The sequence below is a fragment of the Elgaria multicarinata genome, chromosome 3 (genome assembly GCF_023053635.1).
Source record: "Elgaria multicarinata webbii isolate HBS135686 ecotype San Diego chromosome 3, rElgMul1.1.pri, whole genome shotgun sequence".
Taxonomy (NCBI): Eukaryota; Metazoa; Chordata; class Lepidosauria; order Squamata; family Anguidae; genus Elgaria; species Elgaria multicarinata.
Genome location: NC_086173.1, coordinates 104346389 through 104418477, shown reverse-complemented (window position 1 = coordinate 104418477; position 72089 = coordinate 104346389). Strand labels below are relative to the sequence as shown.

At 43.3% G+C, this 72089-nt stretch overlaps 1 protein-coding gene across 1 annotated transcript; it reads left to right on the top strand.

The window, feature by feature from the left end:
* The first annotated feature begins 50152 nt into the window (after positions 1 to 50152).
* Positions 50153 to 62329, top strand: ALAS1 (5'-aminolevulinate synthase 1). Its single transcript, XM_063121135.1, has 11 exons — positions 50153 to 50201; positions 51685 to 51911; positions 54027 to 54242; positions 55122 to 55265; positions 55376 to 55598; positions 56410 to 56594; positions 57638 to 57817; positions 57910 to 58074; positions 59207 to 59475; positions 60379 to 60541; positions 61886 to 62329. Exons 2-11 carry the CDS (start codon positions 51713 to 51715, stop codon positions 62044 to 62046), a joined length of 1905 nt encoding a protein of 634 aa, XP_062977205.1. The 5' UTR covers positions 50153 to 50201; positions 51685 to 51712; the 3' UTR covers positions 62047 to 62329.
* Positions 62330 to 72089: the final 9760 nt, after the last annotated feature.

Here is a 72089-nt window from a genome sequence, read left to right as displayed (position 1 = left end):
ACAAAGTTCTGGCCTTGATCTGTGCACGTTCCAGTCTGTTGCTGGACTCCTCCTCCTCTTCCTCTCCTCCTGCCCTTGGACTGAGAGTTTGCACAAGAAGGCCAACAAAGTTCAACAGCCTGTGCAGCACTCAGGGACACACTGACACAAATGGGCTGGATGCCAAGCTTAGTATCAGATGCAAGTCACTGGAGTTTGCAGGAGTTCACCTGCTCCCTCTTGCTATCTCTGTTTACACTCAAGTCCTCACCACAGATCTCATCCTGAGCATCCCACAGCATTGGAAGGAGGACTCTGGGAGCATGAACAGGCATCCCCTTTGCTGACTCCATATGCTCCCTCTAAAGAGGGTTTCTCAAAAGCACTCTAGGTACAGCGCATCAGTGGTCAAAGTAGCCACACAGCAACTTGGCCTTCATAATGTAATCCTGTTCATGTAGTACCTACTACCTGGAAGCTGTCGTTTTCATTTCTACAGGACCAAACTACATACATAAATAAATAAATAAATATTACATCTAGTGTTTTTCACTGCAAGGCCCATGGGCCAGTTACAGCTTCCAATAATCTCAAGTGTGTCTCTCTGCCTCACTCTCGCATGTACTCACTGGCCTGGTTTGGACGACATATTAGGCAAAGGAGGCGGGAAGAGGCAACTGACCATTTGTTATTTTTTCGGTATTCCCCACACAACATGTTGCCCCTCCCCACCCCATCGTGAGACTGAAAATACCAGCGTCCTTCTGAGCTGCTAGTGCTCCCCCCTCCCTCTTCCCTCAGTCCTCCCAGCCCTATCCCATCATGCATTGAAAGTTCTGCCAGCTGTACAGGAGCAACCAGGGCGCTTTCGTCCGCTCCTGCCAGAGAACCCATGACTTTCTGGAATAGTGCACTAGACAGGGAAGATTACACAACAGAGCCCGCCACACATTTTAATCAATGGGTCTCCAGATAAGCAATGGAGCAGCCCGTTGTTTTCCCCCATTGTTTAAACTGACAAAATAACAATGTTAGTTGTGTGTCTGTTGTGTGTGTCGTCGTCCCCACGACACAATAACACAACTTATGGTTGCCTCTCACTCCCCCCGCCCCGTATTGATTATGTCTTCAGAACCAGGCTGCTCTCTCTTTTTGCAATTGTTCTCTAGTTTTCCCTTGTTATTTGCTTTAATGGTAGGCCAGCTACTGTGATTTGGGCCACAGGAGGAGGCTTCGGGTGTGGGTAGTCAGGAGACCTGCTATTCGTCAGCTGAAAGGTAGATAGGCACGGGTGGGGAACCCAATAGGCAAAAAGCAACGTGATTGCCTAGCTTCAGAGGTGCTCCACGCAGGAAGTGGAGAGGAAATCATAGGCACAGACAAGGGAAAACATAACATGGACCTGCGCTGGGAGATTTTGCAGCACAGAGTAAAGCAGAGTATTCTCTCACTGTAGAGATAAAGATCCATCCTGGTGAAATGTGCCTGCCTGGTGATTTGGTGACTGGGGCCTTGCTTGAACAATGAGGAAAGGAATAGAAAGGAGAGGCCCAAAAGGCCTCCAGCCAAGTCCACTGCACAGCATCACTGCTTGACCAGAAGGGAAGGGAAGAGAACTGCCCCCACCACCATGGCTGGGGGAAAACCCCAAGTGACCGTGGTGGCAATGTCATGATCCAAAGTGACTCATAATTGGAAAATAGTGATGATTACAAAGAACATTGTGAGCTTCATCCCACATACCTGCTTCCCTCAGATTATCCCCATAGCGCTAAGCTTTCGCCGTTGTTGTTTTTGCTACCAGGCGACAGCGATCCTTTGCATACCAGGAAGTGAGTTAAAGGGGGGGAAATGTAAAAAAATCACAAAAAACCAACGGATGACCCAATTCAATTCAAATTTGGTATGCTTAAAGCTCTCCCTAATATCTATTACTGTGCCAATTTTGGTGTCTTTATCTTTAAAGCTTACGCAGATGTAAGCATTTGTTTAAAATCCTGCTCCTGCACCCCAGCAGAGGCTCGGAAGATACGCTCAAAATGTAGGGGCTAAATACGGCAAATCTTTTGGCTTTATTACACAATTAAGGCAGGATGCATGGGAGTATTTCACAATCAAAGCAGATTATAAGGTGGAAAACTTCTGAGTCCTTTGCATGCAATTCGCAGTGATTGCACAGTATAACGCTGGTGTGATAAAGCTCTGTATTACATTAACTTGAGTGTAGCCTCTCGTCCTTTTTTGGCAAGAGGTGCTTAACTCATTCTTTAACTGTTGCATTTCTGCTCAAGATTCACCACCACCACCACTAAGCCCTGCTTTCCTACCCACTAGGGAAAAGATACAGGTAGCAGATGAAAAAGCGGAAGTGGGGATTGATGTTGAGTGGGGAAATGGCAAACAGGGAAGCATCTGCTTCCCCACCCATCAGTTCACCACTCCTGATTGCGGACAGTGTGTGTGTGTGTTTGACTAGGGAAAGTAATTGTGGTGGCTGTAAATTGTAGCCGAAAGAGAAAGGAAACCCCAGATAACAAGTGAGTAGGGGGGGGGGGGAAGCCAAAGGCAAAGGGTGCCTTTGGCTTCCCCCCCCCCCCCTGCTCCACTGTAAATTGTACTTTGCCCCATAGCCTTGAAATCCTGACAGGTGAGTCGAATAGCCTGAAGGGAAGGGAATACTGAAGAGAGCACTTAATGGGAGTTGATGAAGCTGAAAGGCCAGAAATGCAAAGCGTAAGCATGCAGAAGGAACTGAGGCTGAAATTTATATTCTTCAGGATACTAGGATAGTCATTTTTAAATGCCAATAAATTATTGGCAAGATAGCATAATCACAAAGTAGCAGATGAACACGAAGAACAACAACTGCTGTCCTTGTGCAGAAACAGCCTGGTGTGGACCTGGCACCATCTTTGGATATTGCAGCAGAAGCCTGGGAATACTAAAAAGAACCATCCCAAACTTCTGCTGAAAGTTATGCTGGACTAAATTAATTGGGTTCCTTGTTGACACATGTAATATTTCAGCTGGGCCTAGTTGGTAGCAATTTGTTTGATTTATGCACCGGTTGCCCTCATTATCAAAGCCTGTAGTTGATGTTCCTTGGTTTTGTTTGAGATTGGGTTATCTTTTACTGAGTGATATTTTCAATCACTTGGCATTCTTTTACTGAAGGACAGATTCTCATGGTATTACACATGAACAATACAACAGTATTATATTGGGGAGGGGGCGTAGCTCAGTGGCAGAATCCTGTTTGGCATGCAGAAGGTCCCAGGTTCAATCCTTGGCTTCTCCTGATAGGGGTAGGGGGGAAATCCCGCTTGAAACCCTGGAAATCCTGGGCCAGAAAGACTAAGGGTCTGACTCAGTAAGGTATTTTCCTATGTTCCTAATTCTGATATGACTACAATCAAATATGTTCACGCTACCAGGAAATAAATAGTGCTCAGTAACTCAAGTGTTTGCAAGATCATTTCCATTATCTCAAGGTGGCAGAATCCATCCCATGATACAAAATCAAAGCCTGGGAAACCCAGTGTGGCCCTGTCCAAGAGAGGCATTCTTGCCATTTGGAAGCACTAGCCATGCAGAGGGCAGCATTAGCAGTGGGGGTGGTGGGAGGATTAGTTGTTGAGCCATCAGTGGGTTTCCTTCAAGGGCTTGAGCGATCACATCATTGGATTTTCTGAGTAGCAGCAGAGTAGCAACAATGAACAGTTCATGGTCGTTCATAAGGGCACAGGTGGATAAAGCTGGCCCTCTTACAGCTGAATTTCAAGTTGTGGGGCTAATAGGAGGGGAAATTGAATGGGTGGTGGTGGTTTGTGTATATGCAAAGCCCAAGAGTCTGATGGATTCTCTTCTAAACAGTACATATTAAGCCTTGACTGTTTAGCCTATGATCTGTCCTTCCAAGAAATCAGCATTGTGGACTTAGTCCTTAGGCGAAGAGCTGAAAATTGACATATTGGTATCATGTAAGGTGGAAAAATTACATTTCACTTAAATTTTGCATACTCGTTTTTATCTTAATTTTAGAATTTCTGTAAACCACCCAGAGAGCCCTGGCTATGGGGGCAGTATATAAGTGTAATAAATAAATTAAATAAATAAATTACGATTTTTTTTTTAAAAAAAAAAAAAACTTTTCACATCTTTTTGTGACATCTGAATTGGCCTAATAAAGGAATTACCCTGATATGGATTTTATCGTTTCTCTTATGGCCCACAGGGCTACCTTTACTTTTTACTTGACACAGTTAATCTTTCCCTTTGGTGGCAATTTATTCTAGGAAATCAAGTTTAGCACACAGGCACCTAACTTGGAACACAGAATATATATCCCTGTGCCAAGGTGTCCTTGCTGAGGCATTGAACCCATGTACTAAACTCAGAAGTTCAGAGCCAGATGGTACAGTGGCCAAAGTGATGGATTTGGATATGGTTAAAATCTCTGTTCAGTTTGGAAGCTCTGAGGCTAGCCTTAGATAAGCCACTGTGACCTAGTTCTCACTGAGTGATCAACCTAGATTTGAGTTGTACCATTTCAGACCACAGGTGAGAGCTTACAATACTCCGCATTCTCCTATACGAAATACACACACAAAAACTACCTGTGCATAGAAAATGAGATGTTAGAGGCAGAGCCTTTCCCTAACATCTCATTTTCTGTGTGGAGGAGAGTGTGAGAGCTCAACAGGTTCTCTTCTTCTTAAAGTTGTGTTTTTATAATTATTTTTCCAGGGTTGAGCAGATGAGGAAATAGGAATCAGGTTAGGGTTTGCATTCAGCTGCCCAGATTTAGCCTTCCCAAATGTATATCACCCTATAACACTTGAATAATTCAGTTATTTGTATATTTACTTTTTTTGTTATTCTTGGAACAGAATGGTTTGAGCTCAGGCTCTGCTTTGCCCCATTAATAAGAACCAGGGCTATCTCCAGCCTAACTTAACTCAGATGTTTATTTTGGTGATACTAGAGTCCACAAACCTCTGCAACCGTTTAGAGCTCCCTGGCGAAAAGGTGAGCTATATATGAAAATAGGAGGAGGAAAGAAAATGTCTCTCTCTCTTTTTTCTTCTTCTTTGCTTTATAAGTTTCTTGTTGGCAAAGGATGAATAATGCTGATTCAGCACAGAACAGCAGCCCAAACTGGTCTTGTACTATCAGTCCTTTTTGGCCTGCTGCTTTCATTCTGCAAACATACAATGCCGCTTTGTAGCTGGGTTCCCTCAAAACCCCACAGCGTTGCTGCTGCAAGGTGGCAATGATAAATTCGGATGGCAAGAAGTAGCGCAGGCTATCCGATGAGAAAAACCACAGTGCTGGCAGCCATTTGGCTCATCAAGCCTGCCCCCTGCCCTACCTTCCCGCACTTACCTGGACTTACCCTGGGACTTGCATGCACCCCCAGAAACACTCACTGACTTAACCCGAACCCCCCTGGAGATACACAGAAGACATATGCTCTACCACCAAGCTATGATGTTCTGTGCACTATAGAAAGTTTATACACACAGTTTTCCATTTTAAACTCACTTAAATCATAGCCCCATTGTAACTACAGGAATAAAATGGATTTTGTCCTCAATACCTGCCAATCGCTGGATGGTCATTTGCACCTCCTATCCCCTGGACTCTAAAGCCTAGCCCTAACTGCACCACTGCAGGACATAAGATGGGAGACAAAGGACCTGCATGACTGAATCTTCCCTGCCCCACCCGCCCCCGCCCTACAGTGTTGGGACTTCACAGCAGCTCTGGGAGGGCTTCTGAAAAAGAGGACACCTTATCGTTAGGAGATATGGAAGTTCTGATTCTGAGGTTTCCCGCATGCAAGGCATCATTGGAAGTTTACAGGGATCAAGCGAGGCACCTGTTTAAATAATTCATATTGAGCTGCCTAGAAGAGTTTAGAAGTTTCTGCCCTAGAGAAGAAACTCAATGTGAATCTTTAAAACGTTTTTGAAACATTGCTGTTGCAGCTGGCCTGACAAAGGGAGTGACATGTTTCATTCTAAGAGCTCCCTCACACCAGGCTGATAGTGTGTGCTTTCATGGCGAATTTCATGCAAAAGACTCCCATGACATCCACCTTTTAGTCTGCTATCTGGGCGAAGGACTTGGATGACATCGACTACGTCCTGCTGTGATTGCAGTTCCCCCTCCCCCCGCCCTTGGCGATGTATTTTGCCCCTCGGAAAGTGCAATTCTTCTTGAACTCTGAGCGGCCACTGGGGGCGCAGAAGGATGAGAAGCAGGGCCTCCCTCGGCAGCCCCCAAGCAAGCACCGCGGAGCCAGGCCCAGCCCTCCCGGGGCACATGCCAGAGTAGGGCGGAGGCTGGTGTCATGGAGCTCAACCACAACAGCTTTCATACGCTATGGGATAATTCGAGGGAAAACCAGAACAAATGGGTAGGTGTGAAGGAGCTTTCATCTGCTTGACGGCAAGGCACCCGGCAGCGCTGTAAACACCCAAGCCAACGAGCAGCTACAAGAATTCAAACCACGCCCTTAACATTGAGCAAGTATCTAGAGGTAAACTATCAGTGATCTTGCATGAACTAGCTGACTTGTGTAATTAAATGAACTGTTTGCAAAATGAAAGCAACTGATAGTACCAGACCAGTTTGGGATGCTGTTCTGTGCTAAATTATCAGTTAGTCCCGATGAGCTCAATGTTTCTTAGCTAATGTTCTCAGGATTGCACTGAATGGCAGTTTTGCCTCAACTAGATTTTAGGGAGCTTTCATCACTGCTGTTAAGTTATTCATTAACAATCTTGCAGTTTCCGATTGACAACTATGAGATTTCCTATGGGCCTAAATCCTCACATGGTTGTAGCCTTATTTATTTATCTTTTAAAAGAACAAAATACCTGACTTTTTAACATTGTTGCTGAGGTAGTTTTTTTAAAAAAGATGTCCAGTAGTTTAGATTTTTACTGCTAGCTTATACAGCTGCTCATATAGCGATTTGAAGATTTTACATAACTTCCTTTCTTTATTTATTGATGCTACCATATAATTAAGGCTACACTAACCTGGGAGTAAGCCCCATTGAACTTAGTGGTCCTTACTTCTGAGTAGACATGCATAGGATTACACTGCCAGCATCCTGGAAGCAGCTGTGTACTTTATAAGCAAGACTAAAATGAACAGATATGGATATGAAAGGCTCTTGTGGCTAATTCAAACATAATGCAATATCTCCCAGGATGTTGCTCAACCTTTTACTTCAGCTGAATCATTAAACAGTATGTGCCTCTTGTGTGGGGAATCAAGCAGATGACCTGGAAAGTTTGCTGTAGCTGTATCTGTCTGTTTTGTGGGCAGCTAATTGGCAGGGTGTCTGCAAAGAAGCTGGATCTGGATGAAAAAGAGACACGGGCACATTTACAGTCATGTCTTTGCAGAGAGCTCCTGCCACATTCAAAGAAAATCCGGATGTAGCAAACTTCAATCCTCCTGTTGTGTGTTTCCTTTTCTTTCCTTTTCCATTGCCCATGATTTGGACATCTGTTTCTGTGCTCTTGTGCAGTTCATTCAGCCATTTTGGCTGCCATCCCACTACAATTATGTTTCAGGATTCTGGCATTAGAGAAACAAACTGAATCAGACTGCCTAATTGTTTACAAGGAAAAGAGGTAAAAAGGGGGGATGCTTCCTAGGTCAGCCTTTCCCAACTTGGTGCCCTCCAGATGTGTTGGACTACAACTCCCATCATCTGAATGGCCCTGATAGTTGGGGATGCTGGGAGTTGTAGTAAAAGCAACCTGGAGGGCACCGGGTTGGGGAAGGTTGTTCAATGCATTCCAACCACTATTAGACTAATTAGACGTTGCCAACATGAACAGAAGCTTTTCTTGAACATTTGTCAGAGGCTGACTATTTTTATTTTACTATTTTTTCATCCCATTGCATTGGTTTGGTGACCAACTCTTCCAAGTCTCTACAAATGACAGCTGGAAGCTGCCTGATCAGCTTAGAGACAGGCTGAGGGTTCATCTAAATGAGCAATTTATTGCATGCTCATGATTGGCCAGTCACTGAAATTTTTGGGTCCATTTCATGATGTCAACAACCAGGACATCTCCTGGAGAATCCTCCAGAAATCCCGGGATAAAAAGAACCACTTTTAAAGTAGCAATAGCCGGGAAACAGCAGAATCTTCCACCACTAGATGGTGCTGTCTCAATAGAACTCAATGGAACTGAAAGGAGGGAAATTATTCAATTCAAACCCCTTGTCACCCCTCTCCTCCTGTGTAATGCAGCCCATAACAATTGCGTCAAAGGATAGGAAGCATAAAAGCCCCAGGTAAATAACGCAATTTCTCTTAATGTAGAGATCCTCTTAGCAAGTACAATTATTGGTGTATTATTGGGAAATTTATTTATTTATTTATTTATTACATTTTTATACCGCCCAATAGCCGAAGCTCTCTGGGAGGTTTACAAAACTTAAAACCATAATAAAACAACCAACAGGTTAAAATCCTCCAACTCTCAAGAAAACTGATATAGGATGCTCTCTTAGACAAAGTCAGGCCATTGGACCATATAGCCCCATATTGTCTGACCACCAGCAGCTCTCCAGGGTATCAGACAGGGTTTTTTCCCAGCTCTACCTGGAGATGCTGAGGATTGAACCTGGGACCTTCGGCATACAAAGCAGGGGCTCTACCACACTCAGCTACTAATTTGAAAACTCATTTGACTAAGAATGCATCTACAAGGCTGATAACTGAAACACCTAGAAAAGAGCACATTTTGCCAGTACTTCAAAGTTTTTCACTGATGGCCAGTTGGTTCCAGGCACAATTCAAAATGCTGGTTTTCTATTTATTTATTTATTTAATTAATTAATTACATTTATATACTGCCCCACAGCCGAAGCACTCTGGGCGGTTTACAACAATTAAAAATAGTAAACATTAAAAGTATACAAAAATTTAAAAAACATAAAAACAGTATAAAACAACAGTATCCATTTAAAAACAACAATTCTGGGGTCCATTAAAAACAAACTTAACGTTGTTAAATGCTGTTAAAATGCCTGGGAGAAGAGAAAAGTCTTGACCTGGCGCCGAAAAGATAACGTTGGCAGACTGCCCATCATTAGAATGCAGCCCCCAAGAGCTGCTCAGAGATTGAATTCATCCCTCAGGCCGAAAGAAGGTTCCTACTTCTGCCCTACTGTAACTAAGCTGAAATATGTGTAACTGGCCCCAATCCCAAGAACCTCTCCTCCACTTCCTGTGCCTGCTGATGATTTTTAAAAACATAATTGCAAGTTATGCATTTAGCATCACGTCAGGTTTGGCTCACACACTCACAGTCATGTGTGACCTACCATGGATACATAAGAGGAGAGCCAGGAAGAATTTTCTGATAAGGCTGAGAGCCAAACTAGGCATGATGTTAATTCCATGAATGTAATTAACATGCATGTATTGTAATAGCAACGGGAAGGAGCACTGGGACCCCGATGGATGGGAAGGGGGAGTTAAACCCTCCCTACCCCTCCACTCTCCCATGGTTCCTGTCAAAAACCACAGGCCCAAACGCCCGATGCTGTTATTTGCATCACAAGGAAAGCCTCCACTGGGAAATCTCAAACAGCTACAGAAAGCAAGGAATCCATTAAAACAAAATACCAAGGAGATGTATTCAGTAAGAGAAGGCCTTGAATAAAAATGTAGCGTATATGTACACGGTGTACAAGAGATGAGATGAGGAGCCTGTAGATGTCATAGATAACATGGTGGTTTATTGATAGGTGGAAGCACTCACCAGATAATCAAATCAGTTACTTCCTGCGGAGTGTAAAATGCACAGAAGCCAAAGCCATGTGATGTATGGGACACAACAGGGAACAGATCTGCTCTCATATATTTCCACTAAAGTCAGTGGAGAGTTTTGGGACGTATCAGATGATGTGAAGGAAATCAGGGGTTACAAGGCAAAATGTGAATCCAATGATAAATAAAGTATCTGAACTCTACTGTGCTCAGCTGACTGGGAACACAATCTCCGAAAGGTACGGTCTCTACAGTTGCTTCTCCACTCTCACACAATACTTTCTCTTTCTCAGGGAGAAGAAAGAGGAAGTAAACAATGTGCACGTGGCCCATTCACTGGGCTGTTTCTACCACACCACTTCTCCTGCACACAACAGGAGATAGTGGCAAGTTCAATCTCTAAAAATAATTCAGACTTTCTAAGGTCTTTTTTTGTCACAGGAAGAAGGCTAGAAGGGGCAGGAGACACACGGGAGGTAAATGACGACGTGAATAGGAACCGTGAAAATCCGTGAGAGCCCAGCAACAAGCATGCAATAAAACACTCATCTGATGATGCTCAAAGGCTTTTTATCCCGCTACTTTACCAAGACGTCTGCTTCCGGATTTTTTGTGGGATTTAGATCTACATGGAGAAGGGAATAAATGCATAGTAAATAGCAGTGGACATTTTGACATATCTATTGGGATATGGCCCAGGAAATTTCCTAGGTTGCTGCTGCTGCTTCCTCCTCCTTCAGTTTGCATTTTGTGGAGCTCATCTCTACATAAAACATCAAAACTGCTGTAAATATGAATGATACAGTTAGAGTCTCTCATCAAGAATTAATAGCATTTGACTGCCCTCTGGGCAGGCGAGAAGAGAAACATGTTTAACATACCTAATTTCTGAAAGAATGCTTTGAGTTGGATATGGAACAGAGTCCTGAAGATATCAAGAGTAGAGATACTGAGATTCCAAAAAGGCTTTTGGCTGTTGTACAATAGAAAACAATTTTGAGTTCTGCAAGCACAATATCTCCTTTAAACAAAACCATGGTTTAGGGGAGTGGTGTTACCACCACCACCACCACCACCACCCATACTGATATGTCTTTAAGAGTTATCCACATCAGCACTTCAGAAAGAGCGGCCAAAACTGCTCTGATGTAAAGGCAACAGCCTCCCCCACCCTGCCGCCTGGGCACCATAAATATATCTCTGTACTTGGTGGCCACATGGCCTTTTTCAAACCAGCCTGAACATCCTGGCCTTTGCAGTCAAGTATTTTATTTAGATCAGCCTCAATGAAATTACCTAAGACACAATGCGCCTGGATGAGTAATCATTCTGGGTAAGAATATCCATTATCTTCTTGGTGTTGATTCTGGAGATTATGGCCACAATCCTATAACTAGTTAGTGGGAATAAACCCCATTGAAATGAATGGGGCTTGCTTCAGGAAGATGTATAAAGGATTGCGCTGTAAATATTCTGTCTATCTTTCTGGGGGAAGTGGCAGCAATATTTTCAAGGCAATATTTTAATAGCCCATCCTCAAACTTGGACAAGAATAAGGATGGGCTTTCAGACCATATATATTCTCCTTTTCTGACAGGTAGGAGCAGAACCCAACTAGTCACCAGTAGTAGCCATTGAATAGACTTCATAAAAACAGACCAGTACATTCTAAGATGCTGTACACCAGAGACAGTCACACTGTGGCCCCTCCAGATGTTGTTAGACTCCAACTCCCCATCAGCCTCAGACAGCATAGCCAATGGTCAGGAATAGTCAGAGTTGTAATCCAGCAACATCTGGACGGCCGTTGTTTCCCCACCCCCTGTTGTAGTGTAGACAACCAAATTTCTTCTTAAAACACATTTTGCAATCCTCAGGGTATCCTTCCTTCCTTCCGAGACAGCAGCTGTATCAAGCCAGTGTTAAGTAATTACCAATAATTACCTGTGCATGCTTTCTTGGACTAGCGGAAACCTGGCACAGAGGAGCTTTTGCATGGGCAATCGGTTGAGTAAGGGCTTCCACGTGCCTTTAATACTCCTCTGTACCAATTATTGAGAGTCCATTGTACAGTGCATCTGCCTCACTCGCCACATGAGCCTCATTAGAGCCCGCCACACAAAGACGTCCAGCTGCTTTGTCTACTTGCTGCTGTAGTCTTTGTCACAGGAGCCGGGTATTACATAAATCTCAGAGGCTCACGTGCATTGAGCCCACAGTATCCATAATGTTCTGGCTTTTAGGAAGTTTTCGTTTAATTTTCCGGCCAGTGGTGCTGCCTCACATTTGCCTTTCGACAGTTGACGTCATCTCTCCTTGTTCATACAACAACTTGGGAAGTAGCATGAGAGAAAGGCTGCAGCTCAGCTCATCGCTCTGTGGTTTATTGAAAGGATCAAACTAGTCATGATGATGGCAGACTTGAAGTGCCCCAGTCACATATAACTGGCGGGGGTTACAGTTCTTAGAACCAAAAGGTTAAGCAGGTGGGGAGTGGTAAACAAGGACATAAGCCTGTAGAAAGGTTCTACTCCTGTCACCCATATGCACCTTTTGCTCTTAAAATCAGAACCACACCCCAGCTTCAGAGACATGTCCTGCCGTTATGTCCATATTGGCCCTAGGTTTTATTTCTGTCAAACCATAATGCCCTGTTCATCATCTGAGGTCCTGCTCATCTGATGCCCGGCAGGTGACAACAGGGCCTTTTTGGCAGTAGCACTCCTCCTGATTGAGATTTGCCAAGCCCCAACACTTGATGGCTTTAGGCACTTGGCCAAAGCCTGACTGTTCAGGAAGACCTTCGGCCGAAAAGTGTTTCTCTTTTCACTATGAATGTTAAGGCTCTTTTCTCTGTGTCTCCACTTTGTTTTTGTGTGTTCATAAGCCACTGTTTTGAGTGATTTTGGAGATTTTCTAGTTTTATGATATTGATATTTTCTGTTGGGTGTGTATTGCATTTTGGGCTGTTATTTTTATTGCATGCATATTTTATTATAAGCTGCTTTGAAGAGGGCTTGGAAAAAAGCAGGGTATAAGTTTTAAAGATAAATAAAAGATCATAACCAATTGGCCCATGGCAAAATAAACTAACTTGCAACTCACTTTCATTGTCTTGATGTACGTGTCTTCTTCCCACAGTGAGATTATCCCTGTGTAGGAAGTAGAATAAATGAAGCAAACTTCACACACTTTTGAGAAGCGAGGGTCCAGATCCAGGTTTTTTTTTAAAAAACTGACCCTAATCATTGATAAAGATCAACTAGATTTAAATTAGTGGTGGGCAACTTGTCACCCCCCAGATGATTTTGGACTGCATCTCCCATCAGCCCTAGCCAACGTAGTCAAAGCTGGCTGATGGGAGTTGCAGTCCAACAACATCTGGAGGACCACAAATTCCCCAGCCCTGATTTAAAACATGACCTAGATCAGTCTTAATCCAACCTGGTGGCCACCAGATGTTTTGAACTGCAATTCCTAGCATTCCTGACCATTGGTGAAGCTGGCTGGAGCTGATAGGAGTTGAAGTTGCAAACACAGGGAAGGCATCAGGTTGGGGAAGGTTGGTCTAGAATATTTTGAGTTACATTTTACATCTTGGGTTTATTTTTCCATTAGCCAAATAGGTGCATGGTCTTTAAGGATCTTCCTAGGACAGAATTTCCAAAGCCTTGTCTGGCCTTAAGAGCTTTGTTTCCATTGCGCATGACTTTAAATCATTTTTTGACACATTTCCCTCTGGGTCAATGGGCAGAGATGTCTATTTTGCTCCTAGCCTTCACTTCAGTGCCAGGCCATTTCTCAGCCTGGGTGACAGAACAGAAACACGCACTTCCAGAATAACGGCACTCATGTCTGCTTATCACTGCGCCTTGATCCCTTACACAATAACGCAAAATGCAGTGCAGGAGACTAAGCTGAAATTCCACAGCCTTGGGAGACAGGAGACAGGGTGCGCTGCTTGTTTCCAAATAAACCTAAGAGCCAATGATAAACATTTATTAAAGGCTACGTGAGGCAAATGGCCCAGAAAGCCTTGATCTGCTTCATAGACTCTCATCTCCGATGACAGAAACCAGTGCTCTAAATAAAAATATCCTTCTGGTCAGAAATAGAGAGTTGGTTTCACGTGGCTGGAATGTGTCCTCACACTTTACCTTTCTATTACCTCTGGGGGGCGGGGGAGACAGAGCAGGCATACTTTGCTTCAGAACAGAGAGTTGTTTTATTTCAAGAAATAGCGAGCAGGCAACAAAACAGACATGTCCAGGATGCATCTTCCCATGTTTCTGGTTGGACATGGGGTTTTTTTCCTAATGATTTTTGTAACTCGGCAAACCTTGAGGTTCCCCCAAGTCCACTGATACCTCCCTTTGTATATGTGATGCTGTTTTGGCTTCTTAAATGAAGGCCCTCACACCTGGCCATCAGAAATAGAGGGAGTGATTTAACCAGCCTTTCCCAACCTCTAGATGGGTTGGACAGCAACTCCTATGTCAGCTGGGGATGATGGGAGTTCCCATCCAACCCATCTAGAGGATGCCAAGTTGGGGAAGGCTGGATTAAGCAGTATAATTGTCCAGATCTTGTTATAAATCATAACACTATACAAATATATATGGTATATAATATATTTAGGTCACAGAATTCAGCTTTTCTTCCTGTAGGGCAGGGGATGGGCAACTAAACCTAACCCTGAAGATGTTTTGGCCTGTTCAGACAACTCACTAAGCCATTTTGCAGCAACTGCTAACCCTTTTGCAGCAAATGGTTCTGACGACGTGCTAAACCATCCTGTTTTGTTCAAAATGCTTAACCACTATGCCTTAGTGTGTCGTCTAAACAGGGTCGATAATAACTAAAATACCAAAAGAGGGCTGAGAGAGCTTCAATCACTTTCTTCACTCTTCAGGCTGGAGTAGGAGTAGGAGGAGAAAATATATGTTGTACAATCTACCAATCAGATGCATTGACTTCCAGAATGCAACCCTCGCCCAGATTTCATTTCATCCTACATGGTGCTTCTCTAGGAAACATTTAGCTCTTATTTCCTAACCTTCAGGAAAAAGCATGCTTCAGGTTGACAGGCACTCGAGGTAAAATCTTGGAGCATGACAGAAGATATGTCAAAACCATCCCTTGTAACTAGCACAGGGTGTGCACACTGAAATAAGCACAACAAAGCTCCCCTGTCAAGAACAGCAAGCTGCAGAGATGATGGGTGAATCTTTTCACAACATGACCAGAATGTGATATGCAGCAGCCTTACCAAAGGGAACATAAACCACTCACATTGCTAATAATTGCAGTGCTACGACATTGGACTATTATGGGCTGTTGTGCTGTTAGTGTATTGGCATCATTACGCTCCTTTTCCTCTGCTGAGCAAAAGTGCCCTTTATCATAGAATATTAAGACAGCAGGATCTTGAGTATGATGAGGGAATATATCAAAGTGGCTGCAACAGCTTTCAATATTAATCAGCCTATCTGAAATGCATAACTAAGGCTGCAGTTTGTTTAGTTATGACATTTGTATCATGTTGTTCCTCCAAGGAACTCAAGATGGGGTATATGGGGTTATCACATTGTATCTTCACAACAACGCTGAAGTAGGGTAGCCTGAGGACAGAATGATAAATTACAAGTGAAATTAAGTAAGAAAAGACCAACAGCTGCTTCTTGTAAGGGAAAGGAAGCAAATGAAATGGAGCAGAGAAGTGGTGGTGGTGGTGGTGTGTGTGTGCCTGTCTGTCTGTCCGTCTTTGTAAGGTTAATCCAGACTTCCCCAACCTGGTGACCTCCAGATGTTTTATACTACAGCTCCTATCAGCTCCAGACAATGTGACAAATGGTAGGGTGATGGGAGGCGTAGTCCAAAGCATCTGAAGAGTGCCACATTGGGGAAGGCTGCTATGGATCACATCTTGAGCAGGGGTTCTCAGGAAGCAAGTCAGAAAGAGATCAGCGCCATGAAAAGCTCCAAGGGTGCTGGGGCTGGAAGCTAAAGAGGATTGTCTGCACATTGCTCCAACATGGAGCAGAGCAAGACTGTGCCTTAAATAGGAGAGTAACTGCATTTAGATTAATTGGCCCTGCCTCCATACTTACTGGCGCTGGGTCTCTTAAAGTAACCTGGCCTGTTTTAGCAATTTCAGGCTGCGATGGTGTGGGAGTGGCTTCATTATGCTAGTATTCTCATGGACCAAATACTCAGAGTCTAAGGACAATAATGCAATCTCTTCTGGATGCAGATGAGTTGACCCCTGGGGTCTTTCTGGTGGACTGAGGTGGAAGCCCTGTGACATCTCTGTGGCCAAGTTGTCTCCCTAAACCATTAGAGGCCTGCTGTGACAAGTTTGCTAGGCATGTCAAAATGTCTAATAGCGAAGAGCCTTAAGGACATTTCTGCATCCTACGTGGAACATTCAGAATTTGGAAATGATGTCATCCAAGCAATGATCAAACTAGCGATCTCCATAAAGGGCCTGCGGGAGGATGAAGTCTGCAAAAACTAAAGCACAGCTAACTTGGGCGAAGTTAGGTGGCATCACTATCATCATGCAGTATTTGAATCAGAGGAGGCTGGTAGCTTTGATGCAACCTTGGATAGCTCCTTTAGAGTTCTTATTGGTTCTTACCGAAACCCAAAGCAGATTAACCATCCCACTGACATCAGAGCCATTAGCCTTCATTGATCCAGACAACTCCCTGATGGTGTTTTCACAACATAAATAAGCCTGCTTGCCCCACTGCTTTATGGCTGAACAGGAAAGACGGATACTAAGGGAGTTCACCCTGGCCAAAGGATTGAAACAGGCCACATCAGGTAGTCAGCAGACAGTCCATTGGCACTTCCTGTGAGTTCATAAAACTTGCTTTAGATAGATACACCAATGCAATGGTGGGAAATACCAACCTTTAATGGAAATAAGGGTGATGTTACATAGTTTACCAAAGGTTTCGAGATTTACTGGTAAATGTCAAAAATGTTGATGTCTGGATGCTTGTGTTGGATATTTATAAACCAGTGAACTAAACATTCTACTTTACCGTGAGCATCTGGTTGGTTTCAGAGATTTTGTGTTTTTTAAAGAAATCTTAAGAATTACCAGAAAATGTCAACTTTAACCAACTTTAGGAACATAGGTATCTGCCTTCTATCAAGTTGAACTACAACTGGGTTCTGAAGTCATAATAACCCATGATGGATTAATTAAGCCATGATGGCTTAATAAACCCATCATGGATTATTGTGTCATTTGGTGGGAGTTTTTTTTTAACCCATGATGACTTATTTGCCAAAATAACCCCTCTGATAACCCACAGTCTGCAGAGGGGGTAATTTAACCCATCATAGATTATCATGTTGCGTGGCGGTCACCATGAGTTATTTTGGCTGGCTGCAGAATTGTGCAGCAAGCTCTACCAATATAGCTGCTGCTCTGCTTTTTGCTGGCTTACTGCTTAGGAACATGTTAAAGAGACCAAACCAGCAGTGTAGAGGAGCCAGACTGAGGTTTGGTCCCAATCCTGCTACCCACCCACCCCCAAGGTGTTATAGGCATCTCTTCCTTTTTGGTGCACTGGTTGTTGTTTTTTGCTACTTTCATGCAGGGGTTTGATGGTGGGTCAGGTGCCTCCTGACTCGGTGAGACTGTGTATTAGATTTTGCCCTAATCCTGCCTACTTCCAGCACTTCAGAGGTGAAACTGCACCGCTGCTTGGACAGGAAGACTGAAGAAGGACAGGGAGCAGGGGATGAGTCAAAGTACACACAATATCTTAATAAGCTACTCACAGTAGCCTATTAGCCCGCTTGTGTGGTGTGGAGTCATGGACCATTTAAAAAATAAGCTACTGGGAGTAGCTTATTAACCCATCATGGGCTATCGTGACATCCAAACACAACCTATTACTCAGTGCTCCAACTGATATAAAGGTCTTTGAAATAACCTACAGTTACCTAAGCCACATGTTGTATATATTATTTGTAGTTTGGTTAGGAGGAGGTTGTGGGAAGGAAGGGGAGTGGGTCTTTGTAATCTGAATTCAAATTCTCACCCTATCAGGTGGCCCAGGGATGGGCAGAAGGTAGATTGGGATGTACTGATGAACATCCAGGTAAATTGCAGTAGATCAGCAAAGTTTTCCAACCCCAGTGGTTTAACAACATCAAAACCAAAAGCCTCCCCATCCCCCACTCCTAAATTGGGCTGTTAAAATCAAGAAATCTTGGGGCAGGTGAGGGTGGGGGTTGAGAGGAGTCTGTGAAAAGGTTTGTGTGAGAGTTTTGGTTCTGGGACTGAAAACACTCCTGGGCTGAACATATGCTCAGAGGCACCTTACATTTCAATTCTATGTCCACCTTCATGAGCCACTATTTTGCACCTAGCTCTAGTTGCTGGACCTTAGGGTTGTATTGGAAAACAACATAGATCACACAAACCTAAATCTGCTCATTCCCAGCTGAGGAGAGAATCGCTATCTCTCAGCTTCATTATTCCATCTATAAAACATCCCTGTGGAGAATGACATGCAATAACTCTTCCAGGCAGGCTGCTTGCTTGCCACGCTACCCTCTTCTTTAAAGTCTGCCACTACCAAATTACAAATTACTTTCTGGCTTATAGGGTGAACGAAGCCCCAAATCCCTGTGGGATAGAACTTGGATGGAAGAGCACGCCAGCTGAGCTGCTCATCTCCCCTAGGTGAGTCTCAGGCCATTTCTCCTCAGAGCTCATGTATCAAAGCCTGCAATGTAAACTGAGCAGTCGGGCCTGTGAGAGGTTATTCCTTGGGTGCTTAATTAGGCAGACAATCCTCAGGTTCCAATTAAGAAATTTTATTGAAAATAACGGGGAAAGAATGAGAGAGAATAAACGAGGGTAGCAATATGGAATAAAATATCCAGAGATGCCCATTCTAGTATATTATGAATAGTTACAAAGCTAGATTGTCCAGAAGACTTGAGACATCACAGATGGAAGACAAGTTCATAGGCAAAACCAACCCCATTCATCTCCCTCTAATCAGAAGGATTTGATTGATAGGGGGAGGGAATTCTTCCAATCAAGTTGGACCCTGATGGTTTCCATTTCCATCAGACAAACCCATTATTAACACACTCCCAAGGCAGGAGAGTTAAAAGGTGCTTAGCTGAAGGGAAGTCTCTCTTCCCTTTCTGTCAGAACATGTGTATTTTAAGAAATGCTTAAGATGTGACAGATCTGAAAATAGAGTTGGTAGATTTATTTATTTATTACATTTTTATACCGCTCAATAGCCGAAGCTCTCTGGGCGGTTCACAAAAAATAAAACCGTAATAAAACATCCAACATGTTAAAAGCACAATTACAAAATACAGTATAAAAAGCACAACCAGGATAAAACCACGCAGCAAAATTGATATAAGATTAAAATACAGAGTTAGAACAGTAAAATTTAAATTTAAGTTAAAATTAAGTGTAAAAAACTTAATCTAGGGGCTCTTAAAGGAACAAACCTGATATGTCTCTTCCTATTCTCCAGAGTTCCTAATATGCTGCTTGGTGCTGAAGTAGAGGTTACAGCAGGTGCCTTTCTTAGAACTCACCTGTCCTGATAGCTGAAATATAGCATAGAAGTACCAGACAGCCACCAAGTACTTAGTTTATCTTACTATAAAATTGCTTCCATGTCTTCTTAAAACATTTGCTATACCTTCCTTTAGACTGGCTACTCTAGCAGGGAGAGAGAATGGGCATTTCTACATGAGGATTTTCTTCCCAGAACTGTACCACTGTTTCCGCTCCCTCTTTCAGTCAAGGGGCCCTTTGCACTGGTTCATTTTATCCTGGAACGTTCCATTTCTTTTCTTTTCACAGAGAGACAGCACCTCTCCTGAGCAGCGGCATTGTTGTCGGTCAAACCTTTATAGGAATGTTTGGTTTTCGCATCTACCTCTGTGGTCCACACCCATTTCCCTCCCCCTAGCCAGTCATTGGTCACCTTGTCATGATTTGACACAGCCTTCCAGTATGGGCAACCAACAGCTGAGCCTCACTGTAAAAAAATATCCAGGTGAGCAGGCATGCAGAGCAGTAGCAGCAGCAACGGGAGAAACAACCTGCTCAGTGTTCTCAGCCATGTCGTTATCTATCCTTGTTCAGTGATGGCCATCCTGCTGACCTGCTGACGCAACTGCAATTGGCGGAAGAGGAAGTGCCTGGAATGGGGAGGTGACACACCTCCCCATCATGGTCACAGGCTCATAAGCACACACCCCAGTTCCACCCACATAAAATGATATGGCAACAATACACAGACAAGCAATCAGGGCCGGTGCTACCATAGAGGCTACTCAGGCGGCCGCCTAGAGCGCCAAGCTAAGAGGGGAGCCGGGCGACACGCAGCACTCACACGCGTTGTTGGCTGTGAGCTGGTCCGGCCCGAGGATTCAGCTGGGCCTAGGCGGGCGAGATGGTGCCCCACGCCCGCCCAGCTGAAGCGAAGCCAGGGACACTGGGGTGGGCGGCTCCACATTCAGACTTCCGCCTGGGAGCCGCTCTAGCTGCCCGGAAGCCACCCTCCCAGAGCCGGGAGGCCGCCACCAGAAGAAGAAAAAGCATGTGGCAAGCTCGACCCTGGCCCAAGCCATCCTCTGTCTTACTCCCGAGGAAAGGGCACCAGGTCACCTCGCCTCTCTCCTCAAACAGGCCGCGATGTCCAGGCAGGTGGGCAAGCAGGAATCACTCTCCCTTCCCACAGGAAAGCTAGGGACTTGTGGACTCCTCGCAAGGCAAACTCTCCTGCTTCCCAATCCTGCGCGTATGGATCAACGGGACTTGCATCTGAGAAAGCATTGCACTGGGAGGCAGCATTGTGGCCCGATCCACCTATGCCTCCTTACTCAGAAGCCTTACTCCCCTGAGTAAATGTGCAGAGGGGATCGGGACGCCAGGCAGCATAGCGGCTTGTGTTTGCATGGAAGTAAGTCCCGGTGAATTCCAGATGGCTCGGTCCCAAATCGAAGTGAGCCAGTCTCAGCTCTCCACTTGGTATACACGTTCAGACTTCCGTGCAATTTGAGGGGGGGTGCAAGTAGCTCACCTTGCTGTGAGGAACGGTGAGTTTTCTGAGGATGAGGACTCTGGGGATGAGCAGCCACAGGCGGGACCCAGTATCAGCTTGGCTGATCAACAGCCAGCAGAGGCCTCATCCAGTGCAAACTTAGAAGAGGAGCAAACAGACTTGTTACACGTGCCCTCGTTCAAACAGCAAAGGGCAGAGAAGGAGGCTTTACGCCGATCCAAGTGGATTGCTAATAAACGCCAGCTGAACAAGGAACAGCTGTGAGGCTGAGCTGGTGTATTTAGGTAGCAGTGCGCAGGCCAGCAAATTGTCAGAGCTTATCTGGTTTGCCTGGGAGAAGCTCTGGACCGTGTACCCTTGACCGTGCCATGTTCCTGTTGGATCGTTTTGGACTCTGGACTTCTTGGACCCCGTGACTCTCTCCTGCCCTTTGAAACTTGGACTGGCTTATGGACTCTGGTGACTTGCTCTCTCGTGCCTTTTGAACCCTGGACTGTTATATGGAATTGGCTTGGAACTTTACGTGAGCACTAAAGACTGTTCTATTTGGTGTTTAACTTGTGTGAATACACATTATTGTTTATCGTTTAGTGCTGTGTTGTCTGATTCTTGGCGGGCTTCCCAGTCTGGGCACTCTGCCCAAAGAGATAAGCGAAAGTGGCTGGCTACAGACCGGCTTCTTCAGGACAGAATAAGCTCTGACCAACGTAAACCAGCACTTTTTCTGTTAAGTAAAATAAGGATGGAAAACTTTCTGGAACAGCAGAATCAGCTAGCTGCGCAGGTGACTCAGCTCACGCAATTAATCATCACGCTCCAAGCGCAAGTAAATCAGGCAACGGCTGCCGCTTCTCAGCCTCCGCCGCTGCCGCGTAGGAGTAACTGCTTTGCAACCATGCCAGAGAGGTTTTCCGGAGAAAGGGGAATGCTGGACAGTTTTCTTGCAAACTGCAAATTGCATTTCAAGGTCCGACCAGAGGATTTTGTTACAGATGGGCGACTTTTAAAATCTGGGCCAGTGATGCACCAGACCACTCTGTTGAGGCTGGAGATCCAGGGGCATGTGGAGCGCCTACGTTTCTATGTGGCAGCGGTGCCACATTTTGCAGTGGTTTTGGGGATGCCATGGCTCACGCAGCATGATCCCCATATCTCATGGGGTCGGCAGGAAGTACTTTTTGCTTCGCCCTATTGTCAAGAACATTGTTGGCCGGAGCGGGTGCAGGCAGCCGTGGCAGCGGTTCCAAGATCTGCGGCTGCAGATCTTCCAACAAAGTACGCTGAATTTGCGGATGTTTTTGACAAAAAGGAGGCGGATAGGCTTCCACCGCATAGGCCATATGACTGCACTATTGATTTGTTACCAGGGACCTCTATACCAGCGGGGCGCATTTATTCCCTTTCAGAACCAGAGTTGGCGGTTTTACGGGAATTTTTGGAGACCAACATACAGAAGGGGTTTATTCGCCCTTCTAAGTCGCCTGCAGGCGCCTCCGTATTCTTTGTATGCAAAAAGACAGGGGATTTGCGTCTCTGTAATGATTATAGAGGCCTGAACCGCATCACGGTGCGTAACCGCTACCCCTTACCATTAATTCCAGAACTTTTGGAGCACCTGCGACATGCGAAGGTTTTTACCAAATTAGATCTTCGCGGGGCCTATAATTTGGTGAGAATCAAGGAAGGGGACGAGTGGAAGACTGCTTTTCAGACCCGATATGGGCACTATGAATATACAGTGATGTCGTTCGGATTATGCAACGCCCCAGCCGTATTTCAGCATTTTGTTAATGATGTTTTCAGGGACTACCTGGATCGCTTTGTTATTATTTATCTGGATGATTTTTTGATTTATTCCCCCAATCAGGAGGCGCATGATGCTCATGTTAAGGCAGTGTTGCAGAGACTTCGTGAGCACAGGTTGTACACAAAATTAGACAAATGTGCGTTTGATCTCACGGAAGTGGACTTTTTGGGATATAAGATCTCTGCAAAAGGAGTGACGATGGATCACGCCAAGGTCGAAGCGGTCCTGTCCTGGCAGTCTCCTAGGACTCGAAAGGAGGTGCAGCGCTTCTTGGGTTTCGCGAATTTTTACCGGCGCTTTATTCCGGAGTTCGCGACTCTGGCGGAACCCATCACGCAGTTGCTGAGGGGCAAGATGGGGTTTCGGTGGACGCCGGCAGCACAGGTAGCATTCGAGCAGCTGAAGCAGCGGTTTACGGCAGCCCCAATTCTGCAGCATCCAGATCCACGTAAACCGTTTGTGGTGGAGACGGATGCGTCGGATGTCGCCGTAGGTGCAGTTCTGCTGCAGGCTAGTACAGCAGACTCGGGGTGGTTGCCTTGTGCGTTTTTTTCTAGACAGCTTACTCCACCAGAAAGGAACTACACGATCTGGGAGAAGGAGCTCTTGGCAGTAAAGGCGGCCTTCGAGGTGTGGCGTCATCTGTTGGAGGGGGCAGAGTATCCAGTGGAGGTTCGAACCGATCACCGAAACCTGGAGTATCTGCAAACGGCCCGGAAGCTGACACAACGGCAGAAGCGCTGGGCTTTGTTTTTTGGGCATTTCAACTTTCGGTTGAGACATATTCCTCGGGCCCAAAATCACCAGGCTGATGCCTTGTCCCGCAAGCCGGAGTATGCAGCACAGACGGAGAGGGAGGTGCTGTCAACGATCCTGCGACCCGAACATTTTGCAGCGGCGCAGGTGCCCCCAACTTTGCAGGAACAGATTCGCCAGGTGCAGGGGCAGGACGCATTGGTGCAGGAACATGCAGCAGAAGGGGCCAAGTCACCGTTTCACATGAGAGACGGGCTCCTATATCACCGGGGTCGTTTGTATGTGCCAGCAGGGGTGTGTAGGGACTCCGTGTTACAGCTGTGCCATGACAGCCGGCCGGCCGGACATTTTGGCATATACAAGACTTTGCACCTGCTGTCTAGAGACTTTTGGTGGCCGAGGGTGCAAGCGGATGTGGCTCGGTACGTCCAGAGCTGTCCGGTGTGCCATCGGGCAAAGGACATAAGGGGGCGACCGGCAGGCTTACTACATCCGTTGCCTACACCTGTGGGTCCATGGCGGGTGATTTCAATGGACTTTATTACAGACTTGCCATTGTCTGCGGGACACACCACTATATTTGTAGTGGTCGATCTTTTTTCAAAGATGGCGCATTTTGTCCCGTGTCCAGGGTTACAAACCGCCCAGGAGACTGCTCAGTTATTTGTGGACAATGTGTTCAGGTTACATGGACTGCCGGAGGGGATTGTCTCGGATCGGGGAGCGCAGTTTACGGCACGTTTTTGGAAGGCGGTGATGCAGGTTTTGGACATCAAGGCGCATATGTCATCAGCCTTTCATCCGCAGACAGATGGCCAGACAGAGCGGACAAATGGCACGTTAGAGCAATACCTGCGATGTTACTCTAACTATCAACAAGACAATTGGGCGGGGTTGCTTCCCTTGGCGGAATTCGCCTATAATAATTCAGAGCACGCCTCAACGCAGCAGACACCGTTCTTTGCAACCAGCGGTGTTCATCCAAGGTGGTTTCCTGCGGTGGTGCCCGCTACCAAGGTTCCTGCAGCAGACCAATGGTTGCAGGAATTACAGGCAGTGTAATCCATGGTGCAGGAGCAGCTGCAGGTGGCCAAAGAGGCCTACAAGGTGGGCGCTGATCGGAGGAGGCAGGAAGGGCCGGCAATCACGGTTGGTGACCGGGTGTGGTTGTCAACACGGAATCTTCCACGGCATCGACCCTGCAGGAAGTTGGATGCGCGTTTTATGGGCCCATTTTTAGTAACAGCACAGATTAATCCGGTGGCGTTCCGCTTACAGCTGCCTCGGACTTTCCGGATTCACCCAGTGTTTCACCGCTCTCTATTGGTTCCAGCAGCAGGGGTGAGGCCGGATGCTGGGTCAAAGGCTCCTCCAGTCCCAGTGTTAGTGGATGGGGAGGAGGAGTATGAAGTGGCACAAGTCTTGGACTCACGGAAACATCAAGGGCGTTTGCAGTACTTAATAGACTGGCTGGGTTATGGGCCAGAAGAGCGCTCCTGGGAGAATGCTGGGGATGTGCATGCTCCTCTCTTGGTGCAGGACTTTCACCATAACTACCCTTCCAAGCCAGGCCCAGCTAGGGCGGCAGGAGGGGATTATGGAGAGGGGAGTAGTGTGAGGAACGGTGAGTTTTCTGAGGATGAGGACTCTGGGGATGAGCAGCCACAGGCGGGACCCAGTACCAGCTTGGCTGATCAACAGCCAGCAGAGGCCTCATCCAGTGCAAACTTAGAAGAGGAGCAAACAGACTTGTTACACGTGCCCTCGTTCAAACAGCAAAGGGCAGAGAAGGAGGCTTTACGCCGATCCAAGCGGATTGCTAATAAACACCAGCTGAACAAGGAACAGCTGTGAGGCTGAGCTGGTGTATTTAGGTAGCAGTGCGCAGGCCAGCAAATTGTCAGAGCTTATCTGGTTTGCCTGGGAGAAGCTCTGGACCGTGTACCCTTGACCGTGCCGTGTTCCTGTTGGATCGTTTTGGACTCTGGACTTCTTGGACCCTGTGACTCTCTCCTGCCCGTTGAAACTTGGACTGGCTTATGGACTCTGGTGACTTGCTCTCTCGTGCCTTTTGAACCCTGGACTGTTATATGGAATTGGCTTGGAACTTTACGTGAGCACTAAAGACTGTTCTATTTGGTGTTTAACTTGTGTGAATACACATTATTGTTTATCGTTTAGTGCTGTGTTGTCTGATTCTTGGCGGGCTTCCCAGTCTGGGCACTTTGCCCAAAGAGATAAGCGAAAGTGGCTGGCTACAGACCGGCTTCTTCAGGACACTTGCCTAGGGCGCAAAATAGTCTGGCACCGGCCCTGCAGGCAATGGAGGCCTGATGGCGTGAGCAGGAAAAATACTCATTTTCCCCATCTTAAAATAAACGAGTTAGGTGAGGGGAAATCTTAGGAAAGAAATGGTAGAATGACAATGTCATGTAAAGCTTCCAATAAATTTCATGTCTGAGGAATGTGTTGCACCACAAAATCATCATGTAGAGAACCTCGATACATTTAAACAATTAAAGAGCCTTTTCAAGTACGAGAGAAATTAGAAGTGATAGTTTTAATAATAATGAAATATATACAAAAAGCCCGCATTAATTTACAAAAACAGGAAGCTTCTGCACAGTTCATTTTTATTCAAGCATCACTAAAAGGATAAAAGAATAGGAGTAAATTAACCTAAAGATTTCTATATTGTGGGATTCACCGAATTTCCTATAGGAAGAAAAAGGGAAGCAACACATAAGCCTGTTGAAAAAATAAAGCAACACCAGATTACACCCAGACCACTTTGTTAATGCAGTATGAAGGTTCTGAAATGGGTGAGCCATTCCCACTCCATCTGACTAGTTTGTTTCTCTTACCTGAACAGGTGTGTCTGTGACTCACCTGACCAGGAGAGAAAACTGTGGCCATATGGATAGACCTCACTTAGCAACAGATTTGTAAATCCCAGCTGAGTGTTTTGGGCTTCAAGAATTATTACGAGTTGTGGTCCCTGAAGAAGGCTTCAGGCCAGATAACACAAAGTGGATCTGCAAGATGTATATATATTATTCGAACAATATTAGAGAATAACAAAATATTGCCATAATGAAACAAGCAAGACACATTACTTTATAGAATACAGTTGGAATGATTAGAAATGTAACAGAGATAGTGGCTGGCATATTTCTTATTAGAATTAATGTCCTTACTCCTCTTAACCAAAAAAACCCAGTCATCATTGAGATTTTATATTTTCCTTTTTAGCATGTTTGGTTGGCAGAGCTTAGGTAATCATGTCTGTTAGGCTTCTCGTTCCCCCAGGATCTCTCTGCAGACATTAAAGCTGATTTAATTGGCTTAACTCTTGAAGTCACAAGAAGAAAGATATTACCCTGGGCAATCCAGGAGAAAGAAGCAAACCTTCCTCCACCATCGTGAAAGTACATAACATCACTATTCATAGGAGAACAAAAAGGATTTCGAAGGAGGCGGATTCCAAATCACATAGGGAAGATATGTGGCTTTGGCACACAAATACCATGCCCAAGGAACAAAATGAGGCTCTGGGCGTTCCAAAATGGAGTTTTGGGCCTTTTTAAAGACTGCACAAAGATACCACATAATGTCGAAAGTTAGCCTCTGATTCTAAGCCATGTGTTTTTGGCAATAAAATACAGCCACAAACTCATGTTAATAAGGGCACAGAGCATCTGGAGACAGAGCTATGGACAGGTTTTCTTCAGCATGGCAGCTCTAAACATTTGGAATTGGTGCTTGGTGGGAATGGAAGCCAATCAGCTTAGAGCAACCAACATGGTGCCCTCCAACCAGCATGGTCAATAGTCAGGAATGATGGGAAATGTAGTTCAAAACTTCTGGAGGGCCCCATGTTGGTGAAGGCTGACTAAGAAGAATGCCAAGCCTGTTTTAATCACCCTATCCAATGCAATGCTGCAAAAAGACAGAAGGTCATGTGAGCCGGCATATCCATGTGTGTCCTCCATTCCCGTGCAAGTGCATCAATGTGAAAGAACAACCCACAACTTCATATCAAGGATAGAACTGAAAACCAGCCCAGGCACTGAACATTTTTCCTTGAGCTGCCTAGGCCTCAATTTATCATCTAGGAAAAGGATATGGCAGCACTTCACTCAGTCACTACTGCCAAAAGAAGATCTGAAATATAACAGCTGTAAGTTAGGGTAGTTTCACACATGATAGAATTGCCACATGAACTTTTTTCCTGTGTAACAATTTTAAAATAGACAATATAATATGTATTTTTTTTATCAAAAAATAAAATCAATGGAAAATTGCTCTGACTACAAAGAGAAACAGACCAGATTACAGGAACTAGAAAATTTAAAGGCCAAATCAGTAATGTTGTGGCAAAAAGTGAAGGAAACAACTAATTAAAAGAGCAGTTGCTGAGAAGCCGAAGCCTCTTTAAATGAAAGGAGCATAGAAGAAACAACTAATTAAAGGACTTGTATTGGAGAGAAGCTTCAGTAGTACATTGCCAGTCCACACTGAACAGGATGGCACTACAATTGTGACTTATGTCTAAAAACAAAACAAAATCCACCAGAAACCAGTTTTGAAAAAGGACAGGAGGAAAACACAGAAAACCAACACAGTGCAGATGTTTGGCAACAAGGTCATCTGGATTCTTCATAAAAATAGAATAAACAAATTTTGTCTGTTCTGGAGAGCTAGTGAAGAAGCAACCAAAGTCAACGGCTAGTAAAACAGCAGGAACACATCAGTGGCTTTATGGAAAACTGTTTGGAATTTGCTGTTTATTGTTTTATTTCCTTGTCCTCCACCCCAGTACTGAAAACACAAGATATCAAGATACATACTTGATAAATACTAAGCTAAATAAATACTAAGCTAATCTTCCAGTAAATGTGAACTGCATCTACATACATTCAGATTTTCAAGGCATGGGTTAAATCTATTACCGGTATGTACTGTAACAAACGTTGCCAAGCACCATGCAACCCTCACATACATTTTAACTTCTGTCTGCTAACTGAAATAACTACATGAGCTCATACACCCAGCGAGGGGAAAGGAAATTCTTTTACTGGAGTTGGAGACAAGACTGGCTATGGAACAACTTCACAGCAGGATCTGTCTTGGAAGATATTGAACAATGGCACATTTCCCACAGGCCAGATTAACTGTTGACATGTGGAGAGGAAGGATTGCCCTTCTCCTTTTGAGCAGTCCTGTGCAGTTCCAGATATGGGATCATCAGAAGTGCTGTTTCAGGCCATCTGAGCCCCTGCAGTCTGCCTAGCACACACAGGGAATGCAGCCTGCCTGGGTAGCTTCCTGATGAGGAGAAGGAAAGAGTCACAGAGGGAAATGTCAGGGTTGACATGAGCCAGATACTAGTGTAACACACACACACACACACACACACACACACACACACGTATAGATTGACTCCTGGTATTGTCATACTGTTCCTTCCAGCCTTTTGTAGGTGGGGCATCATAACTGAGTTTGATCCCAGTGCATCATTTGCTACATAGGTAATATGCAAGATAATTGTGTGTCTGATGAATCACAGCTCAGTTGAGATAACTGAAGCTATATGAGCGCTTCATGAGTCCTTCATGCCCTATAGAGCTTCAGAATGGTCAGGACTGACATGTCCAGTTTATAGTAGCACATAACAGTGCTAGCACCTGAAAGGATTACAAATATTCTTAGAGGAGCTCTCTCTATAAAAATGTGCCTTTTTGTTTCCCACAGGTATATTCCTCAAGTTAGGGAAGTCTTTTTATGAAAATATCATATTTTTGGAGCTCAAAGGGCAATAATTGGTATTTGCGGAAAAGCAATACTTTCTCCAAGATGAATAAGAGTCATTGGCTCTTAGACATTGTTTGTGATATATTTAGTGATTAATAAAACAGTTCTCTATGCCTCCAGCACACACATGCCTAGACCACTCTTTGGCCTTAGCTAGACCGGGCTTTATCACGGGGCGAACCCTGGGATCGCCCCTGTGCATCCACATGACGCACAGGGGATCCCGGGATCAGGGAGGGATCATCCTTCCCTTGCCCTGGGGATAGAGCCCTCCCCTTTGGGCCCGCTTTTTCTGTGGTCCTGGGGTGAGCCGGAGACCATGGAATGTGTGGCCCGTTGCCGCGGTTTGACCCGGCTCCGTGCGATTCCTCGCGCAGAGCCGGGAGCTGCGCCCATCAGGGTTAGGGTGGGGGGAGCGGGAAAAGTAGTTTAAAAAAAACAAAACAAAAAACCCTTACCTTTAGTGCATGACCATTCGTGTGCTCCTTCCTCTTTAAAAATTAAAAAAATGGTGGGCGCTATGCCTCTCTTCCTGAGGTTGTCATGCCTCATGTAAACGGAGGAGGGATCTCGCATTAATCACAACACGAGATCTTCCCTCCTCTGTCACGGACTATAAGGTAGGTCTAACTAAGGCCTTTGAACCCTTTGTTTCAGTTTTTAAACCCATTCCTCCCAATTTATGATTTTTTGGAAGCTGTACTTTCCCTCATGTGGAAATCCTGCGTAGCAGCACAGAACCAGCAAACAAAACTATTTCCCTCTCTCTCTCTCTCTACATACATACTTACACACACCCCTATCCCCAGCAGCAGCAGTACCTATTACATTTTATTAGCCTTCTGTTCTAGATTTTAGGGAATTTTAACAGGTTTCTAAAAAATAAATAAATTGAAAGGTGCTCGATCCCCTGCAAAGCTCACCACTGTGAGGAAGAAAATATATAGCGGGGGGGGGGGGGTGTTAAAGGAAAGAGGGCAAATAATTGCACACTGCTTGTTTGTTGCAAACTTATCTGACCCTCAGCTAGGCTGTTTTCTATGTGAATAATTCTCCTGCAATTGTCACTGAAAAAATGTTGCTCAAGGGAGTAACATCCAAAGGCTAAGCTGCACATTAACTAGTTGGGACATGTTTTCAGTTACTCTTTTCAATATCCTGCTGCTTCAGAAGAAGGGAAGGAAAGGGAGGTGACCATACCCTTTCCCAACAGCATGCTCACATACACAAAATGTATTTTTTCAATAGTGCTTGTCTTTAGCTTACTTATGACCTATATAATGCCAATGAAGCACAGTTGGGGCTTTTTTTCCTGAGGCGGAGAAGACAAAGCACTGGAGTCTCGTCTTTCTCTGCTGTTCTGAGAACAATCAAAACAATCTGTTTCCAGAGTCCCACCCTGTGCTGCCTGTAAACAGCTTCCTTGGGTGCCTGGAAGAGTGCTGTGGCCTGGCCCCCTTGAGCGGAAGGCACTAGGCTCCTCAGTGTTCTTCGCTTCTGACAGAAAAGAGGACAAAAACTAGTTCAGGAACTCTCCGCTGTGCTTTCACTCCTCTTCAGAATTTCTTTTAAAAACTGCTCGCGGTAACCGCTCCTATGCCTACAACACAGGTTCTGCCAGTTATCATAGGCCTCTGGTTAGCTTTTACCCTAGTTGGCTGGCAATATGCTCCAACTGTGCTCAGTCACGCCAGTACAATATTGGGCACATCCATCTCCCTGGCATTTCATTGCCATGTCATGTGAGAAGAGGGAGAAAGAAGGAAAGGAACAATGCCAAATAAGAGTCTCCTTTGGTCTCAAGAATGGTCTGGCGGGTGTCTTCACAACACCGCTTTGGCTGCTCGTTCCCACAAAACCCCACAGCATTGCAGCTGCAGGGTGGGAACGGTCAAACTTGATGGCAGGAGGGAGTGCACGCTGCCAACTAAAAAAGCTGCAGCAATGTTGAGTTGACTATTAGTCCACACTGAATTTACTCAAACATCCCCTGCCCTCTCTCCCCCCTCCTGCTAGTATCCGATCAGCATTGTTGCTGAAAATCTATCCTGATGGCTGAACTAGAGTGGCAGCCACCGCTTTAACCACTCTTGCCTTATGACTCTGTGGCTGATGAAATAACCAATGGTGCCCTCCATACAACATGATAACCAACAGTGGTTCAAACAGCCAACTCTGCACAGTGTTATTTGCTTTGAATATTTCGGCTAGATAACTGTTGGTTAAAAAACTCCCTCCACACAACACGAAAACCCACAGTGGGTTAAATAATCAACCGTTGACTATTTAAACCACCGTTGGTTATCGTGTTGTCTGAACCCAGTCACAAGCAGTGGGTTGTGTTTTTGATTTGTGTGTTGTTTTGACATTTGGGTTTTTTAAAAAAAATTCTTTCAGGGAATTGTTCTTCATTATTGCTCTACACAAACACACAAAACTTCTCAGTCCCTTTTTAGATTCTATGATCTACTCCAGGGTTTTGGTGAAGCAGAATGAATACTCTTTGTTCTCCACCAAACTCTGCAGAGCAGAACTGCATGGTTCTGCCCAGCCTTAGTAATAAATAAAATCTAGCCCATGTAATAAATAAAAATGTTCCAGATCATTGCAGAAAATGAAGGTAAAGAGCTGCCATTCTGGCTCAGTAGAGGCAGGCCAATCTTGCTGGACAATCAATTGCCAGGGGCAACAGCTTGCTAAAACCACTGTAATCAGATCAAAGAAAAGTGAAGTCATTGGGCATTTATAGCAAGCTAATTTGCTAACAGAGAATGGTTGCCTATTTATTTTCTTTCTTTCCTCTTTCTGTTGGCCTGGAATTTGTGGTATTGCAATGTATCTTGCCTTCTTTAAAGTTGTACTACCAATTTTTCTAATTTTCTTTGTAACTTCCCGTGGCTAGAATATATACAATGAATGCATTGTAGATTCTGTGTTTCCACATCTCATTTTGGGGCCCTCTCCTCCATTCCTTCAGAAATGGGCAAATGTTGCATTTTATATTTCTTTTTCTAAAGCTGGACTGAAATATTGACAATATTGTATTTGGGAAGACACAGAAAGTGTTTTGGCTTCAGTATCTTAATGTTTTATGTGATTTTTGTAGCAGCCATTTTTGAAGGGCACATAACTAAAAACAACATAAATCTCCAGTATTTTCCATAATTGTCCTTTAAATGTTTGTTTTGTTTTTACCTTGCTTTTCAGATATTATGTCTCAACATGGCTCACACTGATCAAAAGAAAGAGAGACAGACAGGGAATCTGCTCTACCTTCATATTGTCCAAACCATGACATTTCCACCTCAAGTTTACCCCTCCTTCCTAATTTGGGCAATTCTTACTTCCCCACCTCCATTGCTCTTCTTTCTCTGCCATCTGCCAGGTTCTATATATGTTAGTGCAATAGTTGCTGGTCCAAGCTCAAGTGGGCTAGCCTAACTGAGTTCTCCATTCCATATTAAAGCTATAAATTTGGTGCTCTCACATATTCTGTAATAGAGCCTATATTGTTTGAATTAAGCCTTGGTCAATGTTCAGTGGCTAATATCCCTCTAAGATAAATGTAAAGCACAATGTTCAACATGTTGTAATTGAACTCTAGGATCAAGATCTATTTTACAGATGTTGATCAAAACAAGAGACTTGTGGCTAACAAATTTGTTAAAGACTAACAAATTTGTCCTTGCATAAGCTTTCATGAGCACTGTCCACTTTTGCATCCGATGAAATAGACAGTGTCCATGAAACCTTATGCCAAAATAAATTTGTTAGTCTTTCAGGTTCCACAAGACTCATTAGATCCAAACCACTATGGAGATCCACAACCTCAAAGTCTTGCACTACATCAGATTAGGGTGACCTAAATATCTTTACAATGTTTCAGTGGCGACTAGAAAATACCTTGCAGAACATGGATTTGGAAGGCCTAATAGCAAATGGGAACTGTATTGTTCTAGCACAATCTATGACAACCTATAGGAATAAATACATTTCCCATTCAGAGGTACGAATTGCTTTTATAATCAATATCTGATTCTTCTACATATGAACCCTATGAGGTTGGGTAGATTACTATTGTTCCCATTCACAGATATGGAACCAAGGCCGAAAACTAGTATGTGGCTGCACGGGAGCCTCGTGTACTTCTGACACAACAGTGCTCTAACTAAAAATGGGGCCATAAGTAAACGCATGACATGGGAGAACCCCACACTGACATCATTCCTCCACTCATGCACACACTGCAACTATCATGTTGACCTTCCAATAGCTCCATGCTTTGTTCCCCTGTGACACCCCCTTTCCACTACTCCTTTATTCTTTCCCTGAAACAAAGGACCTGTCTCCGGGTCAGGCGTCAAGGGGGTTGGAATACTGCAAACTGCCCCTGTGGCACGCCCCTCTTTTCCAGCTCCACAGCAGCCCAGCTCAGCCCCTAGCCCCAAACTTTCCCTTCCATTGCCACCATATGAACCTGTACCCTTTCAAGGTACCTCGAAGACCACACTGGTATGAATTAAATGGAATTTATTAACAAGATGTAATTTCAGATATGAAAGCTTAATAGTTTCTACAGAAAAAACATGTGGTGGTTGTGAAGGCACAATGCGGAATGGTTTCAGTTCAATACTTTCTTAGAACATTTCAAATGTTGTTAACCTGCCTACTCTCCCCCTTCTAGTCTACTCTACAACTCCTTCGTCACTCTAATCCACCAAAATAATAAACCACATTGTTCCTTCCTCAAACTACCCTGACAGACCTAAACCCAAATCAAATCTCTCTCTCCCTCACACACACAGAGAGCACTTAAATATTGTTGTTGTTGTTGTTTATTCGTTCAGTCGTTTCCGACTCTTCGTGACTTCATGGACCAGGGCACGCCAGAGCTTTCTGTCGGCTGTCGCCACCCCTAGCTCCTCCAAGGTCAAGTCTGTCACCTCCAGAATATCATTCATCCATCTTGCCCTTGGTCGGCCCCTCTTCCTTTTGCCTTAAATATACACACACTCAACTAACTCCTCCCATTCTCTCTCTCTCTCTCTGCCAACCAATCCAGGCATCCCAAACAACCAGCCAATCAGCACTCACTCTCACATCCTGGTCACTTACTCCTCCTTCCTCTAAGACACACACTTCCAACCTGGTTCCTGCAACATAAACACAGTGAGTACATTTCTGGCTAAACAACCTTCTTCAAAACTATTAATATTTCTAAAACCTTTTACATACTTACGTATATAATTGGCATAAAACAGCAAAACTTACAAGACATTTTAATCATAGAGCAGTCAAACATCACATCCCCTTAAGCAAAAAAGACAGGAAGAAGACCAGCAACTGCTGAACGTAGAGGACTATGACAATTGTTTCTTTGGTTCATGCTCACATCCTTCCACAAAAGGCCCACGTAGATGTACAATGAGAGATTCTTCCCTTATGTTCAGCAAGGCCACAGTTTAATGGACATTTCAGCCCTTTTCTCCCAAGTTAAGACCAGAGATGAGTGGCCACATAACTGCATAATTATAGCCAGTATGCAACTTGCCAACTAGATGCCCTGTGAGCAAAACACAGCTTACAAAGTAGGCCACGTGCAAAAGAAATTTATGTAACACGATAGGGCAAAAAGTTTGGTAATAATAATAATCAGATCATAAAATATACTGGGAAAGAACAATTCATACTGACAAAACAATACCTTGCAACTGACCAGACATAAAGGTCATAGACAAAAAAGAAAAACTCATACCTCATCAACATAGCAATACCGATTGCCAAAAATGTTGTTGAAAAGGAAGAGGAAAAGAGAGGAAAATATACACCACTGGCCATGGAAGTCAAAGAACTATGGCAACTGGAAAAGGTCGCAATTATTCCGTTAGTCACATCGGTCACTGGCATCACACCAAAAAACTATACAGAAAACTTTCAGAAACTGGGCCTACCAAAATACACCTACACCAACGTCCAGAAAGCAGTCATACTTAAAACATGCTGAATTGTCAGGAAATTCCTGAATCTATAAAAGACAGCATGACTTGGCAATGCCTGTCATGTCTGTCTAGAAAAACTGCCATGAGCAAGAAAAATAATAATAATAATAATAATAATAATAATAATAATAATAATAATAATAATAATAATAATATGATAATACTCTAAGCCAATACAGCAAGTTAAGATATTTGAGCAGGAGAGCTTAAAAAGGACCCACTTATGAAGCTTTCAGCCACAGACAAAATAAGGCCATAGACTGGGTGGGGTGGGGGAGTGCATTAATAGTCTGCTCTGTGCATCACCACATAGTTGAAGGAAGCATTTGCAGCAGGGCACTTGAAAAGTCAGGGATTGTGCAAAATGCGTCATGGATGTGGCCACTGAAGCAAATCAGTGAATACCAGTGTAATCTGAGCGTACAAAGCAGTTGACTACTGGCTCTAGCTGACCTGCTTCTCTTGACAAAAGAATAGGCAGGTGTAAGAGAAATACAGTGTGCCTAGCTGTTAAAAATGCTAGAAAGAATTCAAAGAGGTATTATTGTGCAAAGACAAATGATGAAAACAATTTGCCAGAATAGCTCCTTCTGCAAATCTTATTTGAATTGACGGGGAGTAGAATCATAGAATAGTAAAGTTGGAAGGGGCCTACAGTATATGGCCACTGAGTCCAACCCCCTGCTCAATGCAGGAATCCACCCTAAAGCATACCTCACAGATGGTTGTCCAGCTGCCTCTTGAAAGCCTCTAGTGTGGGAGAGCCCTCGTGTAGCTCCATTCACTTCAGTAAGGCTTGTGCAAGAGACAGCACCAGTGGCTGTGTCCCAAGAGTCTATTTTCTAATCTACCCATACTTTCACACTCCCATGTAAACAACTAGATTACAGTTTCATCTGCTTAATCTCATATGTTCTAGCAGTGGTGGAGATTAAAAAAAAAGTCAAAATTTCCTCAGTCACCTCCTTATATTGCCTCATGACCTAATTAAAAGTGAAGTTAAAAAAGAAAAGGTTCATAAAATGCAAGCATGTTATAAAGCCGCTGAGTAGAAAGCTAATGACTAAACCCATACTACTACTACTACTAGTACTACTACAAATATTTATTACCTGCCTCTCCCTCTGGATTGAGGCGGGGAACAACATGGAATACAAACCATGTGAAAACACCAAGGCATGCTTGCTTCTTGATCAGCTCAAAGATGTCTCTTGGGGGCTGCGAATTGGCACTGCATTGGTTATATGACACAGCCACTGTGGGGCAAATAGACGAAGCTCCGCATTGAAAAAGTTGGGGACTTACCTCAACTTTTCCCACTGGAGCGAGGTCAGCCCAGCTCTTCTGCCATCTGTCCTCACTCCGGCATTAAGACAGGGGTGTTCCCAAGTGGAAGATGACCTCTGACTGGTCGCTGGAAGCTAGGTAAGGATCAGGAGGAGGGCCCAGTAAGCCAAATGGCCGCCAGAAAGTCCTTGCACTGTCCTTCATAAGAATTACCTGCCGACATCCCACAGCAGCAAAACCGCAGGGTTTAGTGCTAGCGTGGTACCAAAGTGGTGCCGTGAAGGCAGGCTCTTGGACTTCCCTGCACCGGGGAGGGAGTTTATTATGGCTTGTTTGTTTTTTAGTTGAGTATTTTTATGTTCTGTTTTCTTCCTGTTTTCTTCTTTTTCCCCAACCCCTAATATCATTTGCCCCCAATTAATTTAATTTTCAAGTTTTAAAGTGTAAAATTTGTAATGGCACTCTTTTATTTGATGCATATTGTGAACTGTTTTGGTTGCTGTCATCAAAAAGCAGGTTACAAATCAAAGGGTGCAATCTTATGCATGTTTAGATAGAGAAAAGTCCTACAATTCCCAGCGTGCCCCTGCCAGCTGGGAGTCGCACGCTGGGAGGACTTTTTTCTATCTAAATATTAATAGGATTACAGCCTAATTTAATTAATCAAATAATTTTTCAATGTTTTAAAGAAACAAGCTGGAAAAAACCTCAATCCCAAATCAATCTTAAGTTGTTTCTTAAAAAACTGGAATGAATTTAACATTTGACAATTAAATTTTAAAGCCACTGAACTTGAGAACCCATGGCTTGTTGTTTGGTTGTGCAGGATGGTTAAGCCACATTGCAGTTAACGAGCAACCTCTTGGAAAATGTGCTGCATTCAGAACAAGATAACCCAGCCTGCAGAAAACGTACTCTCCATTCAGACACACAATAAACCATGGTTCAACAATAACCCACGCTGGGTGGGTGAGCACGTTGTGTGAACCCAGCCCTTGTTTGGATTACTTTGCATCAACAATAGTAGCCCACTTGCCCCACTCCATGCAGACCATAAAATTTGCTGGGGTGCACGAAAAGGTGGGAGAAGAAATTTTCAGATATTTCCATGGTATGTTGAAGTAAAGAAACACAAGAGGTTTTTTTCCCCTTCTGGGATAGGGGTTGCCCAATAACTAAGAATGCACTCTCACTGCATAAGTTCTTTAACATTTTATACAGTATCGTAAATACATGAAAATAAAGGAGTACGATGACTAAGGATGAATGCTGTTTATGAAACATTTGTACAAAAGAAAGTAACAGACATAAAATTAATAGCTTCTTAATGAAGTGCTAGCTTTTATGCTAAAAATGAGGACATATTCATGAACACAGGTTCAAATGTGGATTGTACAAGCTATCTGTAGTACCATCGTATACAGATTTTTAAAAACAACAACACAATAGGTGGATTCTGGTTTAGCAACATCTAATGGAATCCTCACTTCATGGAAAAATAATTGATACTAGCATGCAAAATGAACCAAGCAAACAAACAAACCCAGCTATTTTTAAAATGCTCATTTGGGATCAGGTATGAAGGATGCTTTTAACATTATCTCATTGCTGTGTTGCTTGGGCATTGGTAGTGCCCAATTAGCGACTTCTGCAAGCCTACCCTTTACAAACAGAACTATAATTAAATAGATAACCTTTCTCCGTGTACCATCCACAACACCATAATTTGTTATCGAGATAATTATATGTCATCTTGTTGTAACAGTTGTGCCAGCAAATGAAATGGGGTGAGGGAAACCTATCCACAAAGATGCTCATGTTTACTAGCGGTGTCCACACTGTTTTCTTGATATATATGTTTGTTTCATTTTATATATACTATATGTACACATCACAAGGATTTGCAATAGATCCTTACACCCAACAACACTTTCCCCCTGCATGTTCATCCATCCATTAGAAATTTCTCAATCGTCTGTTTTGCAAACAGACTAAAGAAATAATCACCACCTCCTTGCATTCACTAATAAATTGGGCAAGATTAGAACTGTGTCCCTTTTGAGATGAAAAACTCAGCAGCCTAACCTGGCTCCTGCTACTGCAACTATAAAAGTGACTAATATTCTTTTAGAAATGTCTGGAAGAAAATGTAGATTTTAATCACACTGGGCTACTTGCTTGCTTCGGGGAGGCACGTGACTGGAAAACAGGTGATACTTGTAGGCGCTGCTATGTCACACCTCTGCTGTTCTTTAGTCTTTATGGATTCAAACAAGGCCCTGAGAGCTTTAGTAACCAAGTTTTTAATGGCCCTGCTGGTCTTCAGCCCCTGATCATGGCTAATGCACTTCAAAGATTTCTGGAAATGCTAAAGCTAACTAACACTCATCATATTCTGCTATTTCTTTTAAAAAAAATCTTTTAAAAAATAACCGAGGAAAGCAGTTATTAAAATATATGAATTTAATATGTAAGAAAATGGTAACTTTGGATAGTGAAGCAATCCAAGTGACTTAATGAGAGTTGTCTTAAAGCAGGGACCAAATTTGGTGCTCTGGACTTCCCCATTCTCTTCTTGAGACTGCCACATCCACATATACAGACATACGTAAGATCGTAGAGGTGGAATGGCATCCATTCCAGCAATCCTGCGCAAGATCACAGGGAAGTGAAGACGTTGCTTCAGGGCCACTGAGGGAAGAGGAGGCTAAAGCCCTTACCGCCACCACTATCCCGCCACTCCATGATCCCAGTGAGCACCATTACAGGTGCAGAAGTGACATGGGATGGAGCCTTTCTAAATTTCTCTTCCTGAGAAAGTCCGATTGGTTCCTCCTATGTTAGATTTTCAGCAAATTGTGGAGACTTCTAATTTGCAACTCCTTTGGGCTGACAAGTTTTCACGGAGTTTTTCCTGCAGCTTGGATGCACTGTGAGGTTGTTTGTGGCACATGACGTCATGGCCAGCATGCACCTAATCAGCCTCCTCTGCCTCAAAAAGTTGCAGTATTGCATAGTTGTTTTACTGCATTCTTTTTAATTAAAGCGGCTCCTGTGTTCTCACTCTGCAATTAGCCCCCTGTTCCTCCACATTAAATCCTGGGCATGCCTGTGACTTGGCCATGATGTGGTCAAGGGGTGGGGATTCCCCTTCCCCCACCTCAATCACTCCTTTTCCTAGCCCATTCCATTAAAAGCCAAAATTATGTGCTTCTATATTGCTGTGTTACTCGCTTGTTATTTAACTTCTCTGATGTTGTATAATGTTTGGAGTAAATGCGGGTAGGAAGCTATGCAATGCTTCAGATAGGCATTTTTTTGTGAGGTCATCATGGTTTGGTGGGTCACCCTTTCCCCCACATTCTTTATACAACGCCGATACCATACATTTGTTGTCCCACCTCTTCCCCCCCCTTTTCACGTGTAATTTTGCTACAAGGAAAATGCAGTACTTCTGGGGGGGGGGGGGGACATGCGATGAAATAGCCATCATCTCCCCATGTAATCCTCCTAGTTGGGAGTGTCTCCTCCCGCTCCTGCTCTGCTCCATATTTCAGGAATGCCTAAGCAGATGGGCAACAGGGAGAAGGAGGACATGAGCACATGCAACCCATTTCCATTTAATCCCCTCTCCCAGTATAAACTCAAACATGAAAAGTTACTGATTGCTTTTACAGGGACAATACTGACTTGCACGTGGGTGTGGGTGTGTGGAGGTGGGCTTCCAAAGACACAGACTTCTGAACTTGTGAAGAATCAGCACTTAACAATGGGTAGGGGGTTGCTCTGCTCTGCACCTGCTGCCCGGAAAACTTTTAGCCCTTTCTATTCACTCTCCAAGGGAAAGAAGACATCTTCCATTTCACACTGAGAGAGGGGAGGGGCTATGCCAGAGGGGTGGATATCCAATAACATCCTGCCAGGCTCCACCCACCCTTGAAAATGGCATACAGCATTATGTATAAAAAAAAACTGGCTGTATAAAGACCCCATTCAAATCCTAAAAAGAATCCAGAACTGGTAGAAGCAGTAAATCAGGGAGAAATATTCTGTCTGAAGACACTCTATAACTCACTGACAGTTTGCTGGAATGGGGCAAAATTGGGGTGGTGGGGTGCTCTCATAGGAAGCCTTCAGACCCTGTCCAGAATCATAGGTAATTTTTTCTTCTTTAAGGAAAATTGAGCAGTTCCCCCCCTTTTACCCCATTTCCCCCTATTCAGCCATTACCTGTCCCAATCCATTTTCCCCCCTTTGGAATATTTCCGCATATTCGAAACTGCGCATTTCTGGAGTTGTGAACAGGGAGCTTTTATTGTTTCCTTTGCCATTGCAGAGCTGCATATCTCCAGTTAACAAAATAAAGGTCTGCCGCATTCATTTCTTCCCATTCCCATTCATACAACAGTAGCAGGGGGAGCCTGGAGAGGAGTGGGTAACAAACCTCTCTCATTAATATTGTTGACACACACATACGCACAGAGCAACCAGGAAGAATGTTTTTCCCACCACTGAAAAACTGGTTTTAGGGAGCTAGTTCCACTGTGTGACATTGACTAAGCAGATTCAGTTTCCTCAACCTATGGTGAATAAGAGCAGATAGGCTAAAAGAGAGGATTGTTTTAAATGATTTGGCTGAAAGAGGGGATATAAAGTTTGAAAGAGAGGAAGTTTAAAAAATAAAGGGTAGACACCCTTCTTCAGAGGCACTGTAACTGAATATCAGATACTATAGACAAGCAACATGGGAGGGCCGTTGCCTTCATGCCCTGAGGGTAAGTATCCAACTGACCACTTCTGCAAACCGAATGCTGAACTATTGGATTTTTGGTCCGATTTAACAGAGTTCTACTTTTCACCTTTCCACCCAAAAACATGGCACTATCCAAAGCATCTTGCAGGAAACTGCATATTTCCCAAAAGCACCATAAGGCAAATTAACATTTCATAACTGGCTTTTAAAATAGTATCGCACTTCCAATGAAGTATAGTTTTAATCTTGGATGTTTCACCTTGTTGGGAGTTTCTGGGTTTTATCTGACTTTTTGTGTTTAACTGTGTTTTAGGTGTAACCAGCCTTCAGAGATAGATTGGATAAAATTCTGAACCAATATAATCTTGTTATTTGTGGTTGTGATTTTGTGTCAACATTGGCTGTGCCAGAAAATAAGTATGAGGAAAACAAATGAATTACAGTGCTGAATCATCTATGTCTACTAGACCAATTCAACATCAAATAAAACTTTTTTTTTCTATTTTCAATGTAAATTAGGGCTGAAGATTGGGGGCAGTGTGACAACTAGGATTGCACCTGATTGCACTATATTTTGATTTTAGCTGTTCACACTTTTAAAATACATTTTTGTTAATATTTAAGATGTTGACATCTCTTTTCAAGCTAAAAACAAAATCTTTTCCTGCTCCACTATGTAGTTGGCTATAGAACCACTTATCATAATACAGCAAAACTAGCTGAATTTTCAATGGGCCTGTTCAGTTGACACTTCAGGCTCTGTGGTTAGTGAAACTGTGGTTCTCTGGGGTTAGCACTAACCACAAGCCATGCTGTAGCACACAACACCTTAAGCACCTTGTCACAGACAACATTTTACTAGAAGTATATTGCCACTATCTGCTAAGAGCCTGCGCATGATAGATAGATAATATTGATGCCGCTTAGCAAATGGTATCAATATATATTAGTGCTATCAAGCCAGTTAAGTAACTTTAAGGCTTATTGACTTTGATAGAAGAAAGTTTGATAGAAGAAAGTTAGACTTAACACATACAAGTGTTTCATTTTTCAGATATATTAGCTTTTTTAGAGTCCGATATGCAGAGTGAAATATGGATATCAGTTCTAAGATTTTGATATTTGGTTTTTAAATTGATATTTGAACTTCAGCATGAGAATGGTTAAAAAGGAAAACTTTTAATTGTGGGCACAAAATCTCAAAACTATGGCATCAAGCAATGGACATTAGGCAACTACTGTTTAGAAAGTTTTGTAAATTCTCCCATGTTTAGCAACTGGCTAGAGAGTTTTATAGGACATGTGTTAAATTTCATCTAAGAACATAAGAAGACCTATTCTGGATTAAACCAAAGTCTTATCTAATCCAGCATTGTGTTTGCACAGAGCTCAACCAGATGTCCATGGAAAGTCCACCAGCAGGATATGAATGCATAGCATCCTCCTGCTCATGTTCTTCAGCAACTGGTATAAAAAGGCATACGGCCTCCGAAACTGAAGGTTATACATAGCCATCACAAATAGTGGCTGTTCATAGCCTAATCCTCCATGAACTTGTCTAATCCTCTTTCAAAGTGCTCAAAACTGATTGCCATCACTGCATCTCTTTGTAGCAAATTTAACTATGTGCTTCCTTTTATTTGTCTTGAATCTTCTATCATTCAGTTTCACTGGAGGACTGCAAGTATGAGAGAAGGAGAAAGATGACTTCTAATCCACTTACTCCACTCTATGTATATGCTTAGCCTTCTCCCACTCACATATATATGATAGGGCTGCCAGCAAGTCTGCTAGCTCTTTTGCAGCAAATTGTTAGCGAGCATGCTTAAATCGTGGTTATGGAGCCACCATGGTTAGAAATGATTCGCAAGACATGCTAAGCTGTAATGTTTAGCTCAAAAGGCTTAACTACCATGGCTTAGCATGTCATCTGAAAAGGGTCACTATCACTTATCTATGGGTAAGCATGTATAGAATTAGGCTGCATATTTAGTGGGATATATTCCCAAGTATATACGTTTAGGATTGCAGCTCTTAAAATTGGCCTGGCTGCCTATTCGTTACTGGGCCAGATTTAATGTTTTAGTACTAGTATACAAAGTCCTAAACAGCTTGGGACCAGGATACTTGAGAGTGCATCTTGTACCAACCTGCCTGGTCACACTGAGTTTACCGGAGGGCATGTTCCTAGATATCCCACATGGACCTATAGCCTGACGAGTCTACCCGGAAAAGAGCCTCCAGAGTAGTGGCTCCTTTTCTTTGGAACGCCCTGCCCCTGGTGGTCAGGCAGGCACCAACGCTGTGTTCGTTCCAGCACCTGAAAACAGCCCAATTCCAGGAAGCATTCCTTGATTGACCAGCCACAGTTGTATTGGTATTTTATTGGTACTGTTTTTAAAAAGACAATTTTAATATGGTGTTTTAATCTTTTTTGTCTTTTTAATGTTCACTGCTCCATAATCTGTCTTAGACGTGGAGCGGTATAGAAATGTTGAAAAAATACATACATACATACATACATACATACATACATACTTACATATAAAATAAAGACTTAGATCTGGTTAGATTATGCCTTATATTTCAGTGTGATTTTGCAATGTCTGCACCAGTGATGGGAGACAGGTAATCTTAGGAAAAACCAGTTTTTACCATTTTTAATGGTAAAAACAAATGCAATAAAAGGGGCAAAGGAAAGGATCTTCTTTCAACAAAATGTAGGCTGATCTAGTATTATGCAAAGGTTTCTGTGTAACTAAACACGCTGAGGTTTCCTCTTTCATAATTCTGCTATACTCAAATTATGCCAGTGCTGAAGCTTAACCCACGTTAGATAAAAAGCATTACCATTAAGTGCACAGCTGAGAATCTAGGGCACAGTTCAGCTAATCTCACAAGTCTCTCAAACTAGTTTTCTTTTTTCTTCATTGCTTATCTTTTACAGCAGCCAAGACTTTCTTGCCATAAGAGAGTTCTTAAACCCATGACCTTTATCTCTGGGTACCAAACCTAGCAATTTGCACATAAAGCAAGTAAGATGATGATACCTCTTATTAGACCAATTTGGATAGAATGCACCATCTTTTGATCATTGGAGCTCATCAACAAGAAACAAGAAGGCTTGGACAGGGTTTGTTTCTTCATGAATAACAGCCCTGTGTATTTGAAAGGTTGGACACATTAATTAATAGTGCCATTTGAGCATTTTTGGTTGCCATTAGGCTATTAATGTCTCTTTCTTGATGATGAGTTATTGTATCAGATTTTCAAAGTGGTGTGCAAAGTGAATGGCTTGGTGTTTTATACAGATCTGGAGAAGATGGGAAAGAGGAGGGAACATATATGGTGTGTAATGTCTCTTAATTTCATGTAAAACTGTTGGATCATTAGAAGAAAAAATCCAAAAAACACAGTATGGTAATACCTTTATTGGTACCAATCGAAATGTCATGAGCAAGCTTTTGTGTTCTCCAGGATGTGTCATCAAAGTGGATGTTAAACAAAAGAAGGAAGAGGGAGAAAAAGCTGGGTATGATATTGTTCCCTCAAAGTCTTTAGTTTGTAACACTGTCTTAAAATTGAAAACAGGAGGATTGTGCAGGTGTAATTAGATAAGCAGGACAGAATGCGCCAAAGGCTCCTGTCCTGGGATAATAAGTAATAATGGCTGCGCCTTCATTTTTGAAAATATTATGTCTAGTAGTGACTGGGCTCTGTCTCCAGCTATCAGTCTAATCTGACTATATATTAAAACCATTACAAACTGCAGAGTCTGGGGCAACATTCAGCCCAACCCTTTTTTCCTTTGTGCCCTGTCCTGCCCTGTTTTGTTTAACATCTAGCTTGAAGAGTGGTTCTGAAGAGCAAAAAAGCCTGCACACCACTTTGTGAAGTTTTGGTTAGTCCTAATGAATGTATGGCCATGGTGTGGGGAGGGGTGGGTGGGTGTATAACTTGACGTAATTTCGTTTCCTCTATTTATAGCCTGCCTTATTACTAAAGCCTCAAGGTGACAGTAAATATAAAAGCAAACAAAAACTTTTAAAAAACCCACTAAAAGCAAGATAAAAACCAAAAACATTGAGACAGAACATAGCCAGCAGGGAAGTGTACCTTTAATGAACAGTAATATGGAAATCAGGACTTTCCCATGCTTCCTGTAGCCCCTGAGTCACCCTATTTTCATTGCTCAAACTACATCGTTTTATTATTGTAAGGTTGTTAACTTGGGGCTGTTGAATCACAGGACTGAGGTCACAATGAGATTTCACATGCAAACGGCAGGAAATAACCTCAGCCCCACGCCCACTGATGCTAGTTCCCTGCCTACTTTCTCTTACTGAAGGGAAGTCTGCCTCTTCTTAATCATGCACCCCACCCACCCACCAAGATTTAAACAGAAGAGAGTCAGGAGTTTGGATCTGACAACTTGCAGTGTGTAAAACACCACGGACACTGATGGTGATTATATAAATAATAATAAAATTAATTCCTTTCCAGGCTTGAGCATCCAGGACTTCTGGGAGCTTTGACAATTCACACTGCCTGTTCCACTGATCGAGAGACAGAATGTGTGTTGTGTGTTTTAAAAACCCTCTTCTTGGACTCCTTTATCATTGCAATTAGACTTTGCTGTGAGAAGCAGCACAAACATCTGCATCTGGAGCTTGCTTGCTTTTGAATTTTATTCCACCCACCCCCTTCCCAAGGGTAACAGTATTTTAAGAAAAACACCATATTCTTTCAATTAAAAAAAATCTGAATGATATCTCTGTCATCTGTTCAAATCCAGCTCAAACAGAAAAGGTATTTAAGCTCAAGACATTCGTTGCTTTCTAAGAAAAGAGAGTTCCACAACTGACGGCTCCTCTCTGTGCCCTTGCTGCTGGAACTTGGTGCTCAGATAGTACAATCAAGATGCTCTTGGCTGATATTTAAAGGTCACGCCTGAACAAATGAGAAAAGGCAGTCTCCAAGATATGCAGAGCTCAAGCCATTAGAGACTCTATAGGTCAAAGCCAGCTTTTGAATAGCAGAGCCCCTGCAAATGCTTGAGTGGAGCAATGTCGTCCCCACAACCCACCTCTCAAGAGGCAACCTTTAGCTATTGGATGGTATAGAAAAATAACAAATAAAGTTCCTAGAAGTGCCAAGGAGACTGTATGCAGATTGCCTCATGCCACTATGAGTGCACAGCTTTTAAATCAGTTTTAAATGCAGGGCTTCAGTTTTGTTTTTTAAAAAGCAAGAAAAAGTCCTTAGCCACCTCACCTAATAAAGTTAATCAAGGTATATGCGACCCTACCTCCCTGTGAGAAGGCATCAGGTGTCACTGTCCAATCTCCTAGGTATTCCTGGTTGCCTAAAAGCAGTAACCAGCCACAGTTAGGACTACTTAAATAAAAGAAAAGGGAATCAGGACAGGTGCTCTTTATGAACATCCAGGACTCCGAGGGAGGAGGAAGAGGGAGGGCAACAGCACAGGATAAAAGTCTGAAGGCTAGAAGCTCAAAAGAGGAGGAAAGATGGAGCTGAAGTAAAGAGGCTTGGGCTAAAAAGAGCATCTAGAAAAAACAAAAACTGGAAGGTAAAAAAGGGGATAGGAGCTGCTAGCAAACACAGAAGAGACCTATCTGTGTAGTCAGCAGCAGTCCGAAGCCCATGGCAACAGGTGGCTAAGAAAATACTTGCTTAATTTCTGCTGTAAACTCAGGTATAGATCATCCTGGCTCTGCAACTGCTCATCAACTTCAAGCCTCATGGTGTAAACACTCCCTCAGATCCTACAGCTGTTGCTCTCGGGTTAGGCACTCTAAACCCACTCCCACCAGTCCTGCAACTTCTTAACTCATGCTGTGACCTTATATCCAGTACTCCGCAGATACAGAGGCTCTGTTACCTTATCTGGGAACTACTTACTAGAATTGCTGAGAAGAGATCCTGATCCTGCAGCTACTGATCTGGTGCTGTAACAGGAATTTTTAAAAAACTTCCCCCTCAAATAATTTCCCCTCCATAAACACATACACATACACCCACAGACTCTGGTTCTGTGTTAATCCATCCCTGTGCATTTATGGAGGGAGAAAGCTTTAAAATTGTTTTTTTTTAAAAAAAAATCCTTTAAAAATCAACAGATGAAGGGATCTGTTTCAGTCTTGGTATGCCTAAAGCCCTACTTAAGAGCTATCATGGTGCCAAGTTTAATCTCTTTACCTTTAAAAATGATGGAGAAGTAAGCATTTTGGTTCATTTCCATTGAGGGTGGGGTTGGAGCAGCACAAGTCCATTTGGGATGCTGGAGAAGGAGAAGCACCCTACCCTCCTCTTTCCAGCAAGACCTCCCTTCAAACCACATGCCCCCAGCAATGGACATAGCATGACAACGTCAATACATGGGGGCTGAAGTGCTCTTTAATCCCGCATGGAAGAAATAAGATGGACTTTCCCTGCTCTAGGAAAACACAGCAAACCAGGCATGATAGTGCGATAAAATGCTGGTGTGATGGAGCGCTATAATTGCTGCATATATGTGGTCCTCATAGTCATTTGGGATGGAGAGAGGGACATATTCCCCTTAGCAGAGGGGGCACACTTTGTGACACCCCCTCCCAAATTCCTTTGAAGTGTTTCTCCTCTGAGAGGAGCCCCTTGAGTAGGGGAATTCTCTCTCCCCCCACCTCCTCTATTTCCGGTCACTATTCTTCTTTCCTCCCTTATCCTCTGGTCTTTATTTCTCATCCTTATTCCATCCAGAGCAAGTCTTGGGGAATTCATAAGGGGAGGGTAGTGGGCAAGAGAAATTCTGAACTTTATTTGACTTTGTACAAACAGACAAAAGGAATTGTTTTTCTCCTCTTTCTCCCTCAATTCTTCTGGAAAAGTAGGTTCGCATGATTACAGAGGAAGAAAACTTTGTTTGGTTTTTGTGAGTTGCCATTGTCCAGCAATGCAATGACAAGCTTTAATAGAAATAGAGGGGGTTTGGGGGGAAGATATATACTGCTCACTTCTACAATCCTATGTATGTCTATTCAGAAGTAAGTCCTATTATGTTCAGTGGTGCTTACTCCCATGAAAGTGTACATAGGATTCCAGCCCAAGTTATATTTGTGAGCGGGTTTGCAGCCTAATTCTTTGCATGTTTACTCAGAAATAAATCCTGAGTTGCGAGTATGGTATTGCAGGCTTAATAAACTGCCCACCCTGTTCCACTCCACTAGCTTGGCTACCTTTTCAACTTTTTTGCATATACTCTAGCTACATAGGCATGGTGGTGGGGAGGCACTTGGTTCCTGCTCAGAGTACTTTCTCCAAAACATAGCTCTAGTATTGAAAACAGACTCCTTGGCTGAATCCTGGTGGCACAAATGAAGTTATGAGACAACAAGGAGGAGGTAGAGGAGTCTCACAAAAAAAAATTAAAAAGTTTTTTTTATTAAGAGTAGCTGGAGGATGGAAAAATGAGGAGGGATTATTGGGGGTGGGGGTGGGGAGAGTAGAACAGAATGTATATGATCTGGTTGTAGTTTTCTTACAAAAGGTGTGGTTAGTACTTAATCTCCAAATAGGGAATGCTGAGGCTTTAATCTGTTGGGATATATTCATCACTATTAAGTGTGTGTGGAAGGGGAGGCTGCAATTGTTCAGTTGTGAGAGAAAAGCCTTCTGCATTTGCTTAGAGGCACTTTTCAAAATTTCACTGCTATTTTTGCTAGCATTTATGAAAAATAAATTCTAGCAATTCTAAGCCCTGGATCTTGTAAGTACCTAGCAATGTCCCTGATAAGAAGCCTCTTTCCACATGCAAAATCCAATCGGACTGGCAGTTAAATTGCATTTGAACAGTGGCCAAGCCATGGGACAGCATCTTCCAGTATACATGACGGCAGCAAGCTAGCTTAAGGGGTGCAAGACAAGCCATTTAGCCCTGACTGTTGATAGATAAGAATGGCTGAGGATTCAGGAGGAACAGTGGGGCTGGGGAGGGCTGCCACTGCTTCTCCCACACATACTCCAGCAACTGTTTAATGGTAGGGCCAGCTCTGAAGACAACAGTCATAGGTGGCAACGGGGAGAGTGACACCAATGAAGTAGCTCACCCATGGGTTACCTTCACCCTTGTGAAAGGAAGGCACTTTTCACAAACAAACTGTAAGTGAATCATGAACTAGGCATTAAAATTTAGGCTGCAACCTGGAGCACACTCACAGAGTTACCGGCATCAGAATCAGTAGGGCTTACTTTAGAGAAAATGTTTAAAATGGGGTTATTAATGTGAAATAAAGTGTTCCGTCTCTTTCAGAAATCTAACTCGTGGGACGAAGTTCTCCTCTCCAAAACTCACATTATTTCTTGTGGGTTGCAACCCCGTTTTTTGTTTGTGGTGCCGCCGGTGGCAGCAGTGACACGGCCGAGAGAAAGCCACACGTCTGCGAGTCCTCGCACCCCTCTCCCCTACCCTTTTTCCAAGGACAGAGGGTGGGGGGAAGCAGACGAGGCGTTAAGGGCGCTCTCCGTGGAGGCTGGTGGCTCCGATTTCGGTGGGTCTGTGAATCCCTTCTGGGTTTCATTCAGAACTCTAAAAGAGCTAACCAAGGTCCTGAACCTATTTTGGGAATGTGGTTCAGCACCTTGGATAGCCCCGTTATTCTAGTGGGTTCCGACAGTTCCACCGAAACCGGAGCCCCCAGCTTCCACTGGGCGCGTTCCTACAGCAGAGCGAGAAACAGAAGGAAAGAGATGGCTCGCGGCCCGGTGGAGTTAATCCACGCGCATGCGCGGCGGCTGCGTCCGCTCGGCGAGAGTCGTGTGCGCCTGCGCAACCTGCTCTCGCGACTGGCTATATAGGCAGCGGCCCGATTTCGCCCGACAGAGCGGAAAGGACTGGCAAGCGAGGTTCTGAGGGGGCACTCATTGGCCGGTAAGGGAGGGGGCATCGGCGGCGCGGCAGAGAGAGCGCGAACCTGGTCGCCTCTCATTCCCTTCTGTTCGGCAGTCAGCCTGAGGCGACAGTGGCGGCGGCGGCGGCCCAAGCGGCGCTTCCTCGCTCCTGACCTTGTCCGGCCGCCGGATGGGCGGGCGGGCTTCGTCCGAGAGAAAGCCAGGCGGAGTGCGCTCCCTCTCTTTCTCCCTCTGCCCCCGCCGCTTCTCAGTCTCGGCGGCTGAGGAGGTCTGGACGGAGTCGGCGGGGCTCAGACGTTTTTCCTCCCCAGAGCCCGGGGGCGAAGATGGCCGAGGGGAGACTTTCACGGAGGGAGGGAAGGAGGGAGAGAGGAACAGACAGGTTTCCGCGCCCGTCGTGACTCCTTGCTCTCCCTGTCGCTAGGCTTATGCCGTGCATAAGTTTGAAGTAAGGAGGGACGCGGCCCTCCTTTCAGTCAGCCGCAAAGAACTGAGGGTCGGGCGGGGTGTGTGTGTGTGTGGGGATATGTCTTCGGGATGTACCCGCGATCCCAAAGCGAAGCTGAGAAAGGGCAAGTGCTGGTTCTTGTGGTGGCGGCGGCGGCGGACCTGAAGCTGATCTTAGTCTGAAGCTCCCCTGCATCTAAAAAAGTTGTGAATCTGTATCAGTTATTTGAGGGCCTTAGGTGAGGGTTTATGACGAGGGTTTCATCCTCTCCACAATTACTCCCCCATCACAGGCACATCTTTAGTTTAAACACCTGGTGAGTTAAAAGGCACAAACCACAGAAGTCTCTGGGATTTTTAAAGGCCAGCAAGTTCATTGTGATGTAACTTTTTGTGGGCTGGAGCCTGCTTTGTGAAATGCATGGAATGTTAATTCCATATCTACATAGCATCTCAGGAGAGCATTTCTGAAGTCTAGTCCACAAAACCTTATATAACAATTCATTGGTTAGTTTTCAACATGTAAAACTTCTTACAGCGCAAGGAGTCTTATGTGTTGAAAACTAGACTTCAGAAGTGCTCACCCAAATTGACCTATATCTATTCTCCCAGTCTTTTTTCCTTTCTTTTCTCTTGGTATTCAAAGGGTAATTTGTGGGTATTTTACCTAGAACTGTGTGTGTTTATTTGGTTAACTGTGGTAGTACTAACTTGGATGTTTTCCCATGCTTGTGTAACTTATAGTTATTGCTTTATAGTTGCTGAAAGGTTGCTTCACATATTGCAAAAATTATTGCATGGCATATTGCTAACTTGAAGGAATTGACCTAAGAATATGTTTATAGATTATAATGCTTTACAGTCTTGCGCATATAAAAGCTACTACTAAATCTAATTACTTATTACAGCCATCATTTAATATAATATGTTGTGTTTTTGTAATGTGTAAAGTAGCCCCAATGGACTTTAACCTGCAAGTAGACTGATATGCACACTGCCTGCGTTTCAGCCGGTAACTGTAGGAAGTTAATCTTTTGTGTGTTTGCTTCCTTCAGCAAAACTTTTGAGGAAAAAAACCTGAAAATGGAAACTGTTGTTCGCCGGTGCCCATTCCTGTCACGAGTATCCCAGGCTTTCCTGCAGAAAGCTGGCAAATCTCTTCTTTTCTATGCCCAGAACTGCCCTAAAATGATGGAAGTAGGGACCAAGCCTGCTTCACGGGCTCTTAGTACTTCAACAGCTCACTGCCAGCAAACTGAAGAAACCACTTCTACCAGTGAAAGTAAGGTTCAACTTTGTAACTTTGCTATAGGCTAATTAAAATTTGATCCATCACAATTAGAGACATTTTTCTTCAAACATTGTTATGCATAAGAACATAAGTGCCATGCTGAATCAGACCAAGGGTTCATCTAGTCCAGCTTTCTGTTCACACAGTGGCCAACCAGCTGTTGCCCAGGGACCAACAAAGCAGGACATGGTGCAACAACACCTTCCCACCCATGTTCCCCAGCAACTGGTGCACACAGGCTTACTTCCTTGGATACTGAAGGTAGCACATACCCATCAGGGCTAGTAGCCATTGACCGCCTTTTCCTCCAGGAATTTATCCAACCCCCCTTTTAAAGCCATCCAAATGCTAGTTTGTTTGAAAGGTGGCAGCGATCATGCTTCTGAAATACAGTACAGCTGTAATCTGACTTTTCCTATAGGAAAGGAGGAAAGGAACCAGTCGTGCAAGCACTTGAGTCATTGCTGACTCCTAGAGGGACGCCTGCTTTCGCTGACATTTTCTTGGCAGACTTTGTAGCGGGGTGGTTTGCCACTGCCTTCCCCAGTCGCAGTTACCTTTCCCCCAGCTAGCTGGGTACAGAGGATGGAGATGGAAGCCGGCTGCCTGAGCCGGCTGCCTGAGAACCAGCTTCCGCTGGGATCGAACACAGGCCGTGGGGAGAGTTTCAGCTGCAGTAACAGCCGCTTACCACTCTGCGCCACACAAGGCTCTACTTTTCAAATGTTGATAGTCAAACTCGTATAATGATTGCTTGTATGTAGCTCTTCAGCAACCTTTCAGTATACAGTCACAACACAGGAGGGCAGATACTACATTTTAAAATAATTAACTTGTCTCAATAATATGCTTCAAAATGCTTCTCGGCAGAGTAGTGTTAACTTTTTAATTTAGAAATGTTGGAGCACTAACATAGTCTGGACTTTTTCCTAAGTTCAGAGGCCAAAGTATATTGTAACTCTTATTCTTGTAGAATCTAAGAACAAAGGTGAAGAAGGGTATAAACTTATTGCATACCATGAAGTCAGCAAGCCTTTTGCAGGAGTGTATAAAGCAGTTTTTTAGGCAGTCCTTTAGACTGTCTTTTAGGCTATCTCAAATGGACTTACTTTTACAGGTCCTTTGCCTCTATTCATGGTTTGCTTTTGCTACAGAAAATATTGCAGGCTTATTAGTCGCTATTAAAGTATGTTTTTATTGGTGCATTATGAAGTACTTTGTAAGATCTAAAGGCAAGAGCCTGACAGGAAAGGAACACCAATAACTAGGAAATACTAGCAGTTCAATCACGTTTACTGTGAAGAAAATCTAAGTGAGTTCAGTGGAGTTTACTCCCTTGTAAATACTTAGGGCTGCCTTGGTCGCCCTCTATAATGACCTGTCATCGAGAGAGAGAGAGAGAGAGGGGAGTGTGACTTTGTTGATTCTCTTTGATCTCTCAGCAATTTTCAATACTATTGACTATGCTATCCTTCCAGGACAATTATTTGAGTTGGGAGTGGGAGGTTCCTTATTGCAGTGGAAGGTTTTTCATCTTTGTAAATTGCCCAGAGAGCTTCAGCTATTGGGTTGTATAGAAATGTAAGAAATTAAATAGGATTGCAATCTAAGCCTGCATTCCTGTACAGTATATAGTTTACACTAATACCTGTGAGTAAGACCTATCCAACTCAGTAGATATTCTTCAGCGTAAACATACATAGGATTGCACTATTAAGATGTGAATGATTCCACAATTTCGAATATCTAATACAGGGAGCTATTGGAATCTTTTCACTGAACTTAGTTAATTTGTGGTGCTGTGGATGACATAGTCCCCTTTGATTCTCTATAATTTTTACTGTTTTACTCTGAAGACCTAAGTGTGCTCCTTGGTGGGCTTCCAACTAAAAATGGCTTCAAAATTTTCAAGGTGGTTATATTCGGGTAGTGGGGGAGGCTTTAGTTTTTAATTGCTGATATTTAAGGGATGTGGCAGTTTGAATAATGTATTGCATGTAAGTTATAAAGATACTGGGAGTGCACACCACTAACACTTCTATCAACATGAGTACCTCAGATCTCCCTGAAATGTATTGAACACTTCTTTGCTCTCCTTTATTTAAGAGGCCAAAACCTCTCCAGATGTGGCTCAACAAAGCATGAGCAGATCCCAGGTTCCTATAAGCCACCCACCTGCTACTAGCCAGAGTGCTAGCCAAGCCAGTATGACGAAATGCCCATTCTTAGCAGCTCAGATGAATGAAGGGAACAGTAATGTTTTTCGCAAAGCCAGCCTCGAACTCCAGGAGGACGTGGAAGAAATGCAAGCTGTAAGGAAAGGTATGGCCTCTTCTGAATACTGACATTTTTTAATGTTTGGCTCCATCTCTAGGCAGGGTTCTGCTAGGCATAACTCGGTGAATTTTTTAGTAAAGTACAGGTTTATCAAGCTCATTAAAACTTCACTATCATAGAAGCCAGATATTGAATACTCATTGGCACTTTGTTGGATGTTTTGGTGTGAGATTAATGATAGTTCTGAATCAAGTTTCAGTCAGATCTCTCTTTATTTATTTATTTATTTATTTAAGGATTTTTATGCCACCATTCAGCCAAAAAAGGCTCTCATGGCGGCTTACAAAAGTATTTCTTGACAGTCCCTGCCCACAGGCTTACAATCTAAAAAATTACAATCTCTTCTGCTTGTAAGGGTGGTATTTTCCATAAGTAGAATTATGAAATGGAATACAGCAGTTCTTGATAATAAACTCAGGTGATTCTTAAAATGCTCTGTAAAATAATCAACTACTTGCCTGTGCTTTGAAAGCCTTCAGTAGAACACTAATTCTAGGCAACTTGGGCTTGGGCTTTGCATAGGCTATAAGGCCAGAAATCCATATTCAGTGTGAAGTGAGAACACTGGACATCAAAGTAGCACAGAATATTTGCTTTTTATGTGAAGCTAGCATAAAGTATCAGCAAAATTAGAAAAGATGGATCTATGCAGCTGTTCATGGCTTGATTTTCAAAAGGTTGAATGTGGAATAGCCTGCAGTCTGAACATACAGTAAAATACACATAATGATAGTATGTTTGTTTAGGATGTGAAACAGTTATTGCGTGTATGACTCCCCACTATTGCTGACACTTATCCTTTACTTAACTTGTCTTCGGTGGTCTGTTTTTTACTGGATTTTTTTCTACCATCTTGCTGTACAGAGTTTGCCAAGACACCAGAAAATACTGTTGAGGTTAATACTGATGGTGAAAAGCAAAATGGCTTTCTGAAGAAATTCCAGGACATTATGTTGAAGCAGAGACCAGAAAGGGTATCTCATCTGCTTCAGGAGAACTTGCCAAAATGTAAGGCCCAGTCCTATTCAGCTGATTAGTGTAAATCAAAGCTTTTACCTACTCCCCAAGTCTTTTGTTGCAGATTCCAGCTGTAATATGTTGATGTCTTCCTGTTCCAGCTGTTTCTACTTTCCAATATGACCAGTTCTTTGAGAAAAAAATAGATGAGAAGAGGAAAGATCATACATATCGTGTATTTAAAACTGTGAATCGAAGAGCTCAGATTTTTCCCATGGCAGATGATTATTCAGAGTCCCACACCAGCAAAAAAGAGGTGTCTGTCTGGTGCAGCAATGATTATCTTGGGATGAGTCGTCATCCTAGGGTTTGTGGAGCTGTTATGTAAGTATTTGTTTAAATGAAAATAAAATGTTGGCTAATTGCAGGTTGTCTCATAGAATCTTGCACAATTCCATTGTTGATTAGAAGCAAATTCTTAGAATCATAGAATAGTAGAGTTGGAAGGGGCCTATAAGGCCATCAAGTCCAACCCCCTGCTCAATACAGGGATAAGCATACCTGACAGATGGCTGCCCAGCTGCATCTTGACAGCCTCTAGTGTGAGAGAGCCCACGACCTCCCCAGGCAATAACTAGGTGGCTTGGTTAATAAGCCCCTTTCAGTTATCAAGAGACTATTGTGTGTCAAATTGGTCTTAGGATCTAACTTAAATTCAGGTTTATACATCCCTCTGCTTCTCTTCCCCCTCACTGTCAGAAGGGCTACTGCAAGCTAGAGTAGCCATGCTGCCATCCAACCACAGTCAATCTTTTCAAGCCACAAATTTCTGTTCTGAATCACCCCTAAGAATACTGTGGCAAAAGGGGCATGTATGACCCCACTCCTTCCCTTCCTCTAATAGTCAATCCATCTGAACCCTAATTCCACATCACTTACCTAGTTTGATTAAATGGAGTTCCACTGCCTTTTAAAAGGAAATGCCTGTTCTCTGATTAATTACCTATTTTCAGCTGTTCATTAAACTACCAAGTTGGTGAATTAAAAATTTAAAAAACTTGTACTAGATCTGAATGGTAAATGATTAGAAACAATGATTTGAAACTTTCTCAGACATGAACTGAAATGCAAACAACTTGAAAATGTAAAGTTGTTCCACAGAGTGTTTATGTCCCGGTTGGAACCTCCCTCACAGGGAAACACTGAAGCAACATGGTGCAGGAGCAGGAGGCACCAGGAATATTTCAGGAACCAGTAAATTCCATGTTGATCTCGAAAAAGAATTGGCTGATCTTCATGGGAAAGATGCTGCTCTGTTGTTCTCTTCTTGCTTTGTAGCTAATGATTCAACACTCTTCACACTAGCCAAAATGTTGCCAGGTAAGATTTAGCATGTGTGCCATATTAATGTCATTAGAAGGAATTGCTGGGGGGAAAATGTCCTGTGATGCACGCTTTTCAGACACTAGAGCACAAATCACCCTAAAAATGTATTGTTTATCTGGGACAAATTCTTGCTGGCTCATAACTGAATATGGGTAACCTTGCCAATCCATATTTGTGGTCTTTGCAATATGTTTTGAAATAGAGTGGGGTTTTTAAGTGCAAACTCCTGATTAAAAACTAGATATTTAAAAGACAAAATGCAACTTACTGAAGTGTGTAAGAAAAAAGGTACAACTCTATCAAATCCAGTTGCACCTTTTTCTTTTTTATATACACTCCCCTTTCTAGGAGCCATAATGCAAAGAACAGGAAACCATCTGATCACAATATATTCCATTGTGTTCCTGCTAAGCTAGATTTCTAAAGCAGTTGATCTGGCTATCTAGTGACACTTAGTTATGTAATGTGTGGTCAGACGGTACTATAGCAGCCCCGGAGCACTCTTGCCCCTTCTTGAATGCTGAATGAATGAATCAGTTTATTACGGTATAACAACCAGCACTCCAGTCAAACACCACACAATCAAGCACCATACACCATACTTCTTGAATGCTAGCTTTCCTGCTTAAAACTACCTTGTTGGTGATGTTGCTACCCAACCTGAACTCCCAGTGTTCTCCTTTCAACATACCTGATTTGAGCTGCCAGAAAGAGAATTTGAAAACTAAGGTGACTGGCAAAGGCAAGAGAAGCCTGGTGGTATCTGTGTTGCAGTTCATGGATTGAGGGAGCCCCTGAAGCAGCATCCAGCACTGAAAGTCTCCCTGCCTCCAGATAACTTACCCTGTTTGACAGGTTACCAATGGCATCCACTAGACTCAGATTGCTATTGGCTTCTTTAGATGCAGGTTTGGATAATCTGTTATGTCCAACTGGACCAGTGAGTTTTCCCAACCCTACCCAGTTACAGAAGATCCAACTAACATTGTCCCTGATAACTTTGATAGGACACCTTTCTCTCCCTTCCCAATTCCCAGGTTGTGAAATATACTCAGATGCAGGAAACCATGCTTCCATGATCCAGGGGATTCGAAACAGCAGAGTGCCGAAGCACATATTTCGCCACAATGATGTTGGTCATCTTCGAGAATTACTGAGAAAATCGAACCCAGCAACTCCCAAAATCGTTGCGTTTGAAACTGTTCATTCAATGGATGGTATGCTTGTTTTAACATGCACAAGTTCCTGAAGCCTTGGAGGGGATGGGTTCTGAATATCAAAAACTGGTGATCTGTGAATGTTGTTTTAGGTGCAGTCTGTCCACTGGAAGAGCTTTGTGATGTAGCTCATGAACATGGAGCCATCACCTTTGTAGATGAAGTGCATGCTGTTGGACTGTATGGAACTCAAGGTGGTGGCATTGGAGACAGAGATGGAGTCATGCATAAGATGGATATTATCTCTGGAACACTTGGTATGTGCACACTGGTGCTGTTCAGTCTAATTTTTAATAAGGTTGATGAAAATGAATCAAGGCTGGAACGATCATTCTGCTGTAATCAATAAATTTGCAAAGAGACCGTATTTCAGTACCACCAACAGAAAAAAACAATTTCAGTACCACCAACAGAAAAAAACAACCCTAAGACACACCCGTGATTCTAAAACACACCCCATTTTTAGAAATGTTTATATCGGGGAAAAAGTGTGTCTTAGAATCGAAGAAATAGGGTAACTGTTTTTTTGTGGTGGTTTTTGGCCACTCATGCATCAAATCAGTGTTTATGAAAATGTCTGTAGTTTTACAGAGTTCTATTGTTACCATTAGAACTAAAAGGTAGAATGTACTTAATCCCTAAATTTGATATGAGAGTTGTATAAGGAGATTTAGTAAGAACAGAACTAGTAACCTGCATAATAGCGACAAGTTTCACCAGTTGAGATTGCTGCTATTATTGGTGGTTACACCAAATTAAAAAGCTGCAATAAAAACTGTCTAAGGAAGTACTTTACCAGTTTAAAGGAAGTGCAAACTGACAGTTTGCATTGTGTAACATGAATAACATTGTAATTGCCCCAAGCAGCTTGTTTTTGTTTGCAAGCCATTTTTGGAGGTATTTGTTTACAAAAGGTATGCTTTCCAAATAGATTAGAACCGTATACAGCTCCATTTTGTAAAGCTGCCTTTCCCAACCTGGTGCCCTCCAGATACATTGGACTGCTACCCCTATCATTCCCAGCCAGCAATGGTTACCACTGCTTTCTTAAAGTTGTTTTAAGTGCCTCCATATGAAAATCTCACCTTGTGCCAAAGCTTACTAACTCTAAGAAATTGTTTGCTTTTTTAAAGGTAGTAAGGGTTTGTGTTTGTCATGCAGTTTTCCTGTTTGGGCAGATGCAAATATGCTAACGTCTTTTTTAAAAAGTGAGATAACAGTCCTATGATTAATGCTCCACCTAAATTTCAAGCAGCTTTTTTTTCCTGTAGAAGAGGAACAAAATGCTAGATTTTAGTATCAACTTTTAAACAAAACCTGTAGCTCTATATTGATAACCATAAGCCAAGAACTAGGATGAAATAACATTTTTGGTTTGTTTTCCTTTAGGCAAAGCCTTTGGTTGTGTAGGGGGCTATATTGCCAGTACAAGTTCTCTGATAGACACTGTCCGTTCCTATGCTGCTGGCTTTATTTTTACAACATCCCTACCACCCATGCTTTTAGCCGGTGCGCTAGAATCTGTGAGAACTCTAAAAAGTGCTGAGGGTCGAGTCCTTCGCCGCCAACACCAACGCAATGTTAAACTCCTGAGACAGATGCTGATGGATGCCGGGCTCCCTGTAGTGCATTGTCCCAGTCACATCATTCCTATCAGGGTAATTATTTAAAGTTTTTAAGCTGGGGAAGCAGAAGTCTTGATCTGTTAAACATAAGCTAAGCAAGTTCACTGCTGCCTTATCTCCCACAGAAACTTCATTCTAAAGTCTGTGCACTTGCTTGTCTAAAGGCATAATTTTATGCATGTTTTGACCAAAACAATCCCAGCATGCTCCAGTTAGCAGCAGTGCTTTTTTCTTTGTTGAATGTGGGAAAGAGGCTTCTTAAAGATCACGAGTTCTGCAGACGTTTGTGTCACTATAAAAATTGAACAAATTGTAAACAGATAAAACCAGCTAGATTTACAGCCCAAAAAACCCTGAGTAAATTCTGCTTTCTTGCTGCCTTCTAATAGTAGAACTTGGGATTTGAGTAAAATGTGAAGATTCAGTAGGCAGAAGACATTTTGAGAAAAATGTCTGTGTTTCTTAGGGTTGTATCCAATGTTAGTCCTATTAAAGTAGACCATCAAAGTAAATGGGACTTCAGTTCAATTAATATTGCATACAACTCTTAGAGTGACTGCCTAGGGCCAACTGAGGTATAGCAATTTCACATTGATTAGGGAAGATATAGCATGAAGCCCACTTAGTTTGTTAGACAAACTCGGGGGATTTCTGAAAGGACTCCCCCCCCCCCCAAGAAGTCTTCTGCCACATGAGTATCTCTCTCTCTTCCTCTTTTTCTGCTTCCCTATCACTAGCTTGTGTGTGAATGATTATTAGCAAACACTGCCTGTTGTGTAAGAGAAGTACTATTCCCTGTAACTTTTTTTTTTTACTTTTGTTATAAGAACAGTTTGCTCCCTGATGTTACAAGTAATTGTGCTTACAGCCTAGGATTTTGTAAGCCTTGGAAACTTGTCTAAATGTACCATAAATGTTAAATCTTGCTAACTTCAGGTTGCAGATGCTGCTAAAAATACTGAGATCTGTGATAAAATGATGAGCCGGCATAACATCTATGTCCAAGCAATAAACTATCCCACTGTGCCACGTGGAGAAGAGCTGCTACGTATTGCCCCTACCCCTCATCATACTCCACAGATGATGAACTATTTTATTGGTGAGTGAACACAATCCTAAAAGCACATTATCCCTGCAAAGAGATGGCACAGTTTGTTTTGGCCCAAACGTGAGCTGCTATAAACCTGGGAAGCATGACTGCTGACTGCATAGACCACCTCTAAAATGTACAAAATCATACGATGAAATATAGAAAATAGCATTTCAGCCAACTATTTATTTTTTGAGTGATTAAGCTAGATTCACTAATTAAATGTTTGCTATAACAAGGAAGTACTTGTGCTAGCTTTGTTCACCTCTCTGTACAGTTTGACATTTCTGTAATTAGGTGGCAAACTGCAGGTGTAGTTCTCTTGTCATTCTACAGAAAACCATAAGCATATGTAGCTTCCATAGCACTGCATCAGTAACAGTAGTCTGCCACCAGTACATTTATCATTCTCCTAGCAAGAAGGCTTATAAGAGCAAGCACTCTACATGCAGTTGATAGTGCTGTGGAAGATCCATGGTACATTCCTACCCTTACACTGCGCTCAACATCTAAGGTCCTCCTCCGAGTGCCTACTCCGAGGGAAGCTCGGAAGATGGCAACAAGGGAGAGGGCCTTTTCAGTGGTGGCTCCCCGATGAGGCTTGCCTGGCGCCAACATTGTTATCTTTTCAGCGCCAGGTCAAGACTCTTTCCCCAGGCATTTAACAGCATTTAACAATGCTAAGTTTGTTTGTTTTTTAACAGACTCCAGAACTGTTGTTTTAAAATGGATACCATTGTTTTTATACTGTTTATGTTTTTGATGGTTTTAAATTTTGTATACTTTTTGCTGTTCACTGTTTTTAACTTTTGTAAACTGCCCAGAGAGCTTTGGCTATGGGGTGGTATATAAATGTAATCAATCATTAAAAGTTCAGTGGCTCTTAAAGCTGTTAGTGGGGAGTTCAGGGGTAGTGGAAATGGAGCAGGAGTTACTGCCCCTGCAGCTGCAAGCCTGGTTTAGTCCAAAAGGGGAAGTTGCCTAGTCGAAAAAACAGGATTTGGATTTGCTAGAAAAAGCAAAGGACCATAACTCCTCAACATAAGTAATAAAGGACATAATTTATAGAGAGAGCTATTAAGAACCAAGCCTGTATTTTAGACACCTCAGGGATTTGTCACTGTAGCACATGGGGAGGCAACTTGGTGCCCTCCAGTTGTCCTGGACTACAGCTCCCATAATCCCTACCCATTGATCATGCTGGCTGGGGCTAATGGAGATATAATCTGGCATATCAAGAGAGGAACAGATTGCCTATCCCAGCTAAAGTGCTTTCTAAATATTATGCTGCAGATTAATTGGAGCGTTAAGTTCTTTACATCATCAATAAACATGTTTCCTTTTATCTTGCAGAGAACTTGCTAGCTACCTGGAAGGAAGTTAACCTGGAGCTGAAGCCACACTCTTCAGCTGAATGCAATTTTTGTAGGCGGCCCCTGCACTTTGAAGTAATGAGTGAGAGGGAAAGATCCTACTTCAGTGGAATGAGCAAACTTGTGTCGGCTACTGCCTAAAGCAGGGATGGGGAACATGTGGCCGTCCAGAAGTTGTTGGACTGCAGCTCCCATCAGCTCTCACCATTGGATATGTTGGCAAGGGTTGATGGGAGCTGCAGTCCAACAACATCTCGGGGGCCACATGTTCCCCACCCCTTGCCTAAAGCAGTCTGTAGCCCTGTACGTGTCTAGCTGTCTAATATTCAGATCTTCATTGTAGCCTATTACCTGCATATTACTTGCATTTTATTCCATAGTCAAACAAGATTCCTAAAAATAAACTTTAAGATGGTGTATACTAGTTTGGTATCTCACACTGATGCTTTCCATTCTCATCTTCAAATGCTTGTAGAACATGGCACAAAGATGCTGTTCTAATAGTAGTGAAAAAAGCAGATGTCCATGTTAAGAGTCACTCGGTCTTTTGGCTCTGGTAACTTAAAATAGGATAGAGGTTATAGGTTGGAATGGCTCCAGGTAGCCTCTTTCTTCCTGTGCCATCCTCTAATACTGGGCAAGCTAAAGACAGAAAGGAAAGGTGGATAGAGCTTTCATGCGGGTAAATAAATGACTGCTGGGTAGAGAAGCAGGTTGTGGGCTCCCCCCAGGTAATGTCCTTCACAATCCTGGGGAGTGTGGGGGAATTACGCTAACTAAAATGTGGCAAGGGTTTAATCAGCAATTGCTCAGTGAAAGAAATGGCAACTGTCTAATACTGTGTAGGAGGAAACCTCACCGGATATTATGGGTTAGTGGCCTTCTTTCGCACCCCTGATCTTTTTCCACTTCAACCATTCCAAAAATGGATCAGTGGAGTAGTGTATGGACATAAAGACGAGTTGAAGACATGTGCTGAGGCCTCTATCCTTCTATGTGCTATCTGGGCTTTAAAGAACAGGTGTTTCCAGGCAGCTTTGAGTAACTTAACTTCTAGCTCTTCTACTTTGCCTTTCTATGAATAAAGGTAGCTTACAAAAATGGTAAAGTAAAACAATAAAATAGCAATGCAAAACATATTGCAACAAGGTTAAAAACTCTACTTTGGAAAAGCCTGCTGAAATAAGTCTTTACTGCTTGGTGAAAGGCAAGCAGTGATGACACCAAATGTACCTCCCTTGAGAAGTTTTTTCTAGTATATGGGTGTAATGAACAAAAAGGTTCTGTCTCTGATACCCACCATATTTCTAGTGGGGAAGTGTCTCAGAAGCATGAAGAGGCAGTCAGTGGGGAAAAGAGTATTCTCCTAGCCAAACATACAGTGGAGAACACCCCTCACCCAAAATGACGCTACGTTACCTCCTTCTAGGAATAAATCCCTAGATTCACGTAGGTGCACACACATTCAAAGCTATGTAAAATTCCCATGTCTATTGAGTTGAGAACCTTGCTTGCCTCTTGGCCTGAATTAAGACATACATTGTTATCTTCTGAAAGCAATCACCACTTTCTTTGGTAAAGCTGCTGCAATTGTCATAGTTTTAGTGGCTTGCAAATAAATGAATAGCCACAAATTGTAGCCATCTTAAAAGGTATGGCCAGAACCCACAGTAAATGCTATGGCATGATCCCTGCTCGCAGTCCCACAAATGTGAGCATGTGGGGTTGCCAATAGCCTGAACAGCATTAGTCACCTTACATACAGTGGGTTTGATCCAGAATTAGTCATACTTTGAGTAGGCCCATTGAAATCAAGCATGGGTCCAACCCTGTGAGTCCTTTTCTCTTTTAAAAGTGCAAGGGGGAAAAAAGCCAAATTAACTAGAGCAGCTGTGCCCAACCTTTCTGTGTTGGTGGGCACACCTAGAGTTTTGAGAGTGTCATATGTGCTATCACAAAATGGCTGCCATGAGGTGGGCTTCCAATTAATAAAATGGCTACTGTGGTGGGCCCATGACAAATACTCATTTCCCAGAAGGCAAACTGGTGTGGCTAAAAGAAAACCAACTTGCCCAATAACCTGAGGCAGTGATGAGTTCTTCGTTCCAAAACAAAACCATTGTTTTGAACCTAGAGTTTTTTGCTCCCAACACCTATTTCACAGAAGGCACACAACAAAGCAAAGCACTTGGGGGGGGGCTGTCTTCACGGCACTGGGTTGGCACCGCTCCCCCACCAAACTCCAAGCTGTCGCTGGTGCATGGCAGCAGCAAATTTTCTTTACAAGGCAAGGCAGCGTGACTTTCCAGCAGCCATTAGGCTCACCAGGCCCTCAGGAGGTTTCCATCCACCCAGGAATGCCCCCGGAGTATCTCAGAGCGAGGACAGACCAGCAGAAGAGCTGGGCTGACCTCGCTGTGGCTGGAAAAGTCAGGGTAAGGCCCCAATTTCTGAGCCACGCATTTTCGCCTCTTTGCCCTGGGGTGGCTTCAAATCTGCGTCTGCGTCATATAACCAACACAGCACGGATTCGGAGCCACCCCAGGAAAGACATCATCAAGGCAGCCCATGGGTTGCAGTCAACAACCTTTTTTCTTTTCTGAGAATGTCTCCAGGGCTCTATTCCTGGAAGATTGAGCAACTCTGGAAGCTGGCAATTTTTTTGAATTAAAAAAAATCTTTGTACGTTTTAAAAAATCAGGAGGTGGAGGGAATCTGGTGGGTGCCAAGAGAGGCGTCTGTGGGCACTTTGGTCCCTATAGGTACCATGTTGGGGACCCCTGTATTTTACACACACATTGTGGGTACTAGTAGTTAAAAAACAACACACACCTGATGGGTGCAGACCTTGAGAAAGGTTTAGGAGGAAGCAACTCCACATTCTGTTGAGTGTTCATTATGAATCCTCACTTTGTATGTTGTTCTAAAGAAAGAAATGAGAAAAGCAAACCACACTCAAATTACTGCAGGTAAAACATGATCCCTGAGAATCCAGTAAAGATGTACCAACAGATTTGATATGCTTGAGTAAGTAAGGGTTGCATAACCAATAAAAAGAGGGAGGAGGCATTATTTATTTATTTATTTATTACATTTTTATACCGCCCAATAGCCGAAGCTCTCTGGGTGGTTCACCAAAATTAAAACCATAATAAAACAAATAACAGGTTAAAAGCACAAATACAAAATACAGTATAAAAAGCACAACCAGGATAAAACCACGCAGCAAAATTGATATAAGATTAAAATACAGAGTTAGAACAGTAAAATTTAAATTTAAGTTGAAATTAAGTGTTAAAATACTGAGAGAATAAAAAGGTCTTCAGCTGGCGACGAAAGGAGTACAGTGTAGGCGCCAGGCGGACCTCTTTGGGGAGCTCATTCCACAACCGGGGTGCCACAGCCGAGAAAGCCCTCCTCCTAGTAGCCACCTCCCTCACTTCCTTTGGCAGGGGCTCACGGAGAAGGGCCCCTGTAGATGATCTTAAGGTCCGGGCAGGTACATATGGGAGAAAGCATTCCTTCAAATAACCTGGCCCCAAACCATTTAGGGCTTTAAATGTCAATACCAGCACTTTGAATCGGGCCCGGACTGGCAGCCAATGAAGTTGTAAAAGGACTGGCGTAATGTGATCTCGCCAGCCAGTCCCTGTTAGTAAACGGGCTGCCCTGTTTTGTACCAGCTGAAGCTTCCGGACCGTTTTCAAAGTCAGCCCCACATATAACGCATTGCAGTAATCCAAACGAGAGGTTATCAGAGCATGGATAACTGTAGCTAGGCTATCTCTGTTCAGATAAGGGCGTAGTTGGTATATCAACCTAAGCTGATAAAAGGTGCTCTTTGCCACTGAGTTCACCTGTGCCTCAAGTGACAGTTCTGGATCCAAGAGCACCCCCAAACTACGGACCCGATCCTTTAGGGAGAGTGCAACCCTGTCCAGGACAGGGCAAACATCACCTTGCCGGACAGGAATGGCTACCAGGAATGGCCTTAAATGTGGTTCTTGTTCATTGTGTGATGATCATCTGTGCATATAGTTTGCCATGTGAAGTTGCTGCAAAGCCACAACTGCCCATCACGTCCGTGTATATGATGGGGTATGCAATCATCACATGTACTTTGTCCTACACAGAAGTACTATCTAGGCAGGAGTGCACACACACACAAAATCACATTTTACATAGCCCTGAACACAGTTTAATGTCTTGGATGATGCTACCAAGTGTGAATACACCAAATGCCAGTCGGAGTTCCTTTACTTTTAGGTCCAATGCCAAATCCTGGTGTGGACAACCTTGCATTTGTTGTTGTTCATGACATAGTGGATACTTTTGCCAGAGTGTTTTTAACCTTGAGTGTTACCCTCAAAATAAATTCAACAGGATCTCTGTGGCTGATTCTGTAATCATGATCTGCCTTCACAGGCTCCAAAAGAATGGGAACCACTTAATCAACTCATACCTAAAGCTAGGACATTGGTGGACTGGGAAGTGGGGGGGGGGGTGAGTGACAAATACGTCCCCTGGGCATGCCAAGGTTATACATATTTCATTTTAGATCTCACGCCAGCCAGTAGCCCATTTCTTTAAAAATACAGTGGGTTTTTTTTAATATCCCTATGTTCAAAGGAGTAAAATTTTGAAAATAGGAGAATTCACAAATAACCAAATGTAAATATCGAAGTATAACTATATTTTGGTTTGTGTATTGGTTCAGGAAGTGCAAATTTGCTACCCTTGCATTAAAATGCAAATGGAATGAATTTCTGCCTCATCTCTAGTAGTTACTGGTCCAAAGTCACAGAGTGAGTTTCATAGATGAACAAATACAGGATTTGATCTTCTGTTTCTTATTAGGCGAAAGAAGTTAGCAGGTGTCCAAACATAAGGAGAAATATACGCACAGTGCAATCCCTTATACGTCTACTCAGTCTCAGAAATAAGCCCGACTGTATTTAATGAGACTTACTCCTCCCAGCTAAGTGTGTATAGGATTGCAGCCTTAGTTACTCACACTGTGGGTAAAGCTTATTCACACTGTGGGTAAAACTAGTTTTCTCTGTCAATGTGAGTGAATCCTAAGGAAACACTTGCTCATCAAGGTCAGGCTGTAAACCCTGCTGTCTGTTCCCCTGGCTTATTTCCCAACATCATGAGTCTGCTTGAACAGTTCTATCAATCCTAAAATCCTGGGAATTTTACTTACTATCTACAGTGCTTTCTCATGATCTGCACTCCCAAATCACATTCCTGAGTGGAAGAAATGTTTATTCATTGGCTACGATTAAGACTCACATATTTCCCACACATATCTGAATTCAAGTCAGACAAGAAGCTAGATGTGTTATAAAACCTGTGCTGGATTAGTCTTAATCCAATAAACCAGATATTATTTTAACTTCTTGCATTTTGCTCAGAGCATGGAAAATCCCATGAGACACTAGGTGCTTCCAGACGATGCCTTTATTGTGCAATCACCCTGCTTCACACACTGAATTTTATGGCTGGGCCCAGGCGAAGTTCTTTTCCATTGTAACCCTCCTATGTTTTCTCACCATGGCCAGATTTGCACGTGACTTTAAGACATGGTGGCTTATAAACTACTTGTAGTAGTTTATAAGTTACTGTATCCCCCACACAATCAAGGAAATAAACTAAGGTGCATAGCCCCTGCCTTTTCCCATTCAACTGGGACAGTATCCCAGTTTGCTTTGCACTGGATACCACTTCCTGCTGATCCTCAGCCACAGCTACCTCACGTTCCTCTCTCTATTCATACGCAGCTTCCTCTAGTAAGCTGTCAAAACCCTGTGCAAATACAACCTGAGGAGTAAAAACCCAGTGTGCACTAAAAAAGGAAGTGGCACAAATAAACCCTTGGAACTTTGCAGGATAGGGACAAAACTTGATATACAGCTTCCCCTAGTAGGGAGACATCCAATGCCCCTTCAAAACCCTGCATCCCTCCCCAGCTATTCCTTTTTGATACCACGCTTCTTTAATTCGCACTAATTTGCAGTATTATATTACTGTTCCACTCACACACTCTTTCCCATATAGGGCCATTGGTGATGCTGCTCTTTCCTTTTTAATTTGTACTAATTTGCAGTAGTGTGCTCATTCACCAGTTCACATATCGGACAATCCGTGCTATCTAATGCTGCTCTTTCTTTGTCATGGGCCCCATGTCATTTGCTTTTCTCATTGGCTCTCTGTGACTGGCAGCTTGGCAGATCTCAGAAACAGAGGTCTGTTGCCCAGAGCAGAACAGCAGCAGTGGTTTTGACTGCTCTTGCCTAGGGACTCTGTAGGTTCTCTGTATTTTTAACATATAGTGCGACTCAGCCTCCCTTTCTATTTCTTTTGGGTTTTTTGAACAAGTTATACCCTTCAATTACTATACTCCAATCATGGGAGTCATCCCACCAAGTTTCAGTCAGACCTATCAAGTCGAATTTGCTTTCATGTATTAAGAGTTCAAGTTCTTTCTGTTTGTTTCACATACTCTGGGCATTAGTATATAGACATCGAAGACCATGTGCTTTATAGTCTGGCTTCTTTCCTACATTATTGTGAAGACTATTTTGGGGTGCTGTTAGAGCTGTTCTCTCTGTTAAGGTGCATGAGACATCATCCATTGTTGCCTCATTTATGTCTCCCTCCATTATTTTAAATTTCAAAGCCAGATTTTGAAAATAATAAAAACTTAAAACATTCATTGAACACCATGAAACCTAAGCTCTACTGAAACATCTTAATCCTTGTAAATAAAGTTTTCAATTTTGTTTTGTTCTTTTAAACCACACCTTTCTCAGTCTTCTTTGTTACCAATTAAAAGCTAAATGAAACCACAAAGGAATTAAGCCAAAGTCTAAATATGCACCCACACACATGAAGAGGTTTAAGGTTCTTTCTTAACAAGGAAGAGCGATGAGGTCACACTAATTTTAAACTACTCTATAAGCCACTGTGGAGTGCCAGACGAGAGGATAAACCATGATCATTTAAATAATCTATGTTGCAGACCATGGCATATCAGAGTGGCTTATTTTGGTTAAATAAGCCACCAAGGTTGGGGAAAACTACTCACAGATGACATGATAAGCCATGGTGGTTTATTACCTACTGTGTTTATAAACCACCATAGCTTATCATGATATGCAAACCCAGTCCATGTCATCTGTCTTTTTTCTTTTCTTTTTTTAATCACAAGAAATCCGTAAAGAAGGAAAAGATGGAATCACTGTCAAATTCCTTTTAATTGGTACCTGTCCATCTGGAAGAACCCACTAAGATGCTGTGTTCTTCTAGGAGGAGACTGAAAATGATTACACTTGTTGTATCAAACTTTTCCTCATTAAACTAAGAAGTAAGCATTGTTTCATCAGCATGAGGGTCAGTGCAGACATAACACTACCCAAACACCAACTACAATCAAGTGGTCAACAGAAAGCCAGAAGATCCAGTGCTCCTTTCCGCTCTTAAATGCAAACTCCCCCATCCTTCTTTAAATATACTTTGGCATGACATATGATCCTTGCTAACCATGGCAAAAGGTACTCCTCCATCCCTGTTTGGAAATATATCTACATGTCTCCCCCCGCCACACACACACACGTGTATATAGACTTGCCAATTCAAGGTCGACATGTCACTCCTCAGATGAAGTGGGCGGAAGTTTGTGCCAGAATAAATACATTTATTAGTCTTTACCGTGCCACAAGTCTCTTTGTTGTCTTTGCTGCAACAGACTAATGTGGAAAGTGCTACATTTTAAGCATGTGGGCTTGACCAGAGTCCTGGCTGCCTCTTCGAATGGCAAAGAATTGTTTCTTGTTCTCCAGCTCAATATACTGGAGGCAAATCGCCAGAGGAGATTTGTGCGCACTGCACATACATGCACTAAAGTGGCACCAACTCTTACATCAGAGCTGACTTGGGCATGCACTTGTCAAAAATACTGGGCACCACTGCTTTAATTAGAGATGCCAGGGGCTGAACGATTGTTTGGCCTGACCTTGCATTCCTTCCATGTGCAGCACGGCTGCCTTGTTTAGTCTTCAGAAAGTAATCATTCTTCATGTGGGTTTGGAGGTGCATGCAGGAGCCCCACAAGTACGGCTCACCAAGACACACACCCCTCCTCATAAAGTTTATTATAGGCTAACCCTGAACTAGAGTAACATCATCCCCATGTCCTTATTGACAGCATGAGCTACGTTTTCCTGAGAATAAAACAAATTAGAGTTCCTCAAAGCTGAACCTATACTTTCATCGGACAGTTTTGAGCTTTCTGTGAAGAGCAGAACGGAGGTGGAGCCTTTTGCAGAACTGCACATTCCTTTGCTGAACTGTTTCTTTGGCCCTCCACTCTTTAGACCTCCCTTCTAATGAAAAGAAGATGAAGAAAAAGCTGATATGCACAGCTTTGATGAGCAGCAAAAATAGTTTGGCTCCATCTCGACCATACAAATCAGGCAGGTGGAGATAGAAACAATTTTTGGCCAGATGTTGCTTGCATTCCTTACATGTCCAATACTTCTTTCTTGCCTATGTTAATTATTTTCACTGCCCTTGTAATTTGAAATATACTTTTCCAGTCTTTCATTGTTCTTTGTTTCCACAGCATCCTGGAATGTAAATCACTGTCATCTCCACTTTTATTAAACTGAGTGCAGCCAGATTATTAATGTTGAATCCTCATCTCAGAGTTCCAAAATTCTCTTTTTGGTTGGGAGAAGGGAGATTCTAAATTTATTCTCCTCTTGCGTCATCACCTCCTCTCTCATCACGGTGCCATAAGTCACTGCACCCCACCCAGGAGGGCACCTGAAACCAGCACGGCTCCCAAGTCCCTCAATGTTTTTTCTTTTGTCCTCAGGAAGGGGTGACTCCAGTCGTATGATCTGATCTTCCTCTTGCCTAACCTAGTTTAAAGGGATGCAAGGCTATTCCCTCCCCCCATTTTTCTAGTCTGTTTCCCAGGCCCAGCCCTACCATTAGGCAAAGTGAGGCAGTCACGTCATGCAACATGTTGGGAGATGGCAGCGAGGTGCTAGAGGCGAGGGTTGTGGGCCACGCAGTTCAGCCAGCCCTCTCTAAAGTAGCCTGCAGGTGGAGTAGGCCCTAACGTCATCAGTGTCGAAGAAAGATTCAACTGCCCGTCTAGTCTGCCTTTGTACCTGGGATGGGAGCAGGCGCCCTCTTGTTCTTTGCAGGAAAGCATCTTGGGCCAGCCCTGCTCTCCCCACCCCACCGCACACACACACACATATCTGCTGTCTTCCAAAAAAAATACTTTCCCCTCCACTCTACTTCCCCAGAAGCACTGGCCACAGACCGAAATCTAAGTGAGAAGGGGAAGGAAGCACCTGCTCTCCCTAACTCCGCTGCTAAAAGTAGCAGTGCTGCTACAGGTCTGGGTTGGGGAATAGATGCCCATCACTTTCCATTACCCTGGTGGGGCAACGGCACCACTACAGAAGGGAAGGCACCACCCAACCAGGCCTGTGCTCCCATTCATGCTGTTGCTTGAGATTTGTTGGGCACTCTGCTCTCATGTCCTCAGCGCTGCATTAAGCACAGATCTCAGAAGTGACCGGGGTCAGAGGGGGCTACAGGCCTCCCTAACATTGGCCACGGTGTGGGGAGGTGGTAAGCTGACGAGGCAAAAAAGACTGCCGTTCTAAGTGGAGGTTACTGGTGTTATGTAAGTGTTCTATAGTAGTTTGTTTGTTTTTAATTTGAACTATTGCTTGTTCTTAGATTTCAACAATATCGCATGGGGTGGTATGTAACTTTGTTATCTGCCCATTAAATGAGGAAATGTAAAAATGTGCCTTAAAATGAGGCAATGTTCGTCACATCCTGACCACCTTGACACATGCCCCCTTTGCACCTTAGAAACACTTGGGGGTCGCTGAAACAGAGCAAGCCTAAATTATCTGGATTTTCCTACATGAGTGGGAATTCTGGCTAGAACACTGACTGGACCTGACAGACAGTAATCTGACCGAGGCCACCTGTGAAGCCCTGGAATTTGAGCAGAAATTTGAGCTGGGGGCCGTCCAGGCCAAACCCAGTATTCACCAGACTGCAGAGGCTATAAAAAGAAATGGCGACGGGGGGGGGGGGCAGGGATAAAGGGGTTGCCAACTTTGTTTCTGTCTGACAACAGGCAGGTG

What these genes read in the sequence shown, in the direction of transcription:
- ALAS1 (XM_063121135.1), top strand. Translation starts at nt 51,713, where the DNA reads ATGGAAACTGTTGTTCGCCGGTGCCCATTCCTGTCACGAGTATCCCAG. An exon ending in AACCACTTCTACCAGTGAAA is followed by an intron (nt 51,912 to 54,026) that starts GTAAGGTTCAAC and finishes CCTTTATTTAAG; the next exon opens with AGGCCAAAACCTCTCCAGAT. An exon ending in TATTATCTCTGGAACACTTG is followed by an intron (nt 58,075 to 59,206) that starts GTATGTGCACAC and finishes GTTTTCCTTTAG; the next exon opens with GCAAAGCCTTTGGTTGTGTA.